This window comes from Hevea brasiliensis, chromosome 18, assembly GCF_030052815.1.
Source record: "Hevea brasiliensis isolate MT/VB/25A 57/8 chromosome 18, ASM3005281v1, whole genome shotgun sequence".
Classification (NCBI taxonomy): Eukaryota; Viridiplantae; Streptophyta; class Magnoliopsida; order Malpighiales; family Euphorbiaceae; genus Hevea; species Hevea brasiliensis.
The window spans coordinates 37,142,591-37,214,679 of record NC_079510.1 but is presented as its reverse complement, the minus strand read 5'-3'; the positions used below and the strand labels follow the sequence as shown (position 1 = coordinate 37,214,679).

At 33.7% G+C, this 72,089-nt stretch overlaps 2 protein-coding genes and 3 non-coding genes across 5 annotated transcripts; 3 read left to right on the top strand and 2 right to left on the bottom strand.

The window, feature by feature from the left end:
* Window positions 1-23,066: 23,066 nt before the first annotated feature.
* Window positions 23,067-24,940, top strand: LOC110673077 (alkane hydroxylase MAH1-like). The gene has a single exon (XM_058140852.1). It carries the CDS (start codon window positions 23,109-23,111, stop codon window positions 24,699-24,701), a length of 1,593 nt encoding a protein of 530 aa, XP_057996835.1. The 5' UTR covers window positions 23,067-23,108; the 3' UTR covers window positions 24,702-24,940.
* Window positions 24,941-33,086: 8,146 nt separating this feature from the next.
* On the bottom strand, window positions 33,087-33,193 carry LOC131176278 (small nucleolar RNA R71). The gene has a single exon (XR_009146401.1). It is a non-coding gene; the product is annotated as a small nucleolar RNA R71 (small nucleolar RNA).
* A 12,647-nt stretch (window positions 33,194-45,840) lies between these two features.
* LOC131176275 (small nucleolar RNA R71) lies at window positions 45,841-45,947 on the bottom strand. The gene has a single exon (XR_009146398.1). It is a non-coding gene; the product is annotated as a small nucleolar RNA R71 (small nucleolar RNA).
* Window positions 45,948-54,139: 8,192 nt separating this feature from the next.
* Window positions 54,140-56,016, top strand: LOC131169024 (alkane hydroxylase MAH1-like). The gene has a single exon (XM_058140854.1). It carries the CDS (start codon window positions 54,202-54,204, stop codon window positions 55,792-55,794), a length of 1,593 nt encoding a protein of 530 aa, XP_057996837.1. The 5' UTR covers window positions 54,140-54,201; the 3' UTR covers window positions 55,795-56,016.
* Window positions 56,017-66,974: 10,958 nt separating this feature from the next.
* LOC131176225 (small nucleolar RNA R71) lies at window positions 66,975-67,082 on the top strand. The gene has a single exon (XR_009146349.1). It is a non-coding gene; the product is annotated as a small nucleolar RNA R71 (small nucleolar RNA).
* Window positions 67,083-72,089: the final 5,007 nt, after the last annotated feature.

Here is a 72,089-nt window from a genome sequence, read left to right as displayed (position 1 = left end):
TGCATTATGACATGTGAGAATGAGGGAAACCCAAAGTCGGCAAAAAAAACTCCACCTTCCCCTCCTTAGAGGGCAAAGGCACCTTACCTTGCTTAAAGGGCAAAGGAGTCAACTGAACCCAAAAAGTTTGGCAATCCGAGAGTAAACCAAGAAGATTGAAAGATAGGGACTATCTCTCTCTAAAGGAACTTGGGGTCAATTCATTGATTTGAATATATGGGAAATTCTTACCTAAATTCAGTTCCCTATAAATTTAATACATAAATATGTGGGGTCTATGTTTTAATAAGTAAGTCCTACCATATATCTTGTATCTTGATCCATATTAGACTGAATTTAGACAAAGAAAATCCTCACTATATATGTGTTTCATAACAAGAAGGTTAATTTTTTTCTAATGTATATTTGATTTAATAAATTATAATTGGTCATCAGTAATTCAATATCACTAGCTCTTCGTGTTTATTAATAATTAAACGACTAAAATTTAATAATACAAAAATCTCAATTTTTAGCTTTATGATTATAATTATTAACATTAACTTTTTAAAAAATTATTCCAAATATATAATTTATTAAATATTTAAAATTTATATGTAGAATTTAAGAGTCTGAAAATTAAAAATTAATTTTTTTGTTTAATTAAAGGTTTGATTTTAAAATACTGAAGATGAAGGGACAGAAACTTAACTATGGATCCCTTTGAAATAAGCATCGATGCTTATCAAGGTGATTAATTGTGTTCTTGGTCGTTAATGCGATCACCATCAACTAAATTACTGTGTTCTTGTGTCGCTTTGATGAAGTATGTGTTAATGGATTATATTCAATGGACATTGCTAGTTAGAACTTATAAAACTATTTGTAATTGGCCATACTTTATACCTAGCAATTAATAATTTTCATATATAAATAATATATAAATAATTTTTAATTTTAATATATGAAAATAAATATGTTAATTTATAGTTAATTATTTTATTTTTATTAACATTATGTCGATCAAAATTTTAATCTCACAATTTTTTAAATGAAAATTTCATAATATTATAAAAAAATTTAATAAAAATAATAAAAAATATGAAATAATTTGATATTGGTTAAATCATATGATATTTTCATATTTTAAAATATTAATTTTTTTTTTATATATAACCTCTTAATATATTAAAAAATATTTAAATATTATCTTTATTAGTGTTATTAATATTTTTTTAAAAAAGAAATTAATAATATAAAAATTATAATGATAATAAAAAATAAAAATAAAATATATATTTGTACTATATAAAAGTTTTAGGTATGAAATATATGTTAATATGTGTTAGTTATATTATTAAAGCCAAAAGCTAAGTTAATTAGCTACCATTATAGCTATAATTATTTCTATCATAATAATTAGAATTTATATACTTTTACTGAATAAATGCAACTAAAATAATAAAATAAAATTTTTTTATTTTAAATAAATAAATAAATAATTATATATATATAATTAATTATTTATATTTAGCTCCTACATTATTATTTTTATTCAGAATTGTAAGTAATAATGAAGAAATTTGTTTTCATGATATAATAATTAATTATTATTATTCCTTATAATTATAAAAAGAAGTGTTAAATGCATTATAATTATAATTCTATGTGGTCTATGTGGCACAAATAAATTATACTTTTTGGCATAAATCTGTAATCCCATAAGGCAACATTATGGGAAAACATGCATACTTTATATATTGAATAATTTATTTATAATTTGTGTAATATAATTTTAAATTTTTAAATAATTTTACAATATATTATATATAAATAGAATAAATATTAAAAATTAAAAAATAAAAAGGAAACTTAAAGAAATTTAAAATTAAAATAAATATTGATGAAACATTTAATAATTTTATTAAAAAATTAATTTTAAATAATAAAATAAGTAAATGTGATGCCTACATTTTGATAACTTTGATTTAAATAGCAAAAGATATTAATAATTGTGTCAATATTTTAGTTTTGATGGTTTTAATTAAGGTATTTTCAATATATAGAACCTTAAAATTTGATCTGCTAATTTCTCATGAGACCATTTTTGTAAGAATTTCTCATGAAACTTTAAGTTGTATGTCCTCTAAATTTTTGAGATGAAATTTATATATGGTAGGAGTAGTACAATGTGTTAAATAGAATTTAGAGTTTAAAAGTATTGTTACTTGTTTAAAATAAATTATTAAATATCAAGTATGGAAATAATTATTAAAAAATGAAAATTAATATAAAAATGATATTAATAATGTTTGCAAGCCAATAATAATTGTATAAAAAGAATTATCATTTAATAAGAATTAATTATTAATTAGCACATTAATCTCTTCATTAATAAACAAATTAATCTTTTATAGAAAGTGTTATGTGATAATATTAGGAAAAAATATACCATGTGGCAACACCCAAAAAAATATGCTTGTTATATATATATATATATATATATATATATATATATATATATATTTGTAAATCTCTTAATTTTAATATGAATATTTTTTTTATCAGGTTAAAGAATGAATTTAATTCATGATATTATTTGAATATAATAAAAAAATAAAAATAGATAAAATAAATGATTAGAAATTTAATCTTCATAATTTTAATTTATTCCTATATGGTTTAGGGGAAAACTTTATAAATCTTAGTTAAATTGTACTATTATAACATATAAAATTCAATCATTCTCTGAAGTACTTTTTTTTTCATATATATAATGTTAGTATTAAAAATGTAAGCAAATCTAAGACATACAAGAGGAAAAAAGAAATATACAAAATATACATAAATCTACGTATATAAGATAAGATCAAAAGTTAAATTATGATAAGAAAAGAGCAATAGGTAAAAGATACTAACACAATAGGTAAAAGATAATTCATCAAAATATTACCGTAATAATCCTCTAATCTAATTTTACACGTGCAATAATTGCATAACCAAGGTTCTGCAAGGTGTAGAATATGAGCAAGTCTTATCTATATCTGGGTACATACACCCAACCAATCCGCACATACCACATTGTATAAAATCATGATAGGACCTACTTAGATTTAGAGTTTATTAACTTTCTATTGGTTGGATGTACCTACACTGAGGTGCAGGGAAATTACCTAGATGGTGTAATCACAAAAAAAAAAATACTAAAAAGGGGTTACCTTAGACTTATTTACCAAAAGGGGGTGGGAAGTGCTGAGTTGGCAGAGAGAGACATGTAGACTTTAGTATGAGTAGCGACTTAGAGGTAAAAAAGACGAAAAAATTTTATGAGGACTGAAATGAAAAAAAAAAAAATAAAAAATAAAGTTGTCAGTTGGTCTCTACTTATAGTAACGACTATCTGCCACTCTGACACATGAATATTCTATTATTGACTTATTTGTAAAATGTAAAAAAAAAAAAAAAGTGACGAGGTTGGTGGCTAAGTGCTACCCGCTAACACCCAGCTGGGCGCTACCTGTGATAGCACCAAGCAGCTAGTGTGGCAGCTATGGTAGCACCTAGCTAATGGGTCCTATTAGCTGGGTGTTACCTTAGGTAGTAGCTAGCTGCCATTGTCTTGCTCTCCTAATCCTTTATGAATATGTTCTCTCCTTCTCTCTTTCAATGTTCTTTACCTTTCCCTTTTAGTGTTCTCTCCCTCTCCTCAACGTTCTCTCTCCGTTGTTGAAGGTATTTTTTTTTTTGTAGTTATATTAAGTGATAAATTTAATGTTAAAAAATAATATTTGTAGTAGTAAAATATTTTTAAAGTTTAATAGTGAAATAAAATATTATATTATAGTTGAAATAGTGTGGTTAAGAATTTGAATCAATAAAAATGAAAAAATACTATTAGTAAGAATTAAATATTTTGTTGTGAAATTTAAATTAAAAAAATTATTAGTTATAAAATATGATATTATGTATAAAGAAGGAAATAAAATATTTAAAAATAGAAAAAATATTATTATTAATTTTAATATGTATTGATAAATTTTTTGAGAGAAAAAGTAATATGAAATGAAATTTTTTAGTTATAAATAATGAATATATATTAAAACTATAATAAGTGGGAAAAAATATAGAGATAATTTTATTTTTATTGTGTAACATATTTTTTGGTAAAACTAATTTGTAAATTTATGGACAATATGTTACATATTTTTTAAGAAATAATGAGAGAATACTGAAAGAGAAAGGGAGAAAACATATTTATAGGGGCTAAAAGCAGAGGATAAGGGCAACCAGCTGATGAGATCGACCATTGGTAGCACCCATTTGCCATACTAGCAGCTAGGTGCTACCATGGATAGTGCCCAGCTAATGGACCGTGTTAGCTGGGTGCTACCATGCTACCATGGGGTAGCATGGTAGCACCTAGCTACCAGCTCCGTCACCCTTTTTTTTTTTTTTTACATTTTGCAAATAAGTTAATAATAGAATATTCTTGTGTCAGAGTGGTAGATAGTCGTTACTATAAGTAGAGATCAATTGACGACTTTATTTTTTATTATTTTTTTTATTTTAGTCCTCATAAAATTTTTTCGTCTTTTTTACCACCAAGTCGCTACTCATACTAGAGTTTACCTATATCTCTTCGCCAACTCAGCACTTTCCAACCTTTTTGGTAAATAAGTCTAAGGTAACTCTTTGATAATTTTTTTTATCTGATTACACCCTCTGGCTAATTTTCCCCCCTGGGTGCGTATAAGAATTTTTCATCTAATATAACGTCACAACAAGATCATTTCACCTTTCATCTTAGCAGCGCTTGTAAAAGCAAGATCATTTATTGAATGATTATGTGTATATATATATATTTGAAAAGATAGAAATTCATTGGATTAGACAAGGATTATACGCCTAATACTAAGAAACTAAGGCCTATAACCCTTGAACTAGTGAGAGTGACAACAATCTTTGAAGAGGTAGTGCGCGACAGAGCTCTTAACATTTATTGCGTTAAGCATGGACTCCAGTTGCTTTATAAGTGGAAAGACCAGTCGGATAGTTACATGACCTAGGGGTACTGATCACAACTAAAAGGATCATACTTGCCCTCCATAGCCCAACCCAAGAATCCTTATTGACATAGAACCTCCAACCATGGAACACTAGGACAAAGCTAAAGGTGAAGCTAGAATATGAGACTAGGGGCCAAACTTTCCCAGAAAAAAATTGTATAAAGGGTCTAGTCGGTTTAAATTTTAGATTCGAAATTAGAATGATATTTTTTTAGTTTAATTCAATAAGAGATTGATATTTGATTTCCTTTGAGACATCCAACAATAGAAATTAATATTAAAAATATGAAATTCAATTAAATTCTATATAATTTATGTTTGGTATAATTTTATAATTAAAATTCATTTACCGTAATCACTTTAAATATTTCGGCTCAGTCCTTTCAAGTAGATGGGGGATGTGAGGAGGATGTTAGTCATAGGATTAAAGCCAGATGGTTAAAGTGGAGACGTGCTATAAGAGTTTTATGTGATCGCAAGATTTCCAATAAATTAAAAGGAAAATTTCACCGTATAGCCATACGACCGGCCATGTTATATGGTAGTGAGTGTTGGGCACTGAAGGAGTCGTATGTGTCTAAGATAAGAGTTGCGGAGATGAGAATGTTAAGGTGGATGAGTGACCATACTAGACTAGATAAAGTCCATAATAAGAGTATTAGAGAAAAGGTAGGAGTGGTACCAATTGAGGATAAGTTGAGAGAAGGGAGATTGAGGTGGTTTGGTCATGTGAAGCGTAGACATACAGAAACTCCAGTTAAAAAAGTAGAGCACATTAGGGTAGAGGATAAAAAGAAAAGAAGGAGTAGACCTAGGAGGAGGAGAGTAGTATAACATGACCTAGAAGTATTACACATTTTCAAGAATTTAACCAAAAATCGTTTAGAGTGGAGAAACAGAATCCATATAGCCGACCCCAAATTTTTAGGATAAATGCTTAGTTGAGTTGAGTTGAGTTGTACTCTTACTTCCTAAAATACTCTAACTAGCAAAATAATAATGTGTTTTTTTTTTGTTAAATTATTCAACTGTTAAATTGGAGCTTTGAGACAACAATATATTTATGAAATTATTTGACAGTCAAATTAAAATTGAAATTGATTAACAGAGGTAGGATGAAATTATAACCAAGTAATTCTTATTAGTATACTAAGAAAAAATCCAACTGAAAAAATATAACCTATAACCATTACAATATCATTATTTTTAATAATTTTAGAAATTAAATATAATAATAATAATTATTTAACCAATAGCGATAAAAATATATATAAAATTCACAATAACATTATTTTAATAATATGACTTTTAACAATTTCAAGGACCTATAATAATTACAACAAATTACTTAATCATTAATATTAATAAAATTATCATATAAATTATCAATATTGTTTATGTTTTAATAGTAGTGTTTTTTTTTTTTTTTTTTTGAAATAAGGGAGTCAATTACCCACTTCCCTAAAGTATGGCTTTGCCCCTGGACAAAGTCGTACCTACATGTAAACTACACCAATCAAGGTAGATCAATAGACAACCCTCTCAAATTGGCACCTGATCTACCATAAAATGTGAAGACAATATTATTTATGCACAAATCCCGCTTGAAGGTGGAGCGGGCATAACCCACTTCTACCTATTTCAGGGATAGAAGATGAAGTCCTCTCCTCTCTCGATGGGGCAGAAGAGATTGTTGCTCGATAAGAGCAGAGGCGAGTGCCTTAAGAGAAGAGTAAAGAGAGGAGTGGAAATTTGAGAAGAGTTTCTTAGATGGTGAGATGATATTGAATGATTACATTTAGTGGCTGCTCAGCCCCATGTGACCTTTGTTCTTGGTATCCTGTATGACACTGGCCAAGTAAGTAAATTAAAGTCAAATAATGGGAAATTGAGGTACATTTGGACCCAGCATTCATCAGTCTAAGCAAATTGAACCCATCAAGTCTTATTACTAGAGAATATTGACACATAATCATAAAGAAGAATGATAAGTTCTGAGCATTATATCCTCCATGAATTTGGGGATATAAAAACAATTTAGAGAAATCCCAATTGGCTGAGATGAAATCCTATATATAATTGATGATTGAAAAAATAAAATTCCTGAAAATACTGGCAAAAGGAGCAAATAAAACGAGAAAATTATGCCCAAGAATAGAGCTTTCCATTAAGCATCCGGAAATGAACCCCTGATAACCTTGCTTGTATCTGCATAGCTTTCCTTCTTCTTCCTTCACAGCTTGCCGCCTTCTTCCTCCTCACTGAATTTAAACCTTTGAATTAAGGATATGTTCCTTAATTTTCAATATTATTTAGAAGAAGAGAATGATTGTGGAGACTTGCATAATCCCAGGAGATATGATTCCTTCGCATTTATTTTACTAGTGTTTTCCCTCTGTGTTTAATGGAGGCTCATTCCACCCTTTGGAAGTAATGTCCATTTGATAGGTATATCAGATAATGTCCCTACGATAGGTATATTATTACCAAAATTTTATCCCAGATTCACAAGGAAACATAAACCCAATTTTAAGGATTAAATAATTCAAATTATTAAGTAATTGAGTTCACGTATCATAACACAGGAAATTAAAGATTTAAATCTTAACAATCTCATTTTTTTAGTTATTTAATAAAAAAAAAATCAAAGCTAGAAGTTGGGTGTGTGAACGTTTGAAGTTCAAGGTGTATATACGTGTTGATGAGAGGATGGTTGCAAAGCCAAGCCTCAAACAACATGGGTTTGTTGTTAAAGGTGTGAGATTGAGCAAGAGGTAGATGGATTGCAGTGGGAGAAGGTTAACTGGTGATTAGGTCTTGAATTGCAAGTGATGGTAGATGGATATGGATTGCGGTGGGGAGACAGACCACTGCTCTATTTATTTAGGAGGGACGAACAACGCAGAAGGACCTTAAATTAAACAGAGTCTGGGGTAAGGACACTCCATGCTCTGCTTCCTCTTTTACTCTTTCTTTCATGAATGTAGTGTAGTCCAAAATTAATAGGGATAACTGGCAATAAACTCTATATTTTTCAAATTTTTATAATTTTATCCTATACTATGAAAATTACAAATTAAATCTTAAACATTTGACTCTTACCAAATTTACCACAACCGTTAAGAAAACTGTTATTTCGCTAACAGAGACGGCATATAAGCGCTGCATAAGGATACAACTTAAATAATATACAATACTTTTCATATTAGCATACTGAAATAATGTAACACCCCTAATTTTTAAATAATTATTTTATATGTAAATATTAATATTTTGTTGTATTAAAATTATGAAAATTATTTGGAATTTTTCTAAATTTTAAAAATCGGGTTCCATATTCTTAAACTAATAAATTTCATTGATTTATAAAAATTAATTTAAAGATCACGTGGCAAAAATATAAATATATTTGAACTCCAAAAGTTTTTCTGAGTTTTTTAAAAATTTTTCAAAATTTTTGGGCTTCGTTTTTGGTCTCAGGGCAGAGTAAAAATTTAATTTCGAGTATCCTAAATTGAACCAGCTGAATCAAACCGGACTGGATTGGACCGATTAAATCGAACCGGCCCATTTTCCTTCTTCTTTCTTCCTCCTCGCACGCTCAACATTCCCTCTCCCTTTCTCATTTTCTCTCTCCTCTCTCCTCCTCTCACCGGCCAACCACCGCCCCTCCCTCCCTAGCTCATAGGCACACCTCCAGCACCACTCCCCACCGTCGGCAGCGCTCCAGTAGTTGGAAAATCGAGCTTGAAATCTCCCTCACGCGTGCGCGCCTTTTCTACTTCCCGACCAAAATTCGGCAGATCCAGCCACCAATCGGACTGGGTCTTGTCCCAAACACCTTCTACTCCTCAAGAGCTTTCCATGGACACCAATATCAGAAATTTTCATCAGGTAGATTGTCCAATTTTTGCTCGGAAAGTTTAGCTGATTTTTACGTTTGGGCTAAATTTCTCCTAAACTGGAAACCCCACGAAAATTCTGAGAGTACCGGCGTACTCTACTCAATGAGAGCTTTACAACCATATAAATTTCAAAATTTTTCGATACCAAAACTTCGATGGGTCTCTCGAATTTCGCAGTGTTTTTTTCGAGCTCCAAATGAGCTTATTTAATTTTGTAATAATTTTCTTCTAACCCCTTGTGTTGTGAGCTTTACGTAGGTACTTTCATTTTGTGGAAATTCAACCGTCACTTGAATCTATAATTTTCGGCCGGACAGACGGGCTACGGAAACAACTTCAAAATCGGGTCAAAATTATAGTCTACCCTACCATTTTTAGAGATTCCGGACGTGTTCCAAGCATCAGAATTGGCATAGGTAAATCCAAACCCTAAGTTTCTTCAATTTCCTAGTACCGAATTTAGAATAAAAATCTATAAAATATTCATGGGTAGCTAAAAAATTATAAATCCTTTTGCATAATGTTTCATAATATTGTTAAGGACCGCAGGGTAAAATTTTAGAAATTTTAGAGTTTGTTTGAATGATTTATGATAAAATGATAATTATAGGGACTAAAATGTAATTTTTAAAAATTGTGAGTATTAATTATTTTGGAGGGCCCAGAAGGGGCCATATGATGATGAGATGTGGAAATGAGATTTGTGCATTAAAAGTATTATTTGGATAATTTTACAGGTTGGGTAGGTTCTAGGTATAGGGGAAACTCTACTGGATTTTAGGCAAAACTTAGGATTTATCCTTTAACTTTTTGAAGTTTTGTTTGAATAAATATTAATAAAATTTTTGATATAATGTTTAGGTGAGCCGAGCCAGCCTTTCTCCTTCGGCCAGCCACCGTAGTGACCTTTGGTTAAATTGTGAGTAGATATTGATTTTATCTATAATTTCAGTATTATTATTATATATTCAAGGCATGTTCATGCATCATATATAAATATATGTATGTAGCTAATTGCTAGGCACCATCTATGTTGCATTTTCTTATTTGTATAATGGATGTGGATGTCGCCTTAGGATGATTTGGAGCAATGTGTATGTGCGTGTGTATGCAATGTGATGGATATGGATAGGATAGGCAGATGGGCTTTAGCTAGTCTCGCTTGAGGCCCGGTCCTTTTTGTGATAAGTTAGGGTGAGTACGGCTTTGAGTTGATCTCGCTGAGCCCCCCCATTTGGATTATTAAGAGAAAGTCTAGCTCGAGTTGATCTCGCTGGCAGACATTGGATTAAGAGAGTTGTATAGGGGATCAGTTCCCATATATGTATATTTATTGATGTGACATGTGGGTGTATGAGTACTCCAAATTATTCTTTATGCGAATATTGTTTGAATTGGATGAATTTGTTGATCTATGTTGCATTTCATCCATAGGGATGCAGTAGTGCTAGATAGTTATAGAAATTGTATTTAAAATCAATATACTACTTTATGAGTCAAATGCTTACTCTTGTTTGCTCATTTTTCCCAGGTTACAGGAGAGCTTTACATGTAATTGACCTGTTCTCTTCCTTGCAGGTCCTTTTATGCCTATTCTTGTAATTTATATTATCAATTAAAATCTAGAACTCCACAGAAAATATTTAATTTGATTTGGAATTGTAAAGATTATATATTTGGAAATTGTTAACTTCATATGATGCATGTATGGTTGAATGGATTGGGCTTATGGTTTGGAAGAGGGAGCTGAGCTTCCACTTGATTTTATTTTAATTTATGGATGATTGTATGGGTGAGTTGAGATCCCCAAATGTATTTTTATTGCGATTATAGGTCGGGTGAGTTAATAACTCCCCGTTGGATGGTCCAGGTTATAGCCAGACTCTGTCCAGTTGTTTTCTTGAAATGGGCTTGAATATGGGCTTTTAGGTTGGGGTAAGGAATAGTTTAGGCTTACTACGCGCTTTTGCAGTCTTATGCTGACCCAAGTTCTAGTACCGGTCCAGCCCATAATTTGGGTCGTGATAATAATTTTATCAGAGCTTAGGCTTCAGATTCATGGGAAATACATGTCTAAGGCCTTAATAAGAGTCTAGTTAGGAGTCACATGTGGAGTATAGGGTCCATGTTCATCTTTGCAATATCATCCTTGCATCTAGTTTCTGCCTTATATACCTATATGTGATTATGAGTTTGTAGAGCTGTGTAGCATGATATTTTGGATTTTATGGGCTAAAGTTGCTGAATTTCAGGAAAATGTGTAGAAGTAGGAGAGCTGCCACAATGCCAAAATAGGAAGTGCTGGATGAGGTTTTGGCACAGGATGGAGTGGCTGCCCAAAGGAGGCAGGGCAGGAGACCTAGAGCTGCTCAAGTAGAAGAGCAGTAGCCACCAGTTCAGGAACAGTCTTTTCATGGCCCAGGGTCCGATGGATCTAATGGCAGCTACTTTAGCTGGTCTGCAGAGGACCATTGATATGATGGCACAGTACATGGCCTACCCTCCATCACAACAGCAGCCCATAAAACCAAGAGTAGAACCCTATAAGCAAATCATTAATTTTAAAAAGTTAGTGCCTGGTACCTATGATGTGATTGATGATGCCTACTGATTTTTAGACTCATGCAGATAGGCAGGGATGGAGTTGCAGTTAATTGATAGGAGGTTAATTGAATGTGTGTAACATGTATTGGGACCCGTGCCTAGACAGTAAATGTCCAACTATGTGCTTCCTTGCATTGAAGGGTTATCTTGGACGCAGTTTATGGAATTTGTCATTAATAGATTCGTGCCAGAAAGCTTCAAGGACCAAAAGCAGTGGACCTTTGAGGCCTTGAGATAAAATGGGAGATCGGTAAATGAGTATGCTTCAAAATTCTTAAACCTGAGCAGGTATGCCCCTATGGCCGTGGCTATGGAAAGTATGAAGGTAAAGAGATTCCTAAAGGAGCTAGACAGAAAGTATGCAAACCTGACCATGTTATCTGATCAGCCATTTGATGTAGTGGTGGATAGAGCCAAACAAATTGAAATTAGCTACATGAGAGATGAGTGAAGCAGAGTGAAGAAGAATCGTGTTGAAGGGTCATCTAGTCTCCCACAGATGCACACCATGGGTGGAAGCTAAAGCCACCCTAGTGGAAAGGCCAAAGGCAGTAAGAAGGCAGGCCTAAGACATAGAGCTAGAGGATTCAGGCCAGGGTATAGCTTAAGCAGTGGTTAGAGTTCAGGCTACAGTAGTTCTGGGTCTGGTTCAAGTTCTTCCTTGGCGCCATGCACACAATGTGGTAGAATTCATGCAGGGCCTTGTTTGATGAGCTCTGGTAGATGCTTCAAGTGTGGCCAATAAGGCCACTTTGCCAGGGAATGTCCCATGTTCAATGAGCACGTAATGGGGTCAAAAGGTTCTGTTGGTAATGTGCCATGTTAGATGCATCCTGGCACATCCAGCATGATAGGTAGTCAGTACAGTGACCAACAAGGCCGTGGACAAGGAGGACATGGATTTGGAGGCAGGTCGGGAGGTAGGAGTCAACTTCATGGTTCTGCAGCGTAAGGCACGGGTCATGTAACACCCTCACTGTAGTAATTCCGTACATTCTACTGTTCCGGTGACTGGTGTCTGTTCGGATAGCTAGAACGTCTGGAAAAATATCTAAACTAAAGTGAGGAATCATAATTAACTATAATATTAATAAGAAAAATTTAGGAAAAAATTTTAGAAATAAAATACAACCAAGTTAAATGAGCCGGTGCCTTAGCGATGGGTAACTTAGTGGGAAGTTGCAGTCCTCGCAGTTAAGAGCCCTAAACCTGGGCGAAAATTTATAAAATAATTTTTAGGACTCAAGAGAAGAGTTATTGAGGTTTCTATAGCATTAGAATGCCAATAAAAGGCTTAGAAATTTTTTTCGATTGGTACAGATGATTTTTGGCTCAATAAGCCAAACGGAGGGCATTTTGGTGATTTCGTCTTCGGAGATGATTTTTGACCGACTTGTCCAGTTAAGTAAATAATTATTATGAAATAAAATGTGAATAAATATTGCTAAAAATTAAATTGAAATTTGGTATAAAAGAAAAGAAAGAAAAAGAAGTTAAATTGGGAATTATGATGTCATGCTTATGTAATTAAGAAATTTCACCCAATCACCACTTAACAAAATGACTTAAGAGATAAAAGGGACACAAAATAAGATAAAAACAAAAAGAAAACTTCAGCAGCCACCATCAACCTTGGGCAACCGAATTTATAGAGAGAGAGAGAGAGGAGAGAAACCACCATTGAAGCACCCTTTCAAGCTTATGTTCTACCCCCAAAACCACTTCAAAACCCTAGCTTCCCTTCACAAAAACTCATCCTCACACCTAGAGCAAGCTTTGGACAGCAAAAAGAAAGGAAGAAAGTGGAGTTTTGAAGTATTGGAAAGTGATTAAATCAAGGTTAGTGTCCAACTCTTACCATTTTTGGTTTAGTTCATGTTTAATGGCATGAATTGTGTAAGAATTATAAGAAAATAAAATAAACATATGTGTGTGTGCACCCTACAAATTTCAGTAGCTAGGGTTGGTTAGGGTTTGGTGATTTTTCTTGATAGCAAAGTGGTTATGAGCAGCACTTGGTATTAAATAAGTGATTGAACATAGTTGTGTAAGTGAAATGCAAAGATTATGCATTTATGAACATGAAAAATTGGACATTTGAACACCATTAGGGTTTGCTGATGCAATGGTATGTTAACCTCGTAATGGTCAATTAGTGACCATTTGAATGTGTGTAAGAAGGAATTGACGTGAGTAAGGGTGTTGGAGTTGAAATGAGGTGTGCTGCCCTTGGTGACCTGCAGGGTTGGGTGTGAGTCCAGCAGGTTTGGGCAACTATAAATGGAGTTGTAGAGGTTCAATTGGTGCAAGGCCAATTGGAAATGAAACTAGACACATAATGTCACAACTTTGGTGAAGAAACCCTGCCCAGAAAATCAAACCCAGTTGACCTAAAAATTACCCTAATCTGGGTGACTTGCATTCTGCCTGGGCAAAATGATCAAATGAATAGTATTTATTCATTTAGTTATAACTCAGTGTAGAAAGGTCCAATTGACCTAAAATTTTACCAGCAAAAAGCTGAGACATAGACCTACAACTTTCATGAAGAAATCAAATCCAAATTATGATCATAACATGTTTAAAAATTGATCTGCACTCAGTGAATAACACTGTAGAATTGGTTCTGTCCAGAAAATCTAGAAAGTTTGCAATCCGGCCAGTTATGGTGTTTAGGCCATAAATTGAGCTACAAAACTCCAAATGGAGTGATTCAAAAAAATAAATGTAACTAGACACAATAAAAAACAACTTTCATGAAGACAACTTTGCCAAATTCCTACTGTACAAATAACCAATGGAACAGTAAACATAATGCTTGAAATCTGAAAATTTTGAATGACTAACACCAGGTTAGAAATGGTATTGGCAACCAATACCAATAACTTTAGAATGCAAAATGTGGTATGTTGGGAGTATTAGAACCAATGTACCTATTGTCTATGCAAAAGTCAACATTTTAGTTGACTAATAAAATGAACAGTAACACCTAAACTTAAATTTCAAGAATTATAAAATTTAAAAGTGTAACATGCCCTCGTACACCTAGCAAGATTGGTTTGGATAGGTTGGTATGCCAATAGGATTCAGTTAGCAGTACTGCACATGGCATTATGCATTATGTGATTTCATAGCTTTTAGCCATTCTGACATTGTGTTGATACTTAGCCTTGTGCCTAATGTTATTACAGCTTATTAGCTATTCTGTTGCACACCAGAAGATACATATATGACCGATGGTATGACGGCCCGAGGTACTTGATACCCAGTGCCAGTTTACCCGTTTATCCAGTCCAGTCATCCAGTATAGGTTACTTGGGCAACCAAAAATGAAAGTGGATAAATTTAATGAAATAATAAATATAACAAGTACAGAACAAAGAAGACTACAAATAATTATCGAAATTTTTTTTGCATAAGACATCAGAACATTCACTGCATATTTATTTTATGTTATTTCTTTTTATTCTATTATTAGCACCGTTAAGCATTATTGCTCAGCGTGTTGCTTTTTGCCACGCGTAGGTTCTGGAGAGATCGATAGAGAGTCCAGTAGACCACAGACTGGGTGAGACCATCTGCAGCTCTGCATAGTATTCGTGTCACCTCACAATCTTCAGTGCATTGGTAGGACACTAGGTTTCATTTTGGTATTTTGTAATTAACTTTTATTTTCTCATGTGTAATTGAGACTTATGTAATGTATTTTGGTATTAATGTAAATAGTGAAAATTGTGTTTATGAATGAGAAATAAAAATGTTGTTGAAAAATATTGAGACTGTATTGATGAAATAGAGTTTGGGAATGATTGAAAACATATTGGAAGTGTTTTTCACAGGTTCCGAAGAACTATTTTCTCCATTTTTAGCCAGTACTTTGCCGGATTTTCTATAAAATTTGCGGAACCTCAAATAAATTTATGATTTCAATAAATGACTTAAATGAATTATACTTCACAAATTGTACTCCATAACTATGAAAAAAATAAATAAGAAAGGATAAAAATAATTGAAATAAAATATGGTGTTCCGTTGCACTGTGTGATATATCTTATTCGGTTACACTATAGACGGGTAAGGAGTGTCACAAGTCAAGCCCGAGTTTTCACCTTAACTCATTAGGATGCCTAAGCTTTAAATGTAATTGTGGCAAGTATTCTTCCAGCCTGTTCCTATGAGGCACATGTTTTAATAGACCCATATGCCACGCACTCATTTGTTTTCCTTGTTTTTACCCTGAGGTTGGGTAGGAACCCCACACCTTTAGAATGCCTATTATCTGTAGGTACCCCTCTTAGTGACAATATAGATGCAAACATGGTTTTTCCAGGTAGCCTAGTGGTAGTGAATGGAAAGATCCTCCCAAGCTAACTCGAAAGAATGCCCCATTCCACTGGTCAGACAAGTATGAGGAAAGCTTCCAGAAGCTTAAAGAATGTCTAACTATAGCCCCTGTGTTGACATTGCCTGTAAGTGGTGAAGGATATACGGTGTATTGTGATGCCTCTAGGGTTAGGTTGGGATGTGTCTTAATGCAGCATGGAAAGGTAGTGGCTTATGCTTCAAGGCAACTAAAGAGGCATGAGCAGAACTACCCCACCCATGATTTAGAGATGGCAGCTGTGATCTTTGCATTAAAGATCTGGAGGCACTATCTGTATGGTGAAGTATGTGAGATATATACTGACCACAAAAACCTAAAGTACATTTTTCAATAAAGGGACTTGAATCTGAGGCAGAGGAAATGGATGGAACTTCTAAAGGATTATGACTGTACTATTTAGTACCATCCTAGGAAGGTGAATGTAGTGGCAGATGCCTTGAGCAGAAAGTCTTCTAGCAATTTAGCCCATATATCAGTGGAAAAGAGACCATTGATTCGAGAGATACAGGAGCTGATGGACTAAGATCTGATTCTAGATATTTCAAATGAGGGTGCATTGCTAGCCCACTTTAGGGTGAGGCCAGACCTGTGAGACAGAAGCAGAGTATCACAGCACAGAGATCCATAACTAATGAGAATTGTAGAAAGGGTACAACAAGGGGAAGATTGTAAATTTGGATTTATTGCAGATGGTGCTCTTATGCAAGGTTCTAGGATATGTATGCCATATGAGGGCAACCTTAGAGTTGAGATCATGCAAGAGGCGCACTACACACCTTATAATGTTACCAAAGTTCCACCAAGATATACCATAATGTGAAAGATAGGTATTGGTGGAATGGCATGAAGAGAGATATAGCAGATTCTGTGTCTAAGTGCTTGACTTGTTAGAAGGTAAAGTTTGAGCATCAAAGATTGTCAGGGAAGTTGTAAGAGATCCCTATCCCATATGTAAGTGGGAAATGATTACTATAGATTTCATGACTAGGTTGCCTCATACTACATGTGGATATGACTCAATATGGGTGATAGTGGATCGCTTGACCAAGTCAACTCATTTCTTACCTGTACGGACCACCTACTCTATTGATCAATATGCTAGGCTCTATATTCGTGAGATAGTCAGATTACATAGAGTTTCTGCTTTCATAATATCTGATAGGGAGCCCAGTTCACTTCTCGCTTTTGGAGAAAGCTACAGGAGGCACTTGGTACACAGCTAAAATTTGGTATAGCCTTTCACCCTCAGACAGATGGACAGTCAGAGAGGATAATTCAGACACTCGAAGATATGCTTCGTATATGTGTCCTGGACTTTGGGGGACAATGGGATGATCACCTGCCCTTTATAGAGTTTGCCTACAATAACAGCTATCATTCCAGCATTGGGATGGCACCTTATGAGGCCTTATATGACAGGAAGTGTAGGTCCCCTTTATGTTGGATAGAAGTTGGAAAGGCAAAGGTACATGATGTAGACCTGGTGCAGTATACCTCAGAAATGATTCCTTTGATCAGAGAATGTTTGAAAATAGCTTTCAATAGGCAGAAAAGTTATGTAGACCCTAGGCAGAAGGATGTAGAGTTTGCGGTAGATGACTATATATTTCTGAAGGCCTCCCCTATGAATGGAGTTATGGGATTTTGGAAGAAAGGCAAACTAGCACCCCGATACATAGGGCCATTTAAGGTTATTGATAAAGTCGGAGTGGTTGCTATCGACTGGAGCTACCCCTAAGCCTTTCTCATATCCACCCTGTATTTCACATTTCTATGCTTAGGAAGTACATACCTAATCCTTCCCATGTGCTGCAACTTGATACTGTGGAGTTAAATGAAAACTTAACTTTCGAGGAGCAACCAGTACCATAGTGGACTATCAGATGAGATAGTTAAGGTTAAAACAGATTTCTATGGTTAAGGTTTTGTGGAGGAGCCAATCGGTGGAAGAGTATACTTGGGAGTCAGAACGGGATATGCGCAGCATATACTTGTATCTATTCAATATGTAGTCTTGTAATTTTATTCTGCCTTATGCAAAATTCGAGAACGAATTTTTTATAAGGGGAGAATGATGTAATACCTCTAATTTTTAAATAATCATTTTATATGTAAATATCAATATTTTATTGCATTAAAATTATGAAAATTATTTGGATTTTTTCTGAATTTTAAAAATCAGGTTCGATTTTCTTAAACTAATAAATTTAATTGATTTATAAAAATTAAGATCACATGGCAAAAATAAAAATATATTTGGACTCCAAAAATTTTTCTGAGTTTTCTGAAACTTTTTTGGAATTTTTGGGTTTCATTTTTTATCTCAGGATCGAGTAAAAATTCAATTTTGGGTATTCTAAATCTAATCGGTAAAATTAAACCAAACTGGATCAGACCGATTGAATCGAACGGGCCCATTTTTCCTTCTTCTTTCTTCCTCCTCGCGCTCGCCCGACATTCCCTCTCCCTCTCTCATTTTCTCTCTCCTGTCTCCTCCCCTCGCTCGCCAACCACTGCCCTTCCCTCTCCAACTCACCGGTGCACCTCCAGCACCCCTCCTGGCTGCCGACTGCCGCTCCAGTGGCCAAAAAATTGAGCTTGAAACCTCCCTCATGTGCGCGCACCTTTTCAACTTCTTGACCAAAATGCAGTTGATCTGGCCACCAATCGGACCGGGTCTTATCCCAAACACCTTCTACTCCTTAAGAGCTTTTTATAGACACTAAGATCACAAATTTTCATTGAGTAGATTGTCCAATTTTTACCCGAAAAATTTTAGCCAATTTTGACTTTTGGTCTAAATTTCTCTCAAACTGGAAACTCCACAAAAATTCTGAGAGTACTGGCGTGCTCTACTCAACGAGAGCTTCGCAACCATATAAATTTTAAAATTTTTTGACACTAAAATTTCAATGGGTCTCTCGAACTTCGCAATGTATTTTCGAGCTCCAAATGAGTTCATTTAATTTTGTAACAATTTTATTCTAACCTCTGGTATTGTGAGCTTTGTGTAGGTACTTTCGTTTTGCGGAAATTCGACCGTTACTTGGGTCTGTAATTTCCGATCAGACAGACGGGCTACGGAAACAACTTCAGAATTGAGTCAAAATTATAGTCTATCCCGCCATTTTCAGACGTCACGAACATGTTTCAAGCATCAAAATTGGCATAGATAAATCTAAACTCAAAGTTTCTTCAATTTCCTAGTGTCGAATTTAGAATAAAAATCTATAAAATATTCGTGGGTGGCTAGAAAATTATAAATTCTTTTACATTAGCTTCATAATATTGTTAACGACCACAGAGAAAAATTTTAGAAATTTTAGAGCTCGTTTGAATGATTTATGATAAAATGATAGTTATAGGGATTAAAATATAATTTTTCAAAATTGTGAGTATTAACTATTTTGGAGGGCCCAAGAGGAGCCATATGATGATGATGAGATGTGGATGTGGGGTTTGTGTATTAGAAGTGTTATTTGGATCATTTTGCAAGTTGGGTAGGTCCTAGGTATAGGGGAAACTCTGCTGGATTTTTGGCAAAATTTAGAATTTGTCCTTTGACTTTTTAAAGTTTTGTTTGAATAAATATTGATAAAATTTTTGATATAATGTTTAGGTGAGCCGAGCCAGCCTTCCTCCTCCGCTCAGCCACCGCAATGACTTTTGGTTAAGTTGTGAATAGATATTGATTTTATTTATAATTTCAATATTATTATTATATATTCAAGGCATGCTCATGTATAACATATAAATATATGTATGCAGCTAATTGCTAGGCACCATTTATGTTGCATTTTCTTGTTTGTATAATGGATGTGGAAGTCGCCTTAGAATGATTTGGAGCAGTGTGTGTGCCTGTATGCGATGTGATAGATATGGATAGGACTGGTAGATCGGCTTGAGCTAGTCTCGCTTGGGGCCCGGTCCTTTTTGTGATAAGTCAGGGTGAGTATGGCTTTGTATTAATCTCGCTGATTCCTGCATTTGGATTATTAAGAGAAAGTCTGGCTCGAGTTGATCTCACTGGCAGACATTAGATTAAGAGAGCTATATAGCATATCAGCTCTCATATATGTATATTGATTGATGTAACACACGGGTGCGTGAGTGCTCCAAATAATTTTTTGTGCAAATGTTATTTGAATTGAATGACTTTATTGATCTATGTTGCATTTTATTCATAGGGATGCATTAGTACTAGATAGTTATAGAAATTGATTATAGAAATTGTATTTAAAATCAATATACTATTCTATGAGTCAAATGCTTACTCCTATTTGCCCATTTTTCCCAGATTATAAGAGAGCTTTACATGTAATTGACCTGTTTTCTTCCTTGCAGGTCCTCTTATGTCTATTTTTGTAATTTATATTGTCAGTTGAAATCTAGAACTCTGTATATGTTAGAAAATATTTAATTTGATTTGGGATTGTAAAGATTACGTATTTGGAAATTGTAAACTTCATATGATGCATGTATGGTTGAATGGGTTAGGCTTGTGGTTTGGATGAGGGTGCTGAGCTTCCACTTGATTTTATTTTAATTTGTGGATGATTGTATGGGTGAGTTGAACTTCCCAAATATATTTTTATTGAGATTACAAGTTGGGTGAGTTAATAACTCCCCGTTAGATGGTCTAGGTTATGGCCGGATTTTGTCTGGTTGGTTTCTTGAAATGTGCTCGAATATGGGCTTTTAAGTTGGGCTAAGGAATAGTTTAGGCTTACTACGGGTTTTGGGGGTCTTATACTTACCCAAGTCGTAGTGTCGATCCGGTCCATATTTTGGGTCATGACAAATAATATGTTCCTACCCAAAAATACATGTGCTCAGTCTTTTCAAATATCCTAATCCCAAATTTTTGTTTCGTTTGTCAACAACAAAGAAAAAATTAAGTTCAACTTATCAAATACATATTAATACAAAGTACTTATATTGAATTAAAAAAATATATATATATTTTTATTTAAAGATATGTGTTTCTCTTATATGTTAACTACAACTAGGTTATACTTACATGGCATCTTACGTAGCCTCTTTATTAATAGAATAACAGTTTTCTTAATAGTTGGATAAAATTGACAAAAATTAAAAAGTTTAGGATTTAATTGATAATTTTTATATTATGGGGTAGAATTATAAAATTTTCAAAAGCACAGTTTTTTTTGACACTTATCCCTATTTAATAGTGTAGAAAGCTAAGAAATAAAGGCCGAAACGGTGAAAAAGAAAAACAAATGAACCCATCATTTAAAAGCCATAGTCCCAACAATTAGCATTAAAGGGCATTAGTACCAATGCACAAAAAAATCTCACATTTATTAATGTTAGGAGCGTAAATGTACGCAATTTTACCTTTTACCTATATTTTGTAGAGAAATTATTTGTGACTCAAATTCATGATCTCCAAATTATAAATGAAATAACTTTACCATTATATAAAGCTATCCTCATTCCAACAAGAAAAATCTTTCGGTGGGGGGGGGGGGGGGGGGTGAAGAAGATAAGCTTGTAGTATCATTTCGGTGGAGTAATTGGTTGCCTGCTGTAATTGTTACCTTGCCACTTAGAATCACTGGTGTCGTCTGTGGGAAGAGCTAAATCATCTGTATTGCATGGTTATTATCAAAAACTGTCAAAAAGAAACCGGAGTGTCATTAAAATCAAATGTTCATAGATGATGTTTTCTCAGCAACCAAATAAACTTTAAAGACGTTTGTTATTTGTAGAAAGAAATTTTGAGGAGATCTATTAAGGAATGTGAGTATGGAAAAGAGACAAGAAACCCCTTTGTCTTTTTAGGGGAGAGACATCTATGTCTATGTCTATATCTGTATCTACATCTAAAGTATAGAGGTACTTCTGTATTCTTTTTTATAGTATTAGCACCTGACTAACGCTTGACATTCTGTATTATTACGTAATATTTTCTATTATATATAAGTTATAAACTATTTAATAATTATCCTATTAATACTACAATAAATAACCATTATTATAAGGAAATTTACAACATATTAACATATACTAATTACATATACTTATATATATCTATATTATATATAGATAGATTTTGATTATTTCTATGATGAAATCTTTATTAAAAAGTTTTTAAAAGATAAAGTAATAAAAATAAAATTTAAAATAATTAACAAAAAATTTAAAGCATTACATTTTTTTATATATTAAAATTAAAATTATTAATAGACACAAGCATTAGCACAGGTAATTTCCGTCTCATATGTGGCATTTTCTTTTATAGTATTGCTATGTGACTAATACGTGACATTCTCTTTCATATTATTGCCACGTAATATTATTTATTATTTGTAAGTTATAAATTATTTAATAGCTATCATGTTAATATTATAATAAGTAGCTATGATTATAAGATAACTTATATTAATTACATATATTTGTAGATACATTACATATATATATATATATATATATATATATATATATATATATATTAATTTCGATATATAAAAATAATGTAATGTTCTAAATTTTTATTAATTATTTTAAATTTTATTTTTATTACTTTTATCTCTAAAATTTTTTAATAAAAATTTTATAATAAAAATAATTAATATATATATATATATTAAAATTCTTAATAGTAACGTGCTAAGAGCAATTTTCTAGTTAAAATATAAATCGCACTAATAATTACTAAATCGGAGGCAATTTAAGATTAGCACAACACCTTCCACTTTCAGAAAAGAAAAGGTGAAATATTTCTTAACCAATTTTCTGGCATGAGAAACAGAACTGATTTCACTGAATAATACTTGACGTAACTGTTCATGATTTTGCTCATGCAACATATGTGCCAGAATATGAGCAAGATAATTTGGCTCATGCAACATATGTGCCAGAATATGAGCGAAGTTATCAACAATTACGGCAATTTTTTTTTAATTCTCGCACCAAAAAGGAGAGTATACACGGCTGTCCCGAAGGGCAAGCACTGTACTAGTTAAAATTGAATTGACTAATATGATTTTATGAATTAAAATCATAAAAATGAGTCAAAGTAAAATCATGAATAAAATGGGATTAAAAATAATACAAATGGTCTATAAATATATGTTTTAAAAGCATGTTGTAACATATACCAAGAGTTGCATATACAAAATATAGAGTGCAACTTGAGACATAGAAATGGCTATGCTTGGGTATTCAGAGATGCTAGTAGCAATTCTAGCATTTCTCTTTATTGTTACACTTACCCTTTGGCTTTGGTGGTGGAATGGGAACTCTCTACTTATCAACTGGCCTGTAGTAGGGATGATTCCACAACTTTCTTGGAACTCATATCGTCTCCATGATTTTTTCACTTGTATACTCCAGCAAAGTCAAGGCACATTTCTATTCAAAGGACATTGGTTTGGCGACAAGGATTTTGTGTTCACTAGCGATCCTATGAACATCCATCACATCCTGAGCAAGAATTTTGCCAACTACCACAAGGGCGAGGATTTCAGGGAGATTTTTGAACCTATGGGAGATGGAATTTTCATTTCTGACTCCGATAATTGGAGAAATCTAAGGAGAATATTTCATTCTGTACTTAAAAGCAGGAGGTTCGAGCTTGCTGCAAAGAATACTATGGAGCAGAAGATCTTGAATGGCCTATTCCCGATTCTAAAGAATGCTTCCATGCTAGCAAGTGAGGTAGATATACAAGATGTGCTTAAGCGATTCATGTTTGATAATATATGCTTACTGGTTTTAGGTTTGGATCCGAATTCCCTTTCTCCAGAATTCCCTCATATTCCTTGTGCGAAGGCCTATGATGACATGTCGGAGGCTGCAATTTACAGGCACACCTTGCCAGGAAGCATTTGGAAGTTGCAAAGGTGGCTGCAGATTGGGAAAGAGAAGAAGATTAGGAAAGCCTTGGACATCTTTGATGATTTTGCAGAGCAATGCATTACAAGAAAGCGACAGCAATTAGGCCAAAGCAGCAGAAATCAGGAGGAACTAGGGGATTTCGACTTATTAACATACTTTTTGGTGAGAGATGATAATAGTAAAGATCATCAAAGAGGAGAAGATGCCATTTGTACTAAATCAAACAAATTTCTAAGAGACACTGCCTTTAATCTCTTGGCGGCTGGAAGAGACACCGTAGCTGCTGGACTTGCTTGGTTTTTCTGGCTAGTTGCAACACACCCATTTGTAGAGAAAAAGATTTTGGAAGAGATGGAAGCAAATTTAAGAGAAGGAACTGGTGGTAAGTGGAAGATTTTCAGTATCGAAGAGGTAAGCAAACTAGTTTATCTCCATGCTGTTATATGCGAGACACTCCGACTGTATCCACCTGTACCTTTTGAGCACAAAGCTTCTGTTGGACCAGACATCCTTCCTAGCGGCCATCAAATCCCTGGAAATATGAAGATCATATATTGTTTATATTCAATGGGAAGGATGGAAGATATATGGGGTAAAGATTTCTTAGAATTCAAGCCAGAGAGATGGATATCAGAGAGTGGTGAAATCAAGCATGTACCGTCTTACAAGTTCATAACATTCAATGCAGGACCCAGGACTTGTTTAGGTAAGGACTTGACGTTTCTGCAAATGAAAACGGTTGCTTCTACCGTTTTATGGAATTTCTCTCTTCAAGTGGTTGAAAACCATCCTATTGGTCCAAGTGTTTCTTTGTTACTTTTTATTGAAAAGGGTTTGAAGGTTAAGGTTTTTGAAAGATTTGGGTCTTCAAATGGAGAAAATGATGGAAATCTCATGTGACAATTTTCTTCAGAATCTATCAGCTTGCATGTAAACCAGTGACAAAAATTCATATATAAAGCTAACTTTTAGTTAACTAATAAGGAAAGGCCAAATGTTTGTGGGCTAGCTACACATCGTGGATTTCCCTCCACCTTAATTTCATGTATAAAAGCCAGTTTTTGTTGATTTTTATATGATTCACTGGTTCTGCCATATAAAATGTTTCTCGATTTGCTAACCTGCTCTGATTTTTTTTTTTTCATATAAATCGTTCTGCTATATGATTAGACGAGCTCTTAGATGGGTTTCGGTTTTTTTTTTATTTATTTTTTGTTCTAGTGATAACAAATTTCATACGCATTCAATAGAAGAATGACTGATCGTCGGGCTTATTCTGAGCTTTATATTCTCCATAATTTTGGGAACAAAAATTAATTTAGAGGACGCCGATTAGTTGATGATTTTGATGATTGAAAAATCATAAGCTAAGATGAAATTCTATAATTGATGATTGAAAAATAAAACTCCTGAAAATATATACTAGTGATGTGGCCATGAATTTCTAGGTCACTGGATGATTGATAATGGATTTTCAAATTGCCGGAAAACAAAAGAGTGAGTTTGGTGATCTTTGGTTCAAGTCAATAAGCGTCTTTAAAAAAATGATGAAATGGTAATATATATATATATATATATATATATATATATATATATATATATATATATATATATATATATTTGAGTTGAGTTGTATGGTATTAAGAGACAATCTGACATGACCTTCAGGATTCCTCTTTACTTACCGTACGATTCTCAAAGTGAATCATCCTAAATGTACTTATATAATGGCATTTGTCCAATAGCCACATTATTCCAAGCTTATATCTGTAGCATCGATCTCACAATTAATCTCTTAATCGTTCATAAAATAATCACCTAATCTGATGATAAGATTCATATTATTCGGTCCAAATCCGGTAGATTCGACCCACCGAGATTGAAACTTGGGCTGAACTATATCAACTAACGTAAGGAGCAAGTAAAACAAGAAAATTACGCTCAAGTATAGAGCTTTTCATTAAGCATCAGAAATGATGACCCCCAGATAATCTTGCTTGCATATGCACTTATACAACAGTATCAGTTTAATAATAATAATAATAATAATAGTAATAATTCTTAATTTCATTCATTTCAAATGTGTATAATTATGTAATCACAGAATGAGTTTGGCTTCTTTGAAGAAGCAGGACTTTTGGGTTGAGCTTCCTTTTCTCTATGAATTTGGGTGTCGTTGTTGTTAGATGGAAGATGCAGCTCGCACCTCTATTTTATTCAGGACTTGTCAGGGTTTTTGGAATTCCCTCCCAACAAAGAATTTCTGATTCAACTACTCTGTAAAACAATTATTTTCTCCAGAAGAAAAGATTCTGAAGCTATCAACCTAATGGATAAGCTCATTAAATTCGTTGCTAAGACTCCGAGGCTAGATAGCAAAAATCAGAACATTCTACTTAATTCTACTATGTTATCAACAAAAATTGGCCTGTTACATGGATGATTAGATCGGATTGCTCTCCAAGAAGTGCATTGAAGAGCTAGATATTGGCGTTTGCTTTGTCTCTGCAGAAGACATCCAGTTGGCAGAACAGCGGCCACGAGTTGGTAGAGAAAGCAAAAGAAACAATCATCCATGCGAGTTCTTATATACACTAGGGTTTATGCACTCATTTAATAAAAAATTGACATGTAATTTAAAATTACGATGGACTTGTCTAAAAGTATGGTAGGACCTGAGATTCTAATTTTTGATTGGTTGAATGTATAAATTAATTTATATACCAGATGTAGGTAATAAATTTCTCATGGGTAGTGGAGCTAAAAGAGCCTAATATTAATTATAATTTTATTAATAATATATTATTCATAATTATTACTTTTATGATTTTATAATAATATTTAACTTATAATTATTCTCTTATTAATATTAAATCATAATTATAATTTTTTATAAATAAAAAAGATTATAAATATATTTTAATTAATTAATTAATAATATAAATCTATCTATCAATAAAAAAAAAAATGAAACATACTTGAGTGAAAATAAAGGAGAGTTGAGTGTCTCGGTGTGGTCCTGGTTGAGGTTTACAAGTGAGTCGGGTGTATCTAGGGGCTCGTCCTTCGGGATTCCACATCGGATGTGAAGTGTGCGTGTATGTGATTATATAGGAACAATGACTCTGTAAAAATTATCATGATTTTAACGATAATTTATTTCTGTCATTAACTTGATTGTGTGTATTTTATCTATCGACTAAAAAAAAACTAATAATATAAATACATGTTTTATTTTTTTTTAGATTAATTCAGTTATAAATGGTAATCAATCAAATATTTTCAATTTTGAATAATTTTGATTCTATTTAATTAATATTTTTAGAGTTATTAATAATTTAATAAGTTAAAATTCAGTTCAATTAACCAAATACTCACCCCTACTTTGTTGGTTCCGAACTTTCTCTAGAATCTATAAGCTGCCGTGCTTGAGTGGGATTGGGGGATAGTCAGGTGGAGGAGCAGTCCCAACTTAAGATTCAATTTCAATTGAAAACAGCTCTTCTTGGTTTTTATATATATATATATATATATATATTGTCTTTTGGTCATGGAAAATTTCAATTTGAATTGAATTTCTTAACCTTTTGATTGCTTGATTTGTAATTTTTTCCTTTCTGGAGAGATTATTGCCGTTTGTTTTTCAGAAAACAAATAGAAAAGATGAAAAAATTAAATTTTTTTTTTATTTTTTTTCTATTTTTTTACTTATCCAACTAAAATATTGAAAGAGTTACAATTTGAATGGTTACACATGCGGAAATTTTAGGAGTAAATAAAATTACACAAATATTGATAAACAACCTGCGAAGGAGAAAAGCAGGTTAACCAAAATAAAATCCTCCTGTAGCTTGAAAAAAAATATTGAACAGGAGTGAGCGTTCGACTCAGAGAGTAAAATATCAATTTTAACCATAATCTCTATAACTATCTAAAACTAATGCACCCTGTAAAGTGAAATGCAACATCAACATCATTTTCACATCATAACATCAAAAAGGTAATTTGGAGCACTCACGCACCCTGTAGCATCAATCATAACATATGGGAGCTGATCCCCTATACAGCTCTCTTAAATCCAACCTGGTGCCAGCGAAGAACTCAAGTCGGACTTTCGCTTAATAAACCAAATCGAGGGTCCCAGCGAAGAACTCAAGCCGTGACTACCCCTCGAAGGATCGGGTCTCAGCGAAGAACTCAAGCCGTGACTACCCGTCCTATCCATAGTCCACACCACATCACACGCACGCCAACGCACGCACACTGCTCCAAATTACCGCAACAACATCATGGCACTTTAACAGTTATCAATGCATCATAAATCGTGCCTAGAGTTTAACTACATAAATATATGCATATAAGTGATGCATGGACAGGCTGAACATATAATAATATCGAAATTACAATTAAAATTAATATTTTACTCACAGACTTGACGATAATCACTGTGGCAGCTAGGCGGAGGAAGAAGGCTGTCCCGGCTCACCTGACAATTTTATTACAATCATTTAATAAATTTGACTCAATACAAACAAAGAAAAAGACCAATACGTCCTAAGTCGTGCCGAAAATCCGGCAGAGTCTCCCCTATACCTAGGACCTACCCAACCTGCAAAATGGCTCAAAACACACTTCTATATTTACAATGCATATATCCACAGCTCAATCATATCACACAGCCCCTCCTGAGCCCATCAAATCAATCATCCATCACAGTATGTAATATTTCAATTTAGTCCTTATAATAGACTATTTTTGCAAAAACTGCCCAAATAAGCTCTAAAAGTTCTAAAACTTTGCCCCGCGGTCCTTAGCAATATTACTAAGCTATTGCAAAAAGAATCATAATTTTCTAAGCTACCACGAATATTTTATGGATTTTTAATCCTATTTAAGCACTAGAAAATTATGAAAAAGCAAGGTTCGGGTTTACCTTTGCCGATTCCGACTTTGGGAACGCGCTCGGGACATCTGACAATGGGGGGCTAGCCAAAACCTCGGTCCAATTCGGAGACTTTTCCGGTAACGGGTCTGTCTGGCCGGAATTTCGCAGACCCGGTCAACTGTCGAATTTCCGCGAATTGAGGATACCTACACGAAGCCCATAACACGGGGGTTAGTACATAAAATTTTCAGAATTTTCTAAGCTCATTAAATGCTCGAAAAAACACTGCGAAGTTCCATGGGACCCACCGAAAAACGGTGTCGGAAAAATTTGAAATTTATGTTGCCGCGAAGCTCTCGACGAGTGGAGCGTGCTGGTACCCTTGGTTTTCTCGTGGGATTCACGATTTTCGAGAAATCTAGCCCAAAAGTAAAAATGGGCTAAAATCTTCCCGAGCAAAAATCGGACAAACCGCTCGATGGATTTCGGCGTTCTTGGTGTCTATGGAAAGCTCTCGCCGAGTAGATGATTTTAGACACAAGACCCGGTCCAATTGGTGGCCGGATCGGTCTGATTTTGGCCGGAGAAGCCGAAACACCGCGCGAGCGAGGGAGGGAATTCGCGCGGTTCCCGACTGCTCGGCGCGCGTACCGGGTGGCAGGTGGCGCGCTGGCCTACTGGGTGTGGCAGGGGGAGGTGGCTGGCCGGCGACAGGGGAGGGAGGAGAGAGAAAAGAGAGAGAGAAGGGGAGAGGGAACGACGCGCGAGGGGAAGAAAAAAGGAAAGGGAGCCGGTCCGATTCCACAGGTCTGATCCGGTCCGGTTTGATTCGACCAGTTCGATTCGAAATACAAATTTTTTGAATTTTTACTCTGCCTCGGGACCGAAAACGAGGTCCAAAAATTTCAAAAAAAATTTCAGAAAACTCAGAAAAATACGTAGACTCCAAATATATTTTTAGTTTTGCCACGTGGTCTTTAAATTAATTTTTAAAATTCATCAAAGTTTATATTTTCAGAAAATCGAACCCGATTTTTAAAATCCGAAAAATCTCAAAAAAATTCCTAAAATTTAAATAAAATTAAAATACCAAAAATACTCATAAAATTTAAAATTTTGGGGTGTTACAGTTATGTGTTCATTAATTATGGTAATATTATGTGTTTACTAATAATTATTAGTTTTATTGAACTAATTATATTCAGGTATATTGAAAACTTATTCGTTAGTAGTAACATTATTACTATGCTCATAATATAGTGTTCATGAAAATTCTGATTATGTTAAACACTTTTATGATTATAAACTCACTTATCATGGGACTAGTCATAAAATTGTTTTGTTAGTTTGTTTAAAAATTTATCCCTTAGACTTCAAGAGCTATTTGGATTATATTAATAGTGGATATACCTATCGGTATAATATTATTAATATAATATGTTATTGTTGATTGTAATATTATTTTTTAATTATCTTTAATATTTTTTAATACCCTATCGGTATAAAACTGTTAAAGATGTTGGTTTATATATATATATATATATACATATATATATTTGATGAGTTCAATGCGTTTTCTTGATTTTATTGTAATCCGAGACCCTTAGGTGGGATTATAATAAATAACAGTTTTGTTCATAACTGCTTTCTTAGCTAGATCTAAAAGGAAACTTTAGTTTTGTGATTATGTTATATACATAATTCATGTTTCCTCTATTGTTTGATTCTAGTTGCTGTTTCTATGCAATTATCTATTGTGAAAACTCTGAATGGCTCTAATTTTGATGACTGGAAAGAGTCTCTAAGCATGTACCTAGCAATAGCCCAATTGGATTTAGCCTTATGGGTTGATGCACCTGCTGAACTTATTGATGAATCCACTATTGCTGAGAAAGCTTATCATGAAAAGTGACAAAATTCTAATAGGGTCTGCTTAATGATGATGAAGTATACTATAGATAAGTCCATAAGACAAGATATTCCTGATAAGGAGACTGCTAAGAAATTTCTGCAGGCTGTTGCTGAAAAGTTTAAAAAGTTTGATGATACATACATTTTGCATAGTCATTTAGGTTTAATTTCATGACCATTTTATTTGATTGTTAGTCACTTTTAGCTAATTTCATTAGTTATTTAGATAGTTTTTCATAATTACCAATTTGTGGATTAATTTGTAATTTTACTTTATTTTGTAGGAAATATGGTGTTTTTGAGGGACTAAAAAGAAATTTTGCCATTGAGGAGTGATTTTTACTGCCAAAGATGTCAAAAACAAGTTTCAAAGTTGAAGTATGCATTGAACAAATTGCGCACAATTTGCCGTATAAGTTGTGCAGTTCTGCACAGGGAGAAGAAACAATATTCCATTTCCTACCGAAATCTGCATAAGTTACTGCATAACTTATGCAAATTCACGCCTTGCTTATGCAACCTCACGGAAAACTGCATAACTTATGCAGTCTTGCACCCTGCTCATGCAGCTTCGTACAGAGAGCCCAGGAACTAGCCGAAAACTGCATAAGGAACTGCATAACTTATGCAGTCCACTTATGAAGTTCCATAAAGTCTTCATAATGAGCTGGCAGAAGATTCCCTCATAAAAACACACCTCAAACACACTATTTTAGGGCTACTTGTCAGAGAAAAAGATATAAATAAGCCCTTATCCCATTTTAGAAAGGGGAGGAAAAACAAAAAGAAAAGGAGCAGCAGCAGAAGAGTCAAATAGGGGAGCAAAAACGTCACCTCTCCATTTTCTAGATAGATTTGGAGTTTTCTTTCATTTCTTGCATATTTCCTACCCTTCTTGTATTGAGTTTCTTAGTTCTTAGCTATATTAAAGATTTATTTCCATGTTAACTTAGAATTTCTTGTAAATATTATGGATAGCGAGTAGTTTTCATTAGATTCTGGAGTTGGGATGTAATATTTGAGATATTTTGTGGATTTGATTGGGTAATCCATATTTTGTGATTTTAATGAGTTTTATTCATTTCTTGTGTGCTCAATGACATGCTTAGTGTAGGATCCCATTAAGTGTTGTTCTTAATCCATGGTTGAAGCACCGAAAGGAGAAAGCCTTGTGATAGATAATCAAGAAATTGGACTTAATTAACTTAGATATAAAAATAGACTAAGGATTAAGAGGATTTACAGATTAATTAAGGAACTTAATGGGTCTTGATTAATTTTAACTCCACGAAAGTAGGATTAGATTGATTAAGGCACTCTTTGTCCCACTCGACAGGGTATTCAAAGGATTTAAGAATTAATCTCCTTAAAATCCATAAGTTCCACAAGATTGGATAACCAATTTAAAAATCCCAAAATAGCTTGAATATGAACTCCGGAATCGCCCTTTTTATCATTGTTAATTTCTAATTGAATTTAATTACTTGCCATTTTAAATCTTGCCATATTTCAATTTGCTTATTTTAATTTGATGCAAATTTAGTTAAATTATTACATTGTTGAATAGATTATAATTTTACACATATAGAATTCACACTTCAATAACTATCAATTTATTACTTTAATTTCAAAAATAGTTCAATTTAATTAGAATTTTTATATCAAAAATTCAATCATTAACTCAACTCCTCATAGGAACGATATCTTTTCTATATTACTTGTACGACCCATGCACTTGTGGTTGGGCCTCATCAAGTTTTTGGCGCCGTTGCTGGGGAGTTGTTTATTTAAGATTGAATTCTTGATTATTTTAGTTGTTTGTAGTTTTATCTTTGTTATCTTTTCATTTTGTGTTTGTTTGTTCTTTTTTTAGGTACTCTTAATCTTTTATGAGAAGAGCTAGCAGCACAAGTGACACATCCTTATTGTTTAATCCTAAAATTGAGAAATTTTGTAGAGCCAACAAGAAAGAAACCAGAAAAAGGAAAGAAGCCTTGAGAGAAACTGAAATTGAAGCAGACATGGCTGATGAAAGAATTAGAATTGGTGGTGGTAATGCTGGAAATGATCGAAACAATGAACATGCAGCTCAAGGTGAAGAGGTTGTAAATGCTAATGTGCCTAGGGGAAGTATGATGGATCATGCTTTTCCTCGTTTTGATGACTTGAGAGAGAGTATAGTAAGACCAAGAATTGATGCAAATAGCTACAAGATGGATTTTGGGGTTCTTCAAATGATTCAAAATTCCCAATTTAGGGGACATCCTTCTGAAAATCCACACACACATCTAAAAAAGTTTGCTATGATTTGTGATATGCAAAAACAACCTGGAGTATCTGATGATGCAGCAAGATTGAAGCTATTCCCATTCTCTTTGAAGGATAGAGCATTGGATTGGCTTAATTCTTTACCTCACAACTCCATTACAAATTGGGAGCAACTCACTGATGCATTTCTTACACAATATTTTCCACCTAAAAAAACTCAAGAATTGAGGAATCAAATGACAGCTTTTAGACCAAGAGAAGATGAAACTCTCTATGAATCATGGATGAGATGGAAGGAATTAGAGAGACAATGCCCACATCATGCCATTCCAAAATGGATGATAAACCAGAATTTTTATACCAATGTTACTCCTGTAATTAGAGGGATAATTGATGCTCAAACAGGAGGAGAATTTATTATGAAGCATGAAGATGAAGCTTATGAGCTATTGGAGAAAATTGCAAAGAATACTCATCTTTGGAGTAGTCCAAGAGGACCAGCTCCAACTCAAAAGACGCAAGCTGCTGGAATGTATGACCTTGATCCATTCAACATTATTAATGCAAAGTTTGATGCACTTACAAATGTTTTTGCTAAGAAGATGAAATATTTAAGTATGTTGGTTAGTTCATCATCATCATCTGGAAGTTCACGACAAGTTGCTTATGTAGAAGGAACTATCAGCTGTGGAGTAGACTATGAAGAGCAAGCTGCATATGTTGGTAATTATGGAAACAAACAAATGGGGAATCCTTACTCTCAAACTTATAATCCAACTTGGAGGAATCATCCCAACTTTTCATGGGGAAATCAGCAAAGTCAAGTCCCAAATCAGAATCTTCAGCCACAACAGCAACAAGAAATTCCATATCAGCAAAATATGCAACCATTGCCTAATTTGCAGCAGAGAAATACGAATCCTCCACCAAAACAGCAAGAACAAAGTTCTACCACATAAGCTTTATTACAACAGATTCTTGCTAACTAAACTAAGCATGATGAAGAGATGAGAGAGATGAAAGCAAGGCTAGAACAGATGCAAACACATAACAGAATGTTGGAAAATCAGATTGCACAACAAGCATCTTACACTGGTACCAAGTCTTTTGGAAAACTTCCAAGTCAACCGGAAAACCCAAGAGAGCAGTGTCAAGCTATTACTTTAAGAAGTGGGAAGGTTGTAAATAATGAAAAGAGTGAAAAAAATGAGAAAAGTGAAAATAGTGAGAAGAGAGAAAATGAGAAAGAAATTGATGAGAGTGAAAAACAAAAAAGTGAGAAAGAAAGTGCAGAAAAAGGTAAAGAAAAAATTGAAGAGAAGGAAGAGAAGTATATACCTCCAGAGCCTTACAAACCACAACTTCCCTTTCCACAAAGATTTCAAAAGACCAAGCTTGATAAGCAATTTGGAAAGTTCTTAGAGGTTTTGAAGAAGCTATACATAAATGTGCCTTTCATTGATGCTCTTTCACAAATGCCCTCTTATACAAAATTCTTAAAAGAAATTCTCTCAAACAAGAGGAAACTTGAAGACCATGAAACTGTAGCTTTGATAGAAGAATGCAGTGCTATCCTTCAAAGGAAACTTCCTCCAAAGCTCAAGGACCTAGGGAGTTTTTCAATTCCATGCCACATTGGGGAATCATGTTCTATAAAAGCTTTATGTGATTTAGGGGCTAGTGTTAGCCTTATGCCCCTCTCCATTTGTGAGAAGCTCAATATGAGAGATCTTAAGCCAGCCCACATTTCTCTTCAGCTAGCTGACAGATCAATTAAGTATCCTGAAGGGATTTTAGAGAATGTGCCTTTGAAGGTTGGAAAGTTTTATATACCTGTTGACTTTGTCATCTTGGACATGGAAGAGGATTCTAATATCCCAATTATCTTGGGAAGACCCTTTCTAGCTACAGCAGGAGCATTAATTGATGTTAAGGGAGAAAAATTGACTCTTAGAGTTGGTGAAGATCAATTGGTTTTCAATATTAATAACACTATGGAGAAGCATCATTCTGAAGCTGATACTTGTTTGAGAATTGATATCATTGATGAGCTGGTTGAAGAACACTTCAGAAAGAGATATCCGGAAGATCCACTTAAAAATTGCTTGGTTCATGGAGGAAGCATAGACTATGACAACCCTCATGTGGCTGCATATGCTCAACATTTAGAGGGTAGTCCACCATTCATTTCTGCTCTAGTTTTTCAACTCACACAGAAGGAAATAGTCTAATCTAAGCAACCATCATTCAAGGAAGAAGATGCACCTAAGGTAGAACTTAAGCAACTTCTTTCTCAGCTCAGGTATGAATTTCTTGGCACCAATAACACTTATCCAGTAATTGTAAATGCAAACTTGAGTAGTTTAAAGGTTGATAAGTAGTTAAGAGTGTTGAGGCAATTTAGGAAAGTTTTAGGATATACCATAGATGACATTAAGGGAATAAGTCCACACTTTTGCATGCACAGAATTATTTTGGAAGAAAATTGTAAGCCATCTATTGAACATCAGAAGAGGTTGAGCCCAAATATGAAAGAAGTTGTTAAAAAGGAAATTTTGAAGTTGCTTAATGCAGGGATCATATATCCTATCTCAGACAGTACTTGGGTGAGTCCAGTACATGTTGTCCCAAAAAAGGGTGGAATGACAATGGTCAAAAATGAAAATAACAAATTAATTCCCACCAGAACAGTGACTAGTTGGCGAATGTGCATAGATTACAGAAAATTAAATATTGCCACTAGAAAATATCATTTGCCACTTCGCTTAATTGATTAAATGTTAGAAAGACTGGCTAGGCATTCTTATTTTTGCTATTTAGATGGGTATTCAGGATTTTTTTCAAATCCCTATGCATCCAAATGATCAAGAGAAAACCACTTTTACTTGTCCATATGGAACCTTTGCTTATAGGAGGATGCCATTTGGGTTGTGTAATGCACCAGCCACTTTTCAAAGGTGCATGATGGCAATCTTCTCAAATTTCATTGAAGATATAATGGAGGTTTTTATGGATGACTTTTCTGTTTATGGATCTTCATTTGACATATGCTTGGCTAACCTTTCTAAAATTTTGCAGCGATGTGCAGATACTGACCTTGTGTTAAACTGGGAAAAGTGTCATTTCATGGTTCAAGAAGGGATAGTGCTTGGACATTTGGTGTCTAACAGAGGAATAGAGGTTGATAAAGCCAAGGTTGAAGTGATAGAGAAGATGGCTCCTCCTACCAATGTCAAAGGAATTCAAAGTTTTCTAGGGCATACCGGGTTCTACAGACGCTTTATCAAGGATTTTTCTAAAATAGCCAAACCTTTGTCTAATTTGTTAAGTCATGACATACCATTTGTATTTGACCAAAAGTGTTTGGATGCCTTTTGTAGGTTGAAGCAAGCTCTTATCACTGCACCAATCATGCAACCGCCCGATTGGAGCCTACCTTTTGAAATTGTGATGCTAGCAACTATGCAAATGGAGCTGTTCTTGGTCAAAGAAAATACAAAAGGGCTTATGCTATTTTTTATGCTAGTAGAACACTAGATAAGGCTCAAAAAAATTATGCAACAACTGAAAAGGAATTCTTAGCAATTGTCTTTGCATTGGAAAAGTTCAGACCTTACATTATTGACTCAAAGGTGGTTATATTTTCAGATCATGCTGCTATCAGGTATTTACTCCGTAAAAAGGAGGCTAAACCTAGGCTCATTAGGTGGATTCTGATGCTACAAGAGTTTGATTTGGAGATTAGAGATAAGAAGGGAGCTGAAAATGTAGTTGCGGATAATCTTAGTAGGTTGAAATTGGATGAAGTCCCTATTGATGAGTTTTTCTTGGATGAACAACTTTTCTCTCTTGTTGCTAAACTACCTTGGTATGCAGACTTGGTGAATTATCTATCTTGTGGAGTTTTACCTCTAGGAATGACATGGCAACAAAAGAAAAAGTTTTTGCATGAGGCAAAATTTTATAGATGGGATGATCCTTTACTCTTTAGGAGATGTTGTGATGGTTTAATAAGAAGATGTATTCCTGATGAGGAGACACAGAATGTTATGCATCATTGCCATGCTTCTGATTATAGAGGACATTTTGGAATCTCTAAAACATCTAGTAAAATTCTGCAGGCTGGTTTCTTTTGATCAAATCTTTTTAAAGATGTGAGGAAATTTGTGTTAGAATGCGATAAATGTCAAAGGAGTGGAAATCTGTCAAAAAGAGATCAAATGCCCCTAAATGATATTCTTGAAGTGGAATTATTCGATATATGGGGAATAGATTTTATGGGTCCATTTCCTCCTTCATATGGTAATAAATACATTTTAGTTGGAGTTGGCTATGTGTCAAAGTGGGTAGAAGCTATTGCAACTCCAACTAATGATGCTAAGGTGGTAGTGAAATTCTTAAAGAAATTTGTTTTGAGTAGATTTGGAGCTCCAAGGGCTGTAATTAGTGATAAGGGTTCACATTTTTGTAATAAGCAATTTGAGAGCTTAATGAGGAAATATGGTGTAGTGCACAAGATAGCTACCCAACACCATCGTCAAACTTCAGGACAAGTTGAAATTTCTAATAGAGAACTCAAACATATCTTGGAGAAAACAGTGAGCAATTCTCGGAAAGACTGGTCTGTCAAACTAGATGATGCTTTATGGGCATATAGGACTGCTTACAAAACCCCTATAGGAACTATTCCCTTTAGGTTGGTATATGGTAAGTCTTGTCATTTCCCTGTAGAGCTAGAACATAGAGCATATTGGGCCATTCAGACCTTGAATTTTGATCTCAAGCAAGCTGGTGAGAAGAGGCTATTGCAACTTAATGAGCTTGAAGAATTGAGGATGGATGCCTATGAAAGTGCCAGTATTTATAAAGAAAGAACTAAAGTTTGGCATGATAAGCATCTTAGGAAAAAGGAATTTAAAGAAGGTGATTCAGTTTTGTTGTTCAACTCAAGATTGAAATTGTTCCCTGGAAAACTTAAATCAAGGTGGACTGGTCCATGTAGAGTTTCTAAGGTTTTCCCTTATGGAGCAATTGAAATTCGGAGTGAAAAATCTGGGAATTTTAAGGTCAATGGGCATAGATTGAAACATTATATAACTGGAGACCCAATAAAAGGAGCAAGTTGTTACAAGCTCTCTGATCCCTCACCTCTTTTTAGTGAAATGCATGAAGAGTCCAGCTAAAGACTATAAATTAGCACTCTTGGGAGGCACCCCAAGTTCTTTTATTTTGCTTTTATTGATTTACTTTTATTTGCATTACTTTTGTTTTTATCTTAAATCTCCCCAAATTCAATTTTTGATATTGTTGAATCTTGTCCTTTGTAGATGTATTTCAATGGATGAAGGTTGTTGCACTGCTGGGGAGTAACTCTTAATCTGATATTTTATCCATTAACTCTCCCAAGATTGGTTTATTTTCATTGCATGACCTGTGCAGGACCCCTTCTTGGCTTATGCAGAGAAATAAAAATTTCAGCAAAAAGGGGTCTGCAGCATATGGTATTTGCTTCTTTGTTGAGGTTGGGTGTGTAACTTTTAAGTATTTGTGCTTATCATGTTAATATGATGGTAAGTGGGTCATTTTAGTAGTTTTGAGCTTATTTGGGTTGTGTGATTCAATGTGCACATGCTGTATTTTCTTGGCATAACTTGGAGAGTCCATTTTCTTTTGTGGATAAATGCAACTTTGTGCAGATTTTTATTGAGCCTTAATGTGTTAAATGTTAATTTGCAGAGTTTGAGTTGAAATGGCATAATTCACAAATGTCTCTTATGCAAAACTTACTTCTACAAGCTTGTATGGTGCAATTGTGATGGTTCTGTATATATTGATGTGTTTTTTATGATAATTTCTCATGATTTATGCTTCATAGGATTATATTTCTTAATTTTAGTATATTTTTGAAACTTGATGCAGCTTTCAGGTCTCATTTTTGCCATTTTTTCTTTTCTGCTGAAACCTACATAAGCCTTTGCATAACTTATGCAATCCTGCATAACCAAATTTTTGCTATTTCATTTCTTACCAAAATCTGCATAAGGGTGTGCATAACCTATGCAATTCTGCACTGCTATATTTTTGCCAATTTTCATTTCTGCCGAAACTTGCATAAGTGTGTGCATAACTTATGCACTCTTGCATAACTTCAAATCCTGCATTTTCATTTCTGCCGAAATCTGCATGACCAAGTGCATAAGTTATGCACTTTTGCATAACCAAATTTTCTGGGATTCCATTTTCTGCCCAAACTTGCATAAGGGAGTGCACAGCTTATGCACTTTTGCATAACCAAATTTTCTGGGATTCCATTTTCTGCCGAAACTTGCATAAGAGAGTGCATAAGTCATGCACTTTTGCATGACCAACTTTTCACACTCCCATTTTCTGCCGAATTCTGCATGACTAAGTGCATAAGTTATGGACTTTTGCATAACCAATTTTTCAGACCCCTTATTTTCTGCCAAAACTTGCATAAGGGAGTGCATAAGTCATGCACTTTTGCACGACCAACTTTTCACACTCCCATTTTTCTGCCGAAACCTGCATAAAAGAGTGCATAACTTATACACACCCATTCTCCCCTTATGTAGAAAATCACATGTCCTGTGCAAATCAAAATTTTCGGCACCCCACTTTCCCACCTCCCATTTCCCGTCCTTCCTGTTCACAACCTCCCTCCTGTTCATTTTTCTCGGCATTAATCCTTCTCCCCACACCTCTTTTCACAGATCGATGCCCTAACTTCCCTTTACCTCTTTCACTTTCTTCTTCCCTCCTCCATTCCCACCATCGACGACAACCACCATGGAAACACCTCCCCCTTCCCCTCAAGGCTCTCCTCTCCAAGTCATACCCCTAGCAATGCAAGCCCCCAATCCCGATTCTCCTCCATGACAAACCCCTCCACCTCCTCCTACATCCACCTATAAGAGGAGAATCCGGTCGAAATCAACCCAACCCATGGCCTCTGCACCACCTCTCACAAAACGCAAAGACCCACCTGCTACTCCACTTTCAGAGCCAACACCCAAAAACCCCAAAACTTCAGCTTCCACACGACAGGGGGTTGGCGTTTCTACCTCTACCCCACAAGCCAAATCACCCTCCTCTAGCAAGAAGCAACATTCAGTAGTGGCATCACAGGTATCCAAACTAACTTGGCCCCTTCCTGATGCAACCCATAAGGCAACTTTTAACAGGTTAAAGGACAGAAAAGTGCAACCCACTAGATATATTTCTGCAGATGCCCTCTAATCAGTTGGTTTATTTGATAATGTTGTTGCTTACCTTGATGGTCTAGGTTGAATGGAATTTGTGCATAAACAAGAACTAGTTTATCCAGCTCTAGTTTTGGAATTTGTTTCCTCATTTTCTGCTACTCTGAAATTGCATGAGATAGATTACAAGCCAACTATGAAATATAGGTGCTTGGGGCAAAATAGAGAGCTATCATTAGACCAATTTCATAGTATTTTTGGGTTTGCAATCGATGGATTGTTTAGGGTACCATATACAGGCATAGAGGTAGGAAATAAAAGTGTTTGGAATGCTGTTTAGTTTTGGAGTAGTATTACAAACCAATCTCAGAGTTTTTATGTTGGTAGATCCAAGACCTCCCGAATAATAGACCCAGCACTTAGATTTATCCATAAGCTTATTACTAGCACTATCTTAGGCCGAGGGACTAGTTCTGGTGCTGTTGGAAAATCTGACTTGTTCATGCTATGGTGTGCTTTTCACAAAGTCAAAATATCTCCTGGTTACTTCTTCTGTGAGCATGTGTTACATATTGCTACCGAATTTGTAGGTGATATAGTCATGGGTGGGCTTATAACTGTTATAGCTAAGCATTTTCGTTTTGATCCGGAAGAGCATCCTCTAACAGCACTTTTAGACACTATATTTTAATGCTACTCGCTTATCCAAAACTGGATTCAGTTTGCCACCATCTGACACTGCACAACCAGTAGCAGATACAGGACCCACTGCACAACCAAAGGCACAATCTGTACCACCAGTCCAACACCATTCTACTGAACCTGCACCACCTACTCAGTCTGCATAGGATACCCCAGTAGAATCTGCACAGCCAACACCATCTGTAGCTGGACCCTCTTCATCCACAGAGCCTCCTCCCTTCAACACTAAAGCCTTATTCACCTATCTTGAGAGGCTTAGTGATGATGTATATTTTGTGGATAGGAAGCTTGAATCTGGTCTTGATACCCTCAAGGATCGTCATGATCAACTCTTTGATCGTGTTATGGAAACCAGAGATAAGCAGAAAGAGTTAAAAGAGATGATGAAGCAGCTCATGGCTTTTCTGGGAATGCCACCTCCACCTCCATCACCTCCTCCAGAACCACCCCTTCAGCAGCAGCCAGCCCATCCAGTCCTTTAGCAGCACCTTTGGACAAGGGCAAAACTATAGAATTAGATTAGTTTTTATTTTGCTTTTGTTCAACTTCTAGGAGTTTTTCTTTTTAAATGTGCTGAAACAATTTTGGTTTGTCTTGAATTATGTTTTCTTGAAGTTCTATTGGATGGCTATTCCATTAGTTCTTCATTGCTTCTCATTGCCTTTACTGCCCTTTTGTGCATACTTGTCAATACACTGTATATATTTACGCTGGTGTTTGCACATTTTTCCTTGATATATCATTATGCTACAGCTTTTCAATATACTGCACAGGCTGTGAAACTCCTTATGCAAATGTTCTGCATAGCCTGTGCAGTCCCTTATGCAACTCATGCCATACTGCACAGCTTATGCACTGTCCTTATGCACCTGTTCTGTACAGCATTTTTTCTGCATAACTTGTGCAGCTTTCTTATGCATCACCATAATCTCTTGAATTCACATTTTAGATGCTAAAACACTGCTCTATACCAGGTAACTCTTTCTTTTTGCTCTTAAATTTAACTATTCCTAGTTATTCCCCTTTGCTTTGAGTTTTGATGCTGCACTGCTTTAGACATTAAGGACAATGTCTAATTTTGAGTTTGGGGGTGTGCATTTTGATTTTTGCTACATTTTTCACATTTTGAGTATAGGAACATCTCATCCCATTCCATTTACATATATATTGTAAATATTTTACATATACATCCATACATACATATACATAACACATTTACACACACATTATACATTACTTAGAAATTGTACACATTGCACACAAATAGATTTCCTCCATTTAGTTAATGCATTGCTCATTTTTAGGAATCATGCATTAAAATCTTTTGCCAAATCCCTTGAGTATTGAAAAGTTGCCTATGAGAGTGATTTGACTTACCTTTAGTTGGGTTTGTGGATTGAAAGTTTCTTAAGAGGTGCAAAGTTTTGAAGTGTTTATCCCTTGCCTATATCTTCTTAGCCAAAAAGTCACCCAACTAGTCCTTTAGAGATTGGAGTGTTTAGAGAGAGTTATTGGATATAAGGTAGTCAAATGATGTCTCACCAATCCTAGAAGAAATTTTCCAAACCTTTCAAGGCGAAATACCAGCTTGTACTTGAAAAGAGAGATGATTAGGCATTCTTTAATTTAAACCTTCTCATTTTAAACCTTTGGCCTTTTTCCTAATTAAAATTAACCATTGAAAACCCCCTTTGAGCCTTTTTATTCCTAATTTTTCTTGAAACCCTTATTGCTACCTAGCCAATGAACCAAACACTCCAACCCTTTTCATGAGGATAATCGAATATTAGGTGCACTTTATACTCTGATATCATCAAAAAAAAAAGGAAGAAAAAGAAAAAAAAAATATAATAATGAAAGGGAGAAGAAATGCTTGTCATCTTGTAAAAGTGCTAGTATATGTGCTTTTCACTATTGTCATTCAAATTGAAAGATATCCACCCAAAGTAATTAAAGGAAATGAGTTTAGGGGTGGCAATTTTAAGGACAATCATCAAGAGAAAATACAAGATACAAGTTTAAAGTATCAAAGTGTCCCTCCATTTTTATGTATTTTGTAAAATATGCTAGTACTTGACAATTCTCATTGTGTATTTCTCTCCTCCATATATATATATATATATATATATAAAAGAAAGAAAAAGAAAAAAATAATAAAATAAGAAGTGTACCTTATGTTTTCAAGATTGAAAATATTCTCATGCTTTGAATCCTTTTTCCCCTTTTTCTTCTTAGCCTCATTTTGAACCCCCATGGCCCCATTACATCCCTAAATAGACCTTTGATCTCTTGATAGTACTTGCTACATTAGTGGAGATAGGAGTAGGAAATTTGCCTATGGGATTGGAAAATTATCCATTCATTCATTCAATTCCATCATTCTATATAGAGACACTTTGACTATTGATTATTCTAGAATTCCTTTTGAGCATGACTCTCTCTTTTGATTGGTTGGTTTGGGAATTTTGGATGATATTTGACTTGATGGCTAAGCGGTGAAAGTTTGGATAAGCATTAAATTCTTTGTAATTTTGAAGGATGGGTATATGGATTGTTGGTATGGCTAAAGGTATGTTAAGTTACTTTAATAAGTGATTTTCATAGCTCTTTGGACAAGGCACCCCTAAAAATTGCATTATATTTTAAAGTTTTCTTGAGGACAAGTAAAAACTTGAGTTTGGGGGTATTTGATACATACATTTTGCATAGTCATTTAGGTTTAATTTCATGGCCATTTTATTTGATTGTTAGTCACTTTTAGCTAATTTCATTAGTTATTTAGATAGTTTTTCATAATTACCAATTTGTGGATTAATTAATAATTTTACTTTGTTTTGTAGGAAATATGGTGTTTTTGAGGGACTAAAAAGAAATTTTACCATGGAGGAGTGATTTCTACAGCCAAAGATGTCAAAAACAAGTTTCAAAGTTAAAGTATGCATTGGCTACATTGCGCATAACTTGCCGCATAAGTTGTGCAGTTCTGCACAGGGAGAAGAAACAATATTCCATTTCCTGCCGAAATCTGCATAAGTTACTGCATAACTTATGCAGATTCATGCCTTGCTTATGCAACCTCACGGAAAACTGCATAAGTTATGCAGTCTTGCACCCTGCTCATGTAGCTTCGCACAGAAAGCCCAGGAACTAGCCGAAAACTGCATAAGGAACTGCATAACTTATGCAGTCCACTTATGAAGTTCCATAAAGTCTTCATAATGAGCTGGCAGAAGATTCCCTCATAAAAACACACCTCAAACACACCATTTAGGGCTACTTGTCAGAGAAAAAGATATAAATAGGCCCTTATTCCATTTTAGAAAGGGGAGGAAAAACAAAAAGAAAAGGAGCAGCAGCAGAAGAGTCCAAAAGGGGAGCAAAAACGTCACCTCTCCAATTTCTAGACAGATTTGGAGTTTCCTTTCCTTTCTTGCATATTTCCCACCCTTATTGTATTGGGTTTCTTAGTTCTTAGCTTAGATTAAATATTTATTTCCATATTAACTCAGAATTTCTTGTAAATATTATGGATAGTGAGTAGTTTTCATTAGATTCTGGAGTTGGGATGTAATATTTGTGATATTTTGTGGATTTTGATTGAGTAATCCATATTTTGTGGTTTTAATGAGTTTTATTCATTTCTTGTGTACTCAATGACATGCTTAGTATAGGATCCCATTAAGTGTTGTTCTTAATCCATGGTTGAAGCACCGAAAGGAGAAAGCCTTGTAATAGATAATCAAGAAATTGGACTTAATTAACTTAGATCTAAAAATAGACTAAGGATTAAGAGGATTTACAGATTAATTAAGGAACTTAATGGGTCTTGATTAATTTTAACTCCACGAAAGTAGGATTATATTGATTAAGGCACTCTTTGTCCCACTCGAAAGGGTATTCAAAGGATTTAAGAATTAATCTCCTTAAAACCCGTAAGTTCCACAAGATTGGATAACCAATTTAAAAATCCCAAAATAGCTTGTATATGAACTCTCGAACTCCGAAATCGCCCTTTTTATCATTGTTAATTTCTAATTGAATTTAATTACTTGCCATTTTAAATCTTGCCATATTTCAATTTGCTTATTTTAATTTGATGCAAATTTAGTTAAATCATTACATTGTTGAATAGATTATTAATTTTACACATAGAATTCACACTTCAATAACTATCAATTTATTACTTTAATTTCAAAAATAGTTCAAATTAGTCAGAATTTTTATATCAAAAATTCAATCATTAACTCAACTCCTCGTGGGAACGATATCTTTTCTATATTACTTTTACGACCCGTGCACTTGCGGTTGGGCCTCATCAAGTTTTTTGCGCCGTTGCTGGGGACTTGTTTGTTTAAGATTGAATTCTTGATTATTTTAGTTGTTTATAGTTTTATCTTTGTTATCCTTTCATTTTGTGTTTGTTTATTCTTTTTTTAGGTACTCTTAATCTTTTATGAGAAGAGCTAGAAGCACAAGTGATACATCCTTATTGTTTAATCCTAAAATTGAGAAATTTTGTAGAGCCAACAAGAAAGAAACCAGAAAAAGGAAAGAAGCCTTGAGAGAAACTGAAATTGAAGCAGACATGGCTGATGAAAGAATTAGAATTGGTGGTGATAATGCTGGAAATGATTGAAATAATGAACATGCAGCCCAAGGTGAAGAGGTTGTAAATGCTAATGTGCCTAGGGGAAGTATGATGGATCATGCTTTTCCTCGTTTTGATGACTTGAGAGAGAGTATAGAAAGACCAAGAATTGATGCAAATAGCTATAAGATGGATTTTGGGGTTCTTCAAATGATTCAAAATTCCCAATTTGGGGGACATCCTTCTGAAAATCCACGCATACATCTAAAGAAGTTTGCTATGATTTGTGATATGCAAAAACAACCTGGAGTATCTGATGATGCAGCAAGATCGAAGCTATTCCCATTCTCTTTAAAGGATAGAGCATTGGATTGGCTTGATTCTTTACCTCACAACTCCATTACAAATTGGGAGCAACTCACTGATGCATTTCTTGCACAATATTTTCCACCTGGAAAAACTCAAGAATTGAGGAATAAAATGACAACTTTTAGACCAAGAGAAGATGAAACTCTCTATGAATCATGGATGAGATGGAAGGAATTAGAGAGACAATGCCCACATCATGCCATTCCAAAATGGATGGTAAACCAGAATTTTTACACCAATGTTACTCCTGCAATTAGAGGGATAATTGATGCTCAAACAGGAGGAGAATTTATTATGAAGCATGAAGATGAAGCTTATGAGCTATTGGAGAAAATTGCAAAGAATACTCATCTTTGGAGTAGTCCAAGAGGACCAGCTCCAACTCAAAAGAGGCAAGCTGCTGGAATGTATGACCTTGATCCATTCAACATGATTAATGCAAAGTTTGATGCACTTACAAATGTTTTGGCTAAGAAGATGGAAGATTTAAGTATGTTGGTTAGTTCATCATCATCATCTGGAAGTTCACAACAAGTTGCTTATGCAGAAAGAACTACCAGCTGTGGAGTAGACTATGGAAAGCAAGCTGCATAACAAATTAACATAATTAATTAAAAAAATAAAACATTAATATAATAATATTAAAAGAAAAAAATTAATAATTAATAAGAAAAACTCTCATTTGAAAGTGCCATATAGCAGCTTTTAAGGAAAACTTAGTTTACTATATCTGTATAGATAGATTATACACTACACTACATTCATGAAAGAAAGAGTGAAAGAGAAGGTGGAGCATATAATCGGATTAGCCTAATTAGCTATTATATGACAAATTAAATAAAGAATTTACAATGGTATAACTTTTTGAGAGAGAATTAATGTAATTAAATAGAAATTAATTTAAAAATAGAAAATGGAATTTAACCATTCCTATTTGGTCATACATACAAACAAACATGTGAATCTCATTTAAAGGTGAATTTTTATTCTTTTTCTCATCTTTATTTGATTCTTCCATTGCTTTTTTTTTCCTCTAATTTCACCCATTATTCTATAATTTTTTTTTATCTCCACTATTTTTTTCTCATCTTTTTCTCATTTTATTATTCTTTCATTACTTTTTTCTCTTCTTTATTAATTTCTTTTTCTTATTATTAATAATATTGTTTTAGTTATAAAATAGTATATTTTTAATATTTTCAACTAATATAATTTGCTTCTTGAAAAATATTATTGTGATTTTATAAAATTATATTATTTTTTCTATAAGTTTTTATAACATTAGTTTATAGTAATTTTATTATAATATATTTATGATAAATTGTTATTATTTACAATTTCTATAGGTAAATTATTTTTAATAACATTAGTGTAGTATTTTTTAACAATATATTTATTGTAAATTATTTTTATGATAAATTATTAATATTTACAATATTTTAACTATTTTTTTTATTTTTTTAAAATACAAACAGATTTATAAACGGACTGAAAATTTATTTTATTTTTACTTTCCTTAACAATTACAAACGGATTGATAATACAAACTGATTTTGTAAATCCAAACAAATTTAAAATCCGTTTGTAAAAAATTACAAACAATGATAATACAAACTGATTTTCTACAAGAAGGAAGACTCACAAGTAAAAGAATCATTTAATTTTATATTATTTTAGTATTTTATTTTATATTTAATAGATTAATAATTATTCTACTCGATTGTTATTTTATATTAAAAATTTATATGCATTATTATATTGTAAGTTTACCATCATCGTGCATAATTTTTTCTTTAAATTGGGTAAATTAAAATTTTTTTATTCATTGACTAAATTTTTTGACTTCGTCCTTCGTCTCACCTATTTTACATGTAAATGACATCATATACATTCGTATCGTTTTAAATTTCCAATCGTTGTATGTTTACAATCCAATAAACTGCTCACATACGAAAATAAATGATATTGTATCATTTTTGTCCAACCTGTAGCACATGCACACACTTGCACTTAGGGGTGTGCAAACGGTCGGTTCGGTTCCAAACCGAACCGAACCGATAAAACCGAAAATCAAAAATAAAAAATTTTAAAAATCGAACCGAACCGATCGATAAGAGAAAACCGAACCGAATCGAACCGATAAATTTCGGTTCGGTTCGATTTTAAACCGATCAAACCGAAATTTATAAAATTTCATATTTTAAACATTAAATCTAAATAATAAAAACATAAAAACAAAAAAAATTAGAAATCAAAACTCAAAAATCTTAAGGTTCGGTTCGGTTTTCTTTGATTTCGGTTCGGTTTTCTTTGATTTCGGTTCGGTTCGATTCAATTTGATTCGATTTTTTTTTTTATTTCCATAATTTCGGTTCGGTTCGGTTTTTTTGATTTTTTTATGAAAATAACCGAACCGAACCGATTAACCGAAATTATCAAAATTATAAACCGAACCGAACCGATTAAATTTTAAAACCGAACTGATTGAACCGAATTAATCGGTTCGGTTCGATTTTTCGATTTAAACCGAAAACTGCTCTCCCCTACTTGCACTATGTGCACTCATCTTTCACTGTGTTTGTGGTTTAAAAAGCAAAACTAAAATGGCATTAAGCTCCGAAGAAATCAAGAATGATGAACATAAAAGCTATAAAACTTTAGAGAAAAGAATACTTTTCATTGAACTGGATCAATCAATCTAATCTATTGCATTGTCTCTTTATATATACATGTAAGGTACATGGGGAACGAAAGATATCTAGAACTATCTGTAGAAAAATAATACCAAATCAACAATTAATTAAATAAAAAACAGTAAATATGGACTATAAACAAACAATAAAATTTAAATAATAACAATTTAAAATCAAGAGAAAAAGGATTAGAGTAGCCTGTAAATTTGTGGATTGAAGCATGTTGAATTTTGGCGCTATCCTTTGAGAGGAAACGGTCTGTCTGCACAGAGTAATCAATCAACCATGTCCCTCTCGCAAGATACTTCAATTCGTTAGAGCTCTTGTGTGCAGTTAAGAGTTCCCCGAACCAATAATTCTCAATGCTCAGAATTTATTGAATTATTGGTCGATATACCCAAAAACATCAGACAGAAAAATTGCTATTTGGTGGAAGATATAATAAATAAATAAATATAAAATGAATATATAACAATCAATTCGTGAGAGATAGAAGAAAACAAGATTAAAAGTCAAATGGGATTTAGTGGAGAGTATGCGACGATAATGGGTACAGAAGTGTTGTAGAGAGAGAATGTACCCTTGATGACGTATGGGGCATTTTGCTCCTCCTGAGCTCTGATGGCATAGGCCCTGGCAGGTACTCTGGCCTCTGGCCTCTTAGGCGACTTCGGATCTGAGGCCTCGATGATGGACCAGTGCCTTAGATTTCTGGGCTTCCTACCGGTTGTGAGTACAGGAGGCGGTGCAGCCGGCTTGTGTCAGAGCCGCTCGTGTGTCCTCTTGGGCAATAGTGGGGCAAACCTCAGCGAGGACGCTGAGTCCCGAAAGGGGGGGAGAAAGGTCCCTTAGGAAAATCTCACATCGGCAAAGTACGGAGATGGTCTTGGGTTTAAAAAGTAATGATATATAAAATGGGAAAACTAATCACTAGAGGCGCCTTTTGGTGGAATGGCCTGGACAGTTGGAAGAACTCCAGGGTTAAGCGTGCTCGCTTGAGAGAAATCCTAGGATGGGTGACCTCCTGGGAAGTTCTCCATTCCACCTATAGGACAAAACCGTGAGGCTTATGGCCAAAGCGGACAATTCCTCTAGTGGTTGGAGCCCAATCGTTACAGATTGTCCAATTTTTACCAGAAAAATTTTAGCCCATTTTGACTTTTGGGCTAAATTTCTCTCAAACTGGAAACTCCAAAAAAATTCTGAGAGTACCGGCGTACTCTACTCGACGAGAGCTTCGCAACCATATAAATTTTAAAAATTTCTGACACTAAATTTTCAATGGGTCTCTCGAACTTCGCAGTATTTTTTCGAGCTCCAAATGAGTTTATTTAATTTTGTAACAATTTTATTCTAACCTTTGGTGTTGTGGGCTTTGTGTAGGTACTTTCGTTTCACGAAATTCGACCGTTACTTGGGTCTGTAATTTTCGGTCAGACAGATGGGCTACTGAAACAACTTCAGAATCGGGTCAAAATTATAGTCTATCCCACCATTTTCAGACGTCCCGAACGTGTTTCAAGCATCAAAACTGGCATAGATAAATCTGAACTCGAAGTTTCTTCAATTTCCTAGTACCGAATTTAGAATAAAAATCTATAAAATATTCGTGGGTGGCTAGAAAATTATAAATTCTTTTGCATTAGGTTCAAAATATTGTTAACGACCGCGAGAAAAAATTTTAGAAATTTTAGAGCTCGTTTGAATAATTTATGATAAAATGATAGTTATAGGGAATAAAATATAATTTTTCAAAATTGTGAGTATTAACTGTTTTGGAGGGCCCAGGAGGGGCCATATGATGATGATGAGATGTGAATGTAGGGTTTGTGTATTAGAAGTGTTATTTGGATCATTTTGCAAGTTGGGTAGGTCCTAGGTATAGGGAAAACTCTGCTAGATTTTTGGCAAAACTTAGGATTTGTCCTTTGACTTTTTAAAGTTTTGTTTGAATAAATATTGATAAAATTTTTGATATAATGTTTAGGTGAGCTGAGCCAACCTTCCTCCTCCACCCAGCCACCGCAGTGACCTTTGGTTAAGTTGTGAATAGATATTGATTTTATTTATAATTTCAATATTATTATTATATATTCAAAGCATGCTCATATATAACATATAAATATATGTATACAGCTACTTGCTAGGCACCATTTATGTTGCATTTTCTTGTTTGTATAATGGATGTGGAAGTCGCCCTAGGATGATTTGGAGCAATGTGTGTGTCTGTATGCGATGTGATAGATATGGATAGGACGGGCAGATCGGCTTGAGCTAGTCTCGCTTGGGGCCCAGTCCTTTTTGTGATAAGTCAGGGTGAGTATGGCTTTGTATTAATCTCACTGATTCCCGCATTTGGATTATTAAGAGAAAGTCTGGCTCTAGTTTGTCTCACTGACAGACATTGAATTAAGAGAGCTATATAGGATATCAGCTCCCATATATGTATATTCATTGATGTAACACGCGGGTGTGTGAATGCTCTAAATTATTCTTTGTGCAAATATTGTTTGAATTGGATGAATTTGTTGATCTATGTTGCATTTTATTCATAGGGATGCATTAGTGCTAGATAGTTATAGAAATTGTATTTAAAATCAATATACTACTATATGAGTCAAACGCTTACTCCTGTTCGCCCATTTTTCCCAGGTTATAGGAGAGCTTTACATGTAATTGACCTGTTTTCTTCCTTACAGGTCCTTTTATGTCTGTTCTTGTAATTTATATTGTCAGTTGAAATCTAGAACTTTGCATATGTTAGGAAATATTTAATTTGATTTGGGATTGTAAAGATTACATATTTGGAAATTGTAAACTTCATATGATGCATGTATGGTTGAATGGGTTGGGCTTGTGGTTTGGATGAGGGAGCTGAGCTTCTACTTGATTTTATTTTTATTTGTGGATGATTGTATGGGTGAGTTGAACTTCCCAAATATATTTTTATTGAGATTACAGGTCGGGTGAGTTAATAACTCCCCATTAAATGGTCTACGTTATGGTCGGACTTTGTCTGGTTGGTTCTTGAAATGTGCTCGAATATGGGCTTTTAGGTTGGGTTAAAGAATAGTTTAGGCTTACTACGGGTTTTGGGGGTCTTATGCTTACTCAAGTCCTAGTGTCAGTCTGGTCCATATTTTGGGTCATGACAAATAATATGTTCCCACCAAAAAGTACATGTGCTCAATCTTTTCAAATATCCTAATCCCAAATTTTTGTTTTGTTTGTCAACAACAAAGAACAAATTAAGTGCAACTTATCAAATACATATTAATACAAAGTACTTATATTGAATTAATATATATATATATATATATATATATATATATATATTATTTAAAGATATGTGTTTCTCTTATATGTTAACTACAACTAGGTTATACTTACAAGGCGTCTTACGTAGCGTCTTTATTAATGGAATAATAGTTTTCTTAATAGTTGGATAAAATTGACAAAAATTAAAAAGTTTAGGGTTTAATTGATAATTCTTATATTATGGGGTAGAATTGTAAAATTTTAAAAAGCACAAAGTTTTTTTTGACACTTATCCCTATTTAATAGTGTAGAAAGCTAAGAAATAAAGGCCGAAATGGTGAAAAAGAAAAACAAATGAACCCATCATTTAAAAGCCATAGTCCCAACAATTAGTATTAAAGGGCATCAGTACCAATGCACAAAAAAATCTCACATTTATTAATGTCAGGAGTGTAAATGTACGCAATTTTATCTTTTACCTATATTTTGTAGAGAAATTATTTGTGACTCAAATTCATGATCTCCAAATTATAAATGAAATAACTTTACCATTATATAAAGCTATCCTCATTCTAACAAGAAAAATCTTTGATTTTCACACGAGATACCCTTATTTTTAGTTGTATTTCATTTAATACTTGAATTTTATAAAAATATAACTATTAAATGACTAAATTTATAAAAGAGGTAAAACGTATGCAAGTCACGTCTGTGTGTTTACCATTTATAAGGGTTAAATAATTATACTTTTATAAAATTCATTTGTTAAATGAAATGTAATTAAGTGTGAAATGTTGAGTGACCTTTTAAGTACCGGTGAAGGTAAAAAATAAATAATGTTGGGGGGTGAAGAAAGATAAGCTTGTAGTATCTTCCACCATTATTTCGGTGGAGTAATTAGTTGCCTGCTGTAATTCTTACCTTGCCACTTAGCATCACTAGTGGGGTTGGTTGTGTTGGGGGGTGAAGAAAGATAAGCTTGTAGTATCTTCCACCATTATTTCGGTGGAGTAATTAGTTGCCTGCTGTAATTCTTACCTTGCCACTTAGCATCACTAGTGTCGTCTGTGGGAAGAGCTAATAAACTTTAAAGACCTTTGTTATTTGTAGAAAGAAATTTTGAGGAGATCTATTAAGAAATGTGAGTATGGAAAAGAGAGAAGAAACCCCTTTGTCTTTTTAGGGGAGAGACATCTATGTTCATGTCTATGTCTATGTCTATATCTAAAGTATAGAAGTACTTATGTATTTTTTTTTATAGTATTAGCACGTGACTACCACTTGACATTCTGTATTATAACGTAATATTTTCTATTATATATAAGTTATAAACTATTTAATAATTATCATATTAATACTATAATAAATAACCATTATTATAAGGTAATTTACAATATATTAACATATATTAATTACATATATTTATATCTATATTATATATAGATAGATATTGATTATTTTTATGATGAAATCTTTATTAAAAAGTTTTTGAAAGATAAAGTAATAAAAATAAAATTTAAAATAATTAACAAAAAATTTAAAACATTACATTTTTTATATATTAAAATTAAAATTATTAATAGACACAAGCATTAGTACAGGTAATTTCTATCTCACGTGTGGCATTTTTTTTATAATATTACTATGTGACTAATACGTGGCATTCTCTTTCATATTATTACCACGTAACATTATTTATTATTTGTAAGTTATAAATTATTTAATAGCTACCATATTAATATTATAATAAATAGCTATGATTATAAAATAACTTATATTAATTACATATATTTGTAGATACATTATATTTATATATATATATATAGATTTTAATTATTTTTATTATAAAATTTTTATTAAAAAATTTGAGAGATAAAAGTAATAAAAATAAAATTTAAAATAATTAATAAAAATTTACAACATTACATTATTTTTTATATATCCAAATTAATATATATATAATAGTCACGTGCTAAGAGCAATTTTCTAGTTAAAATATAAATCGCACTAATAATTACTAAATCGGAGGCAATTTAAGATTAGCACAGCACCTTCCACTTTCAGAAAAGAAAAGGTAAAATATTTCTTAACCAATTTTCTGCCATGAGAAACAGAACTGATTTCACTGAATAATACTTGACGTAACTGTTCATGATTTTGCTCATGCAACATATGTGCCAGAATATGAGCAAGATAATTTGGCTCATGCAACATATGTGCCAGAATATGAGCGAAGTTATCAACAATTACGGCAATTTTTTTTAATTCTCGCACCAAAAAGGAGAGTATACACGGCTGTCCCGAAGGGCAAGCACTATACTAGTTAAAATTGAATTGACTAATATGATTTTATGAATTAAAATCATAAAAATGAGTCAAAGTAAAATCATGAATAAAATGGGATTAAAACTAATACAAATGGTCTATAAATATATGTTTTAGAAGCATGTTGTAACATATACCAAGAGTTGCATATACAAAATAGAGTGCAACTTGAGACATAGAAATGGCTATGCTTGGGTATTCAGAGATGCTAGTAGCAATTCTAGCATTTCTCTTTATTGTTACACTTACCCTTTGGCTTTGGTGGTGGAATGGGAACTCTCTACTTATCAACTGGCCTGTAGTAGGGATGGTTCCACAACTTTCATGGAACTCATATCGTCTCCATGATTTTCTCACTTGTATACTCCAGCAAAGTCAAGGCACATTTCTATTCAAAGGACATTGGTTTGGCGACAAGGATTTTGTGTTCACTAGCGATTCTATGAACATCCATCACATCCTGAGCAAGAATTTTGCCAACTACCACAAGGGCGAGGATTTCAGGGAGATTTTTGAACCTATGGGAGATGGAATTTTCATTTCTGACTCCGATAATTGGAGAAATCTAAGGAGAATATTTCATTCTGTACTTAAAAGCAGGAGGTTCGAGCTTGCTACAAAGACTACTATGGAGCAGAAGATCTTGAATGGCTTATTCCCGATTCTAAAGAATGCTTCGATGCTAGCAAGTGAGGTAGATATACAAGATGTGCTTAAGCGATTCATGTTTGATAATATATGCTTATTGGTTTTAGGCTTGGATCCGAATTCCCTTTCTCCAGAATTCCCTCATATTCCTTGTGCGAAGGCCTATGATGACATGTCGGAGGCTGCAATTTACAGGCACACCTTGCCAGGAAGCATTTGGAAGTTGCAAAGGTGGCTGCAGATTGGGAAAGAGAAGAAGGTTAGGAAAGCCTGGGACATCTTTGATGATTTTGCAGAGCAATGCATTACAAGAAAGCGACAGCAATTAGGCCAAAGCAGCAGAAATCAGGAGGAACTAGGGGATTTCGACTTATTAACATACTTTTTGGTGAGAGATGATAATAGTAAAGATCATCAAGGAGGAGAAGATGCCATTTGTACTAAATCAAACAAATTTCTAAGAGACACTGCCTTTAATCTCTTGGCGGCTGGAAGAGACAGCGTCGCTGCTGGACTTGCTTGGTTTTTCTGGCTAGTTGCAACACACCCATTTGTAGAGAAAAAGATTTTGGATGAGATGGAAGCAAATTTAAGAGAAGGAACTGGTGGTAAGTGGAAGATTTTCAGTATCGAAGAGGTAAGCAAACTAGTTTATCTCCATGCTGTTATATGCGAGACACTCCGACTGTATCCACCTATACCTTTTGAGCACAAAGCTTCTGTTGAACCAGACATCCTTCCTAGCGGCCATCAAATCCCTGGAAATATGAAGATCATCTATTCTTTATATTCAATGGGAAGGATGGAAGATATATGGGGTAAAGATTTCTTAGAATTCAAGCCAGAGAGATGGATATCAGAGAGTGGTGAAATCAAGCATGTACCGTCTTACAAGTTCATAACATTCAATGCAGGACCCAGGACATGTTTAGGTAAGGACTTGACGTTTCTGCAAATGAAAACGGTTGCTTCTACCGTTTTATGGAATTTCTCTCTTCAAGTGGTTGAAAACCATCCCATTGGTCCAAGTGTTTCTATGGTACTTTTTATCGAAAAGGGTTTGAAGGTTAAGGTTTTTGAAAGATTTGGGTCTTCAAATGGAGGAAATGATGGAAATCGCATGTGACGATTTTCTCCAGAATCTATCAGCTTGCATGTAAACCAGTGACAAAAATTCATATATAAGAGCTAGTTTTTAGTTAACTAATAAGGAGAGGCCAAATGTTTGTGGGCTAGCTACACACTGTGGATTTCCCTCCACCTTAATTTCATGTATAAAAGCCAGTTTTTGTTGATTTTTATATGATTCACTGGTTCTGCCATAGAAAATGTTTCTCGATTTGCTAACCTGCTCTGATTTTTTTTTTTTCATATAAATCGTTCTGCTATATAATTAGACGAGCTCTTAGATGGGTTTCATTTTTAAAAAAAAAAATTTTTTTTTGTTATAGTGATAACAAATTTCATACACATTCAATAGAAGAATCACTGATCGTGGGGTGTATTCTGAATTTTATATTCTCTATAATTTTGGGAACAAAAAATAATTTAGAGGACGCCAATTAGTTGATGATTGAAAAATCATAAACTAAGATGAAATTCTATAATTGATGATTGAAAAATAAAATTCCTGAAAATATGTACTAGTGATGTGGTCATGAATTTCTGGGTCACTAGATGATTGATAATGGATTTTCAAATTGCCTGAAAACAAAATAGCCACTTCGATGATCTTTTACTTTAAAAAGACGATGAAATGGTAATATATATATGATTGAGTTAAATTGAGTTAAATTGTATGGCATTAAGAGACAATCTGGCATGACTTTCAGAATTTCTCTTTATTTATTGTACGATTCTCAGAGTGAATCACCCTAAATGTACTTATATAATGGCATTTGTCCAATAGCCACATTATTCCAAGCTCATATCTGTAGCATCCATCTCACAACTAATCTCTTAATCGCTCATAAAATAATCACCTAATCTGATGATAAGATTCAGTCCAAATCCGGTAGATTCGACCCGCCGAGATCGAAACTTGGGCTGGACTATATCAACTAACGTTAGGAGCAAGTAAAGCAAGAAAATTACGCTAGAGCTTTTCATTAAGCATCAGAAATGATGACCCCCAGATAATCTTGCTTGCATATGCACATATACAACAGTATCAGTTTAATAATAATAATAATAATAATAATAATAATAATAATAATAATAATAATAATAATAATAACTCTTAATTTCATTCATTTCAAATGTGTATAATTATGTAATCACAGAATGAGTTTGGCTTCTTTGAAGAAGCAGGACTTTTGGGTTGAGCTTCCTTTTCTCTATGAATTTGGGTGTCGTTGTTGTTAGATGGAAGATGCAGCTCGCACCTCTATTTTATTCAGGACTTGTCAGGGTTTTTGGAATTCCCTCCCAACAAAGAATTTCTGATTCAACTACTCTGTAAAAAAATTATTTTCTCCAGAAGAAAAGATTCTGAAGCTATCAACCTAATGGATAAGCTTTTAAATTCGTTGCTAAGACTCCGAGGCTAGATAGCAAAATTCAGAACATTCTACTTAATTCTACTATGTTATCAACAAAAATTGGCCTGTTACAATCGGATTGCTCTCCAAGAAGTGCATTGAAGAGCTAGATATTGGCGTTTGCTTTATCTCTGCAGAAGACATCCAGTTGGCAGAACAGCGGCCACGAGTTGGTAGAGAAAGCAAAAGAAACAATCATCCATGCGAGTTCTTATGTACACTAGGGTTTATGCACTCATTTAATAAAAAATTGACATGTAATTTAAAATTACGATGGACTTGTCTAAAAGTATGGTAGGACCTGAGATTCTAATTTTTGATTGGTTGAATGTATAAATTAATTTATATACCAGATGTAGGTAATAAATTTCTAATGGGTAGTGGAGCTAAAAGAGCCTAATATTAATTATAATTTTATTAATAATATATTATTCATAATTATTATTTTTATGATTTTGTAATAATATTTAACTTATAATTATTCTCTTATTAATATTAAATCATAATTATAATTTTTTATAAATAAAAAAGATTATAAATATATTTTTATTAATTAATTAATAATATAAATCTATCGACAAAAAAAAAAATGAAACATACTTGAGTGAAAATAAAGGAGACTTGAGTGTCTCGGTGTAGTCCTGGTTGAGGTTCACCAGTGAGTCGGGTGTATCTAGGGACTGGTCCTTCGGGATCCCACATTGGATGTGAAGTGTGCGTGTGTGTGATTATATAGGAACAATGATTCTGTAAAAATTATCATGATTTTAACGATAATTTATTTCTGTCATTAACTTGAGTGTGTGCATTTTATCTATCGACTAAAAAAAACTAATAATATAAATACATGTTTTATTTTTTTTTTTCGATTAATTCAGTTATAAATGGTAATCAATCAAATATTTTCAATTTTGAATAATTTTGATTCTATTTAATTAATATTTTTAGAGTTATTAATAATTTAATAAGTTAAAATTCAGTTCAATTAACCAAATACTCACCTCTACTTTATTGGTTCCGAACTTTCTCTAGAATCTATAAGCTGCCGTGCTTGAGTGGGATTGGGGGATAGTCAGGTGGAGGAGCAGTCCCAACTTAAGATTCAATTTCAATTGAAAACAGCTCTTCTTGGTTTATATATATATATATATATCTATTGTCTTTTGATCATGGAAAATTTCAATTTGAATTGAATTTCTTAACCTTTTGATTGCTTGATTTGTAATTTTTTCCTTTCTGGAGAGATTATTGCCGTTTGTTTTTCAGAAAACAAATAGAAAAGATGAAAAAATTAAATTTTATTTTTATTTTTTTTCTATTTTTTTACTTATCCAACTAAAATATTGAAAGAGCTACAATTTGAATGGTTACATAATTATTGTAATTAATAAAAATTTATAAATTACTCTTTTATTGGATAATAATCTACATTAATTGTTTTATTTTATAAGTCATATATTTATTAATTTTAAATAATCATGAAAATTTTAATAAAGAATATTCATACTACACCCAAATCAGCATATCCATCCATATACTTAACTTAGGATTTAAAATGTTAATTAAATATAGCACAAAAACATCAGAATATAAAATATAAACTAAGAAGTTCAGAGGTTCCTCTCAAAATGTGAGACTAACTAGTAACAAAGTCGTCCTTACATTTTACTAAACATTAAAACTCTCCAAGAAAAAAGATTTACTAAACAAAAAATTCTAATTAATTCTTACATTTTTTTTATAAGCAAATCATTTTATTAAAAATTAAACCAGGAAAAACTTAGCATCGAATCATCCAGCTTGTTCAGGTCAACAGACCAACACAATTACACCCAACCTAGGACGAATCATGCTAAGTGAAAAACCTGGAACTTACAAAACCAACACGCCAAGACCACATTGAAAACCAAAGGAACAAAACTGAACATACTCAAAACTAAAAAAACAAAACAACATAATCAAAAGACAGATACACAAAGAGGAGACAAAACACAAGAAGCAGATGTAATTCTAGATAATCAGGAAAACATATGTAAGATAACCAGGGAATAACAATCTGCTGTAGTGGAGAACCAAGCTACTGAGGAAGAGTCAATGTAAGAAAGAAGTGACAAAATCTGTAATTCAAGATAATCCTTGCCTTGCTAAACAATCAACAACAAAGTTTGCTTCTCTCAAAATTTTGGAGAGCTCAATGGGAGGGATGTTGGATTATTTATTTATATCTGGATGTGGATTAGCATTAATCAATTTTTAGGTTCATTGACAGATTAAATAATGATATCAAATAATAAGTTTAGTAATTGACAATATCTAAATGGATTGAGTCATGTGATTGGGCAAGCTTGTAATGGGTCAGGTTGTCCATAAGCCCACTAAAGAAGAGGCTCCAACTCTCAGTCCTATATATATATATATATATATATATATATATTCTGATAACCCCATTTAACATCAGATAGAATTCATTTAAAATTTGAAGGCTGTGGATATTGAGAGTTATGAACCTACCCTTTTACTTCCGCTCTTCATTGTTCATAGAAAATCATAAATACAAGCGTATTTCCAAGTACACATATTCTCTAATCATGTAATCTATAACAATTTAATTTATATATAATTTATTTCTAACAATTGGTATCAGAGCCATGATTAGGGATTTTTTTTTATTAATTTCATTGTTGTATGTTTGAATATTAATCTCGGTAAATAAATATTAAATTCATGATATATATATATATATATATATATATATATATATATATATATATATATATATATATTGAATTTCAAAATCCACATGGCTGTATGTTGGTTTTCGAAATAGTACATAGCATATTGATGTGTCCCAACCGCAAGTGCACGGGTCGTTAACCCTTAGTCTATTTCTAGATCTAAGTTAATTAAGTTCAATTTCTTGATTAACTATCACTTGGTTTTCTCCTTTCGGTGCTTCAACCAAGGATTAAGAACATAACTTAATAGGGCCCTTCATTAAGCATGTGAATAAGCACACAAGAAATGGATTAAACCTCATAAATTTCATTAAATTGGGACTAACCGAGTTCAAATCCACAAAAATAACTAAAATATTACATCCCTTACTCCAGTATCAAAGAAAACTACTCACAATCCATGTTTAACACAAGAAATTCTAAGTAAAAGAGGAAATAAATCATGAAAATAAACTAAAACTAAAGAAACCCGATACACGAAAGGTAGGAAATGTGCAATAAAGGAAAGAAAACTCCAAATCTGTTTGGAAATGGTGGGAGTGACGTTTTTTACTCTTCAGCTGCTGCCCCCTTTCCTTTCCTTTCCTTTCCTTTTCCCTTCTAAAATGGGATAAGGGTCTATTTATAACTTTTTTCTGACAAGGAGCCCTAAAATGGTGTGTTTGAGGTGTGATTTTCTGAGGGAATTTTCTGCCAGCTCATCAATGATATCTTTATGGGACTGCATAAGTGGACTGAATAAGTTATGCAGTCCCTTATGCAGTTTTCGGCATGTTTCTGGCTCTCTGTGCGAAACTGCATGAGCAAGGTGCAAGACTGCATAAGTTATGCACAATTCTGTGAGGCTGCATAAGGGAGGTGTGATTTTCTGAGGGAATCTTCTGCCAGCTCATCAATGATATCTTTATGGGACTGCATAAGTGGACTGCATAAGTTATGCAGTCCCTTATGCGCTGGCCGTTTCTCGGCTTCGTGAGAAACTGCATGAGCAAGGTGCAAAACTGCATAAGTTATGCACAATTCTGTGAGGCTGCATAAGGGAGGCACGAATCTGCATAAGTTATGCGGCAACTTATACAGATTTCGGCAGGTATTGGAACATTGTTTCTTCTCCTTATGCAGATCTGCATAACTTATGCGGCAAGTTATGCACAATTTGGCCAATGCATACTTCAACTTTGAAACTTGTTTTTGACATCTTTAGCTGCAGAAATCACTCCTCAATGGCAAAATTTCTTTTTAGTCCCTCAAAAACACCATTTTACCTACAAAACAAAGTAAAATTACAAATTAATCCAAAAAGTGGCAATTATGAAAAACTATCTAAATGACTAATGAAATTAGCTAAAAGTGATTAATAATCAAGTAAAATGGCTATGAATTTAAACCTAAATGACTATGCAAAATGTATGTATCAAATACCCCCAAACTCAAACTTTTGCTTGTCCTCAAGCAAACTTTAAAATATAATGCAATTTTTAGGGGTGCCTTATCCAAAGAGCTATGTAAATCACCTATTAAAGTAACTTAACACACCTTTAGCCATACCAACAATCTATATACCCATCCTTCAAAATGCAAAGAGTCTAATGCTTATCCACGCTTTCACCGCTTAGCCATTAAGTTAATTATCATTCAAAATTCCCAAACCAACCAATCAAAAGAGAGAGTCATGCTCAAAAGGAATTCTAGGACAATCAATAGTCAAAGTGTCTCTATATAGAATGATGAAATTAAATGAATGAATGGATAATTTTCCAATCCCATAGGCAAATTCCCTACTCCTATCTCTACTAATGTAGCAAGTACTATCAAGAGATCAAAGGTCTTTTTAGGGATGTAATGGGGCCATGGGGTTCAAAATGAGGCTAAGAAGAAAAAGGGGAAAAAGGATTCAAAGCATGAGAATATTTTCAATCTTGAAAACATAAGGTACACTTCTTATTTTATTATTTTTTTTTCTTTTTCTTTCTCTTTTTTTTTGTTTTTTTATTTTTTATTTTTTTTATATATATATGGAGGAGAGAAATACACAATGAGAATTGTCAAGTGCTAGCATATTTTACAAAACACATAAAAATGGAGGGACACTTTGATACTTTAAACTTGTATCTTGCATTTTCTCTTGATGATTTTCCCTAAAAATGCCACCCCCAAACTCATTTCCTTTAATTACTTTGGGTGGATTTCTTTCAATTTGAATGACAATAATGAAAAGCACATATACTAGCACTTTTACAAGATGACAAGCATTTCTTCTCCCTTTTATTATATTTTTTCTTTCTTTCTTTCTTTTTTTTTTTTTTTAATATCAGAGTATAAAGTGTACCTAATATTCAATTATCCTCATGAAAAGGGTTGGAGTGTTTGGTTTATTGGCTAGGTAGCAATAAGGGTTTCAAGAAAAATTAGGAATAAAAAGGCTCAAAGGGGTTTGCAAGGTTTAATTTTAATTAGGAAAAAGGCCAAAGGTTTAAAATGAGAAGGTTTAAATCAAAGAATGCCTAATCATCTCTCTTTTCAAGTATAAGCTGGTATTTCGCCTTGAAAGGTTTAGAAAATTTGTTCTAGGATTGGTGAGATATCATTTGACTACCTTATATCTAATAACTCCCTCTAAACACTTCCATCTCCAAATGACTAGTTGGGTGGCTTTTTGGCTAAGAAGATATAGGCAAGGGATAACACTTCAAAACTTTGCACCTCTTAGGAAACTTTCAATCCACAAACCCAACTAAAGGTAAGTCAAATCACTCTCATAGGCAACTTTTCAATACTCAAGGGATTTTGGCAAAAGATTTTATTTTATGATGCATGATTCCTAAAAATGAGCAATGCATTAACTAAATAAAACAAATCTATTTGTAATATCTATATGGTATGATTCCTAGATAATGTGTAATGTATGTATATATGTACAATATAATATATGCAATCTAATTACAATGTATGTGTATGCTAATGAAATGGAATGAAATGTTTTTTTTATACTATTTCCTATATTAAAATGTGAAAACTTTTTGCAAAAATCAAAATTAAAACATTAATGCATATAATACCCCCAAACTCAAAATTGGACATTGTCCTCAATGTCTAAGGTAGTGCATAGTGAAATTCGAGTTAAAATGAATAACCAGGTATTAGTGAAATGAAAAGCAAATGTGAAAGGTTACCTGGCATAGGACGGTGATTTAGCAGCTAAATTGTGAATTCAAGAGATGATGGTGATGCATAAGAAGCTGCACAGGTTATGCAGAATAAAATGTTGTACAGAACAGGTGCATAAGGAGAGAGCATAAGCTGTGCAGTATGGCATGAGTTGCATAAGAGACTGCACAGGCTATGCAAAATATTTACATAAGGAGTTTCACAGCCTGTGCAGTATATTGAAAAGCTGCAGCATAATGATATATCAAAGAAAAATGTGCAAACACCAGCAGAGGTATGTAAATATATACAGTGCATAAGCAGGCTGCACAAGTTATGCAGCATACAAAACCTTGAAATGAGTTGCATAAATAACTGCACAAGTTGTGCAGTGGACTAAAAACTGCAGCAGAATTATATAATAGAAAAAAAAAATGAAAAGAATTGTGGGTCAAGAAGGAATGTACACTAGTATGCAAAATTGGAGCCCACAATCGTAAAGCCTAAATGGTCTGCTGCTGAACTGGATGGGGGTGCTGCTGTTGAGGTGGTGGCTGGGATGAAGGTGATGGTGCACAAGTTATGCAGGTCCTCATGCAAGTTTCGGCAAAAAATGAAATAACAGGAAGTTGAGTGGTGCGAAACTGCATAAGTTATGCACTAAGTTGTGCAGGTTTCGGCAGAAAATGGGAGTGTGAAAAATTGGTTATGCAAAAGTGCATAACTTATGCGCTTGGTCATGCAGGTTTCGGCTGAAATTTGTAGTGTGAAAAGTCAGTTATGCAAAAGTGCATGACTTATGCGCTGCCTTATGCAAGTTTCGGCAGATAGTGAAGTACAGAAAATGTGGTTATGCGGAAGTGCATAACTTATGCACTCCCTTATGCAGATTTCAGCAGAAAGTGGAAAGCAGAATTTGAAGTCATGCGGAAGTGCATAACTTATGCACTCCCTTATGCAAGTTTCAGCAGATTTTGGAATTCCAGAATATGAGATTATGCGGAAGTGCATAACTTATGCACACACTTATGCATATTGCAGCAGAGATGAAAAATGGCAGAAATTGTGGTTATGCAGGATTGCATAAGTTATGCAGTTACTTATGCACAATTCAACAAGATTGAGATTACAATTGAAAATGATTTGCAAGTGTGAAAAATACACTAGAATGAAGAAATATAATCCTATGAAGCATAAATCATGAGAAATTATCATAAAAAACACATCAATATATACAAAATCCATCAAAATTGCATCATACAAGCTTGTAGAAGTGAGTTCTGCATAAGAGGCATTTGTGAATCATGCCATTTCAACTCAAATTCTGCAAATCAACATTTAGCACATTAAAACTCAATAAAAATCTGCATAAAGTCACATTTATCCACAAATGAGAATGGACTCCCCAAGTTATGCCAAGAAAATGCAGTATGTCCACCTTGAATCTCACAACCCAAATAAGCTCAAAACTACAAAAATGACCCACTTACCATCATATTAACATGATAAGCACAAATACTTAAAAGTTACACACCCAACCTCACAAAGAAACATATGCCATGTGTTGCAGACCCTTCTTTGCTGAAATTGCATTTTTCTACATAAACCAAGAAGCAAACCTGCACAGGTTATGCAGTGAAAATAAATCAATCTTGGGAGAGTTGAAGGACAAAATTTCATATTAAGAGTCACTCCCCAGCAGTTCACCAACCTTCCTCCATTGAAATACATCTACAAGAGATAAGATTCAACAATGTCAAAAATTGAATTTTGGGAGATTTAAGATAAAAACGAAAGCAATGTAAATAAAAGTAAATCAACAAAAGCAAAATAAAAGAACTTGGGGTGCCTCCCAAGAGCGCTAATTTATAGTCCTTAGCTGGACTCTTTTCATGTTTCATGGTGGCTAAAATTGGAATTTATTGCCTCTGTTTCCAATAGGTGCTTCAATGAATCTATACTTCATTTTCTTTCCATCACATGAGAAGATCCTTGTTGCTTTGTCTAAAAATCCGACCATTTCTTTCTTGATAACCTTTGGTGCATCTTTTTCTTTGAGAGATGGTTGTTTTACTTCACTTTTCTCCACTTGCTCAACTTGAAAGATTGGTGCCATAGGACAAGGTGGATTACTATTCAAATGTTGTGCAAATGCAGCCTCTTTTGGATTTTCATCATTGATACTCCCTTCATGGATAAGACAACTTTTAAGAGAAGCCTTCGGATAGCTCTTTCTAAAGTGCTCTTTTACTAAATCATCAACTATATCAATTCTCAAACAAGAGTCTACATCTTCATGTTGCTTCTTCTTATCATTGCCAATGTTGAAGACTAAATGATCCTCTCCGACTCTGAGAGTAAGCTTTTCTCCCTTAACATCAATCAAAGCACCAGCTGTAGCTAGGAAAGGCCTCCCCAAAATGATTGGGATATTAGAATCCTCTTCCATGTCCAAGATGACAAAGTCAACAGGTATATAGAATTTCCTAACCTTCAGAGGCACATTCTCTAAAATCCCTTCAGGATACTTAATTGATCTATCAGCTAACTGAAGAGAAATGTGGGGTTGGCTTAAGATCTCCCATGTTGAGCTTTTCATAGATGGAGAGGGGCATAAGGCTTGCACTAGCCCCTAAATCACATAAAGCTTTTATAGAACATGATTCCCCAATGTGGCATGGAATTGAAAAACTCCCTGGATCCTTGAGCTTTGGAGGAAGTTTCCTTTGGAGGATAGCATTGCATTCCTCAGTTAAGGCTACAGTCTCATAATCTTCAAGTCTCCTCTTGTTTGAGAGAATTTCTTTTAGAAACTTAGCATAAGAAGGCATTTGGGAAAGAGCGTCAATAAAAGGCACATTTATATATGGCTTCTTCAAAACCTCTAAGAACTTCCCAAATTGCTTATCAAGCTTGGTTTTCTGAAATCTCTGTGGAAAGGGAAGTTGTGGCTTGTAAGGCTCTGGAGGTATGTATTTCTCTTCTTTCTCTTCAACCTCCTCTTTACCTTTTTCTGCACTCTCTTGTTTTTCTTCTCCCTCGACATCTTTCTCATTTTCTCTCTTCTTAACTTTTTCACTCTTCTCAGTATGCACTATTTTACCACTTCTCAGTGTGATGGCATGACATTGCTCCCTTGGATTTTCTGTTTGACTAGGAAGTCTTCCCATTGATGTGGTACCTGAAGAGCTTGCTTGTTGTGCAATCTGATTTTCCAGCATCCTATTGTGTGTTTGCATTTGTTCCAGCCTTGCTTTCATCTCTCTCATCTCTTCATCATGCTTAGTTTGATTAGCAAGAATTTGTTGTAATAAAGCCTCTGTGGTAGAACTTTGTTCTTGCTGTCTTGGTAAAGGTGCAGGATTTGCATTCATTTGCTGAAAACTAGGTGGTGGTTGCCTAGGTTGTTGGTATTGATGCCCTTGTTGTTGTGGTGGAAAGTTCTGAGTTGAAGCTTGATTTTGCTGATTCTCCCATGAAAAATTGGGATGATTCCTCCAAGCATATGAAGGATAATCTACTCCACAGCTCATTGTTCCTTTTGCATAAGTAACTTGTTGAGAACTTCTAGAGCATGATGATGAATTGACTAGCATACTTAAATCCTCCATTTTCTTAGCAAGGACATTAGTGAGTGCATCAAATTTGGCATTGATCATGTTGAATGGATCAAGCTCATACATTTCAGCAACTTGACTTTTTTGAGTTGGAGTTGACCCTCTTGGACTACTCCATAAATGACTGTTCTTTGCTATTTTCTCTAACAACTCATAAGCTTCATCTTCATGCTTAATGATGAATTCCCCTCCAGTTTGAGCATCAATGATTCCTCTAATAGTAGGAGTGACATTGTGTAAAAATTCTGGTTTATCATCCATTTAGGAATGGCATGATGTAGACATTGTCTCTCCAACTCCTTCCATCTCATCCATGACTCATAAAGAGTCTCATCTTCTCTTGGTCTAAAAGCAATCATTTGATTCCTCAACTCTTGAGTTTTTCTAAGTGGAAAGTATTGGGCAAGAAATGCATCAGTGAGCTGCTCCTAATTTGTAATTGAGTTGTGAGGTAAAGAATCAAGCCAATCCAATGCTCTATCTTTCAAAGAGAATGGAAACAATTTTAGCCTTGCTGCATCATCAGACACTCCTGGTTGCTTTTGCATGTCACAGATCATAACAAACTTCTTAAGATGAGTATGAGGATTTTCTGAAGGATGACCTTCGAATTGAGAATTCTGAATCATTTGTAGTACTCCAAAACCCATCTTATAACTATTTGCATAAATTCTTGGTCTTGCTATACTCTCTCTCAAGTCATCAAAACGAGGAAAAGCATGATGCATCATACTTCCCCTAGGCACATTAGCATTTACAACCTCTTCACCTTGGGCTGCATTTTCATTGTTTCGATCATTTCCAACATTACCACCACCAATTCTAATTCTTTCATCAGCCATGTCTCCTTCAATTTCAGTTGCTCTCAGTGCTTCTTTTCTTCTTCTAGTTTCTTTCTTATTGGCTCTACAAAACTTCTCAATTTCAGGATTAAACAATAAGGATGTGTCACTTGTACTTTTAGCTCTTCTCATAAAAAGATTAAGAGTACCTAAAAAGAACAAACAAACAAAAAATGAAAAGATAACAAAGATAAAACTATAAACAACTAAAATAATCAAGAATTCAATCTTAAACAAACAACTCTCCGGCAACGGCGCCAAAAACTTGATGTGTCCCAACCGCAAGTGCACGGGTCGTTCAAGTAGTATAGAAAAAGATATCGTTCCCACAAGGAGTTGTGTTAATGATTGAATTTTTGATGTAAAATAAAATATGTTAAAATTGTATTTTAATCAAATTAATAAAAGAAATTTAGGAATTTGAAGCATAAGGTATGAAAATGCAAAACTAAATTCAAACAATGACTAATTTAATAATTTGCAAAATAAAGAAATTGATAATAATGAAAATTAATAAAATGAGATTAAACTAAACACTCAAAAGTAAAATTCCAAGCAATAATTGATGAAAGACGATTCTGGAGTTAAGGGTTCATATTTAAGTCATTTTGGGATTTTCCCTAGCTAGCCCAATCCATGAAAATTATGGGTTTAAAGGAGATTAATTCTAAAATCCTTTGAAAACTCTTTCGAGTGAGACAAAGAGTGCCTTAATTAACTTAATCCTACTTTCGTGGAGTTAAAATTAACCAAGACCCATTAGGTTCTTTAATCAATCTATTAAAACCCTCTTAACCCTTAGTCTATTTCTAGATCTAAGTTAATTAAGTCCAATTTCTTGATTAACTATCACTTGGTTTTCTCCTTTCGGTGCTTCAACCAAGGATTAAGAACATAACTTAATGGGGCCCTTCATTAAGCATGTGAATAAGCACACAAGAAATGGATTAAACCTCATAAATTTCATTAAATTGGGACTAACCCAGTTCAAATCCACAAAAATAACTAAAATATTACATCCCTTACTCCAGAATCAAAGAAAACTACTCACAATCCATGTTTAACACAAGAAATTCTAAGTAAAGGAGGAAATAAATCATGAAAATAAACCAAAACTAAAGAAACCCAATACAAGAAAGGTAGAAAATGTGCAATAAAGGGAAGAAAACTCCAAATCTGTTTGGAAATGGTGGGAGTGACGTTTTTGACTCTTCAGCTGCTGCCCCCTTTCCTTTCCTTTCCTTTCCTTTCCTTTTCCCTTCTAAAATGGGATAAGGGTCTATTTATAACTTTTTTCTGACAAGGAGCCCTAAAATGGTGTGTTTGAGGTGTGATTTTCTGAGGGAATCTTCTGCCAGCTCATCAATGATATCTTTATGGGACTGCATAAGTGGACTGCATAAGTTATGCAGCCCCTTATGCGATTTTAGCTGATTTCGGCTCTGTGTGAAACTACATGAGCAAGGTGCAAGGCGCATAAGTTATGCACAATCGTGAAATTTGCATAAGGGAGGCACGAATCTGCATAAGTTATGCGGCAACTTATGCAGATTTCGGCAGGTATTGGAACATTGTTTCTTCTCCTTATGTAGATCTGCATAACTTATGCGGCAAGTTATGCGCAATTTGGCCAATGCATACTTCAACTTTGAAACTTGTTTTTGACATCTTTGGCTGCAGAAATCACTCCTCAATGGCAAAATTTCTTTTTAGTCCCTCAAAAACACCATTTTACCTACAAAACAAAGTAAAATTACAAATTAATCCAAAAAGTGGCAATTATGAAAAACTATTTAAATGACTAATGAAATTAGCTAAAAGTGATTAATAATCAAGTAAAATGGCTATGAATTTAAACCTAAATGACTATGCAAAATGTATGTATCATATATTCATATAATGATTATGATTGAATATGATTAAATTTTGTAGCCCATATAAAACATGCATACTGTCACATATAATTAATTTAACAAAAGCCAATAGCATAAAATATTTACAATTCTGTTTGGTTATGTGCTCATTAATTATAGTAATATTATGTGTTTATTAATAGTTGTTAGTTTTGTTGAACTAATTATATTCAGGCATATTGAAAACATATTCGTGAGTAGTAACATTATTACTATGCTCATAATATAGTGTTCATGAAAATTCTGATTATGTTAAACACTTTTATGATTATGAACTCACCTATCATGGGACTAGTCATAAAATTGTTTTGTTAGTTTGTTTAAAAATTTATCCCATAGACTTCAAGAGCTATTTGGATTATATTAATAGTGGATATACCTATCGGTATAATATTATTAATATAATATGTTATTGTTGATTGTAATATTATTTGTTAATTATCTTTAATATTTTTTAATACCCTATCGGTATAAAAGTGTTAAAGATGTTGGTTTATAAATATATATATATATATATATATATATTTAATAAGTTCAATGAGTTTTCTTGATTTTATTATAATCCGGGACCCTTAGGTGGGATTATAATAAATAACAGTTTTGTTCATAACTGCTTTCTTAGCTTGATCTAAAAGGAAACTTTAGTTTTGTGATTATGTTATATACATAATTCATGTTTCCTCTATTGTTTGATTCTAGCTGCTGTTTCTATGCAATTATCTGTTGTGAAAACTCTGAATGGCTCTAATTTTGATGACTGGAAAGAGTCTCTAAGCATGTACCTAGCAATAGCCCAATTGGATTTAGCCTTAAGGGTTGATGCGCCTGCTGAACTTATTAATGAATCCACTATTGCTGAGAAGACTTATCATGAAAAGTGACAAAATTCTTATAGGGTTTGCTTAATGGTGATGAAGTATACTATAGATAAGGCCATAAGACAAGATATTCCTGATAAGGAGACTGCTAAGAAATTTCTGCAGGCTGTTGCTGAAAAGTTTACAAAGTTTGACAAGGCTCAAAAGAGTCATTATCTTTCTTTGCTAGAGCACACCCAATATGATGGTGTCAGTGGTGTACGGGAACACATCATGACTCTTATAAGTTATTTCAATAAGCTCAAGTCTTTTGATCTTGATTTGGGAGAAAGTTTTCTAGTCTGGCGCATTCTTGAATCTCTTCCATCCCAATTCAAAATTCTCAAGACTTCTTACAACTCCCAACAAGGGGAGTGGACAGTTGATCAGTTGATAGCCATTGTGTGCCAAGAAGAGGAATCTATGAGGAAAGGGAATACTCCTTCTGTTAATTATGTTTTTAAAGGGTCTAGTATCAAGACTAATGAGAAATTTCAGAAGGAAAAGAAACCTAAAGCTAAATTTAAAAACAAGAATGGTGGTAAGCATGATCATAATTTAATAATTAAGAAGAAGCCCTTCAAAGGCAAATGCAACTATTGCAAGAAGCTTGGCCATAAGTTAGAGGACTATTTTAAGCTTAAGAAGAAGCATGAGAAGGAAGGTAATAGTCTAGAACTTGCCCCTCTAGCTCTAGTATGTTTTGAATCAAATGTTGTTGATGTTCCTTCAAATTCTTGGTGGTTGGATTCTGGTGCTACCATTCATGTTTCAAATTCCTTGTAGGGGTTCAAAAACGTGAGGAAGCCAAGTGAAAAGGAGAAAACTGTTTTAGGAGTAAATGGAGTTACAGTAGTAGAACTCATAGGGACTGTTTCTTTGAATTTATCTTCTGGACATGTGTTGGAATTAAATGATACTGTTTATGTTCCTTCTTTAAGGAGAAATTTAATTTTCAGTTCTATTTTAGATAAGTGTGGTTATGTGTTTCTTCAGGGCAATGGAAAAATTGTTATTTATTTTAAATATGATATTATTGGTTCCACTGTTTTATGCAATGGTTTATACACGTTGGATTTAAATTTAGTTCCCTTTCAATCTGTTGATGTTCCTATCAATGTTGTTATTGGGCACAAACGTCAAAGAGTTAATGAGAACTCTTTAATGTTATGGCATAGACGTTTGGATCACATTTCTAGGGAACGATTAGAAAGGATGGTCAAACAAGGTGTCTTGCATGGTTTGGATTTCTCTGATTTTAATACATGTGTTGATTGCATTAAGGGAAAATTTCCTACTAGGGCTAGAAATAAAAAGGGGCAATTAGGAGTGAAGATGTATTGAATTTGATTCATACAAATATCTGTGGACGCATTTCTCCTGTTGCTATGGGAGGTTTTAAATACTACATCACTTTTATTAATGACTATTCTAGATATGGTTGGATTGATCTTCTTTATGAGAAGTCTAGTTCCTTGGATGCCTTTAAAGCATTTAAGGCTACAGTTGAACTGAAAACTAGAAAGAATATTAAATGTGTAAGGTCAGATAGGGGTGGTGAGTATTATGGCAGGTATACTGAGACTGGTAGAAATCCTGGTCCTTTTGCTTTATATTTACAAGAATGTGGGATTGAGGCATAATACACCATGCCTAGGACTCCACAAAAAAATGGAGTTGCAGAGAGGAAAAATTGTACTTTGATGACATGGTGAGATGTATGCTTAGTCATTCTTCTTTATCAAAATTTTTATAGGGTGATGCTTTGAA

Coding starts and splice junctions, on each gene's coding strand:
- LOC131169024 (XM_058140854.1), top strand. CDS start 54,202: ATGGCTATGCTTGGGTATTCAGAGATGCTAGTAGCAATTCTAGCATTT.
- LOC110673077 (XM_058140852.1), top strand. CDS start 23,109: ATGGCTATGCTTGGGTATTCAGAGATGCTAGTAGCAATTCTAGCATTT.